At 45.0% G+C, this 72,089-nt stretch overlaps 1 protein-coding gene across 3 annotated transcripts; it reads right to left on the bottom strand.

The window, feature by feature from the left end:
- Positions 1-33,255: 33,255 nt before the first annotated feature.
- On the bottom strand, positions 33,256-43,453 carry pcdh18b (protocadherin 18b). 3 transcript variants are annotated; one of them, XM_085282274.1, is made up of 4 exons: positions 40,701-43,453; positions 40,266-40,354; positions 39,793-39,962; positions 33,256-34,672 (listed from the first exon to the last, which is right to left on the bottom strand). In XM_085282274.1, exons 1-4 carry the CDS (start codon positions 43,200-43,202, stop codon positions 33,741-33,743), a joined length of 3,693 nt encoding a protein of 1,230 aa, XP_085138400.1. In that variant the 5' UTR covers positions 43,203-43,453; the 3' UTR covers positions 33,256-33,740. The 3 variants fall into 3 exon arrangements, with proteins under 3 accessions (XP_085138400.1, XP_085138420.1, XP_085138411.1); XM_085282294.1 differs by having other exon boundaries at positions 39,847-39,962; XM_085282285.1 differs by having other exon boundaries at positions 40,266-40,321.
- Between the last annotated feature and the right edge of the window lie 28,636 nt (positions 43,454-72,089).

Raw genomic sequence — 72,089 nt, 5'->3', positions numbered from 1 at the left:
GCAGGACCAGACAAGGCAGGACCAGGCGAGGCCGGACCAGGCGTGGATGAAGACGACGAGGCCGGGACGGCTGCGGAACCTGATGGCAGCGGGACGGCTGCAGGTGATGATGCTGTAGGCGATGATGTAAAAGTCGCGGGGGACGATTCAGCAGGTGACGGCTGAACCAATTTCCCCGGACCATCAGCAGGTGTGAGGATGTGCTGGCTGGGTCCTCCAGGACCCTCAGCTAACGAGCCGTGGTGCTGGACGGGCTCCTCGGGCCCTCCAGCAGACGTGGCTTGGGGCTGGACGGGCTCCTCTTGTAGTACCGGAGGAGTAGGTGAAGATGACGGCTGAGCTGATAATAAGGCTGATGAGTCTCTTGCCAACTGAGCTATTGACTGGGCTATGGACTGTAACATAGTGTCTCCGTTTGCCGTTTGTCCATATTTATTTCGTGCTCAATAAACCACCTTCACACCCTCACGACTGCCTGCGCTTGGATCCTCCCTCATTTATTATTTTCACACTGCTTATCCCACTCGCCGTGACAGCGATATGCTACCCGTTACATTATTTTCACGTTACTCTGTAAAACAGCTGAAACACATTTTTTCATAATCACCATTTAACAATCATCTGAGGCTACAGCCGCACACTAACACAAATCCCTCATGAGGACACATGTAGATCGTTGTCTTAGTAGAACACAAAGCTGACAGCTCAAAGCAAAGATGCAAACCAGCACAAAAAGCCATCGCCACAGTGATTCTGCTTTAGGAACCTGAACAGGTAGAAAGGGAGGCTGCAGCCTGACTGCTCATCTGTTTGTTGCCCCCTGAAATCCAGGGTCCATCCCACCTGCTCGGTCAGCATTTACTCTGGGTTCTTGGCTAGCTTAGCGTTAGCATGCTGTCTGTGCAGACCCAAAGTTGTGTTAGCAGCATAATGTAGTTGTTTCTGTTTCCACTTTACCATTTAGCTCGTCTTTCTGTGGCTCTAGACTGTTCACTGAAATCAGCTGACTGTAGTGCGAGTGGAAAAACTGATTAGTGGGCTGCTCCCATGATTCAGATTAGCAGGCAGACTAACGATTCCAAGGAATTGGACTACTGGGAACCAGTTTTTGATTTACATCCCTGGGTGCTTGATTTTATACACCTGTGACTGGAACACTTGAATTCTTGCCCAAGAATACTCTGACATGCAGACTGGATTGAGCCACCCACCTCCCAGTTAGTAGATGATCTGCTCTACGTCCTGAGCCAGTTTAGATAAGCAACAACCTTACTCTAGCCCCTTTATCAAAGCCTTATCAAAAGCCATGAGCAGGTATTCATAGTGTCTAATAGGTGAATTAAAGGCTGTTTCCACTCATCTTACTGCTTCACTTGAACCAGATGCTATACAATCCCCAAGTCCAATTAAGTACAGCTGGAGGATGATGAGAAAGTGCTCGTAGTGCTTCTAAAGCTGAACTGAAGTCTTGTTCTTTTTAGTCTCCACCCAAGGGAGAGTGTCAAGTGTTCTTTGACTGTGAGGTGTCCACACTTGAAAAAGACCAGACTTTGAATTTCACTCAACTTTATTTAGACCAGCTAGTTTGATAGCTGGTAGGTAGATAGGTAGGTAGCAGCAGGTAAAAAAAACCTTAACACAAAAATAAAGAACATTTCATTAACCAGTAACCATTCAGATAAATTACATGCATTACACAGAAGACGGATGAAATAACAAAATACACTTCAGTAAAGCCATTTACCATGTGGTTAACTGTGTTAATTTAACTGTGGTTCTTAAATATACAAAATGTGTCTTCTTTGCATTTAACACTTTTTATAAACAATTGTATTTTAAAGTATACATTTTAGAGTTCACAAACATTTTAATAGACTTTAACTAAGGATTTGCTTTACAAAGAATTATTTTCTTTAAATCAAAACCTAACATTTATTCACTAGTTTTACGATCCACCCAAGGATTTGGGCGTAACTATTTTTAATATTAAGTAACATAAATATGTGGGAACACTAACTGCACAAACAATTTATTCAAACTTATACATTTTTTTGTCAATATAATTTTTTAAACTTAAATGCAGCAACTATTTCCCTAAGCGTAAAACATTTGCACAACTGAGCTTCCATAGTTCCAAATATATGTGCAGCAAATGTGAGCTCAAGAGCTTACCGATAGCCCGTCTTGTTCAAAGTCTTCCTCACAGTGGAAAAGTGGATCGTACTTACAGGAACGAGCCCAGAATAAATGGGACAAGAGGGTCAATATCAGTCAGATATGTTAAAAATTATTATTTTAAAAGAACACAAAGGGTTTGCAAAAGGCGTAAAACATCAAAATGGGAAGGGTCACTAATGACCACAAGATAGTCTTATTGGTGCCAGCAATGCAGCTATCACCTGAGGGCTTGCTCTACCCCGGTGGTCCCAGATGCTCGTTGCTTTAAAAGAAACAAATCCACCCCAAATAAATACGAGCCCAGCAGAACACTAATCGCATGCACTAAGTGTTTTAGTTCAGGCAATAATCGGTGGCACTAAAATCACTCTTAATAAAACATGTTCACTGCAAATCCACACGGAGCACCTCTAAAAGTCCTAATTCCCCTAAGGAAAGAGCCCATCTCAGGGATTGCACATTGCCCGACTAATATTGCACCAGCCCAGTCGAAAATAAAAAAACAAACCCGGCATAAAAAAGTTTTAAAAGGTGACCCTACTAAAACCAAAAACGCAACAAAAAGGAGGAAAAAACAGTGACAAATTCACATGTGCAGCCTGCCCTGCAGGAGGCAATACAATATAAATTAGATTATAGTGCATAAATACATTTTTTTTTTAATGTCAAATATATTAAGTTAACATACCTCCAGCAGACAACTGTATTTGCTGCACACCTGGCTTATCTTGGCTTATCTTCTAAAATCACTACTAAAAACATAAAATACAATAAACATCAAATACATTTCAACAAATTTAAACAAAACACTAAAAGAAAAACAGCCTGTACCTTGAACCTCTGCTGTAGAGGTTTAAAACAACAGTTTGTGTAGCAGACAATTAAAACTTCTCAGGCTCTTCACCTACTCACACAACCATTGTTCACAGCCGCTCGTCAGTGGAAATAAAGAGCACCTGCTGCTACTTCCTCTTTTATACCCTCCATTGGGTCCCCTGGGTCCTAAAGCCTTCCCCATTACATTAGGAATTAGGTTGTACGATCAACTACTGGGAAGCAAATCAGTAGATCAGTCATGTGGCTGATGTGGAGGTAAAGAGACTGTTTTGTTTTACTGAACACCTCTCCCAACCTGGAACCACTGTGAGGTCTGGTCGAGGGGTTTTAGGGAGAGTGGGATCCATGGGAGACTCTTGTCAAGGTTCAGACACAGGACTTGATTAACAGTTGTGCGATGTCGGATTTGCAAAGTATGCAGACAGACGAGTAAGTAACCAAAACTCTTTGCAGACACATGTTCACAGGTTCATAAGCAGGCACTGGACACTGAATCGTTATGAGGCAAAAAGGGTGTTAGATTTGTATTGTTTATTGTCATTTATGCTTAGAAATATTTACTCATATATGCTTAGAAGTATATAATCATTTGTAGATTGAAAGAATGTCTCATCCTAGGAGGTCTGTAGCAACTCTGTGTAGCATGAAGAGGGGGGTGCGTTCACTCCTCTGCAGAGTGTTCTGGCATAGATCAACACCTCCTAGGAGAGGTCGTATCTTCTCTGGCTGATATATGGTATAGCAAACACACGGAACAAAAGGCTCTGACTGTTTGAGTGTCAGAGCCTTTTGTTCAGATGGACCGCTAGACTCCTGGCACCAGCTTTGGGGAGTCTTCACAGGGTCACATCTTGACCCCCCACACACACACACATACTTACACAACGCTTACTTACTTATGGTAAATGGTAAATGGCCTGTATTTATATAGCGCTTTACTAGTCCCTAAGGACCCCAAAGCGCTTTACATATCCAGTCATTCACCCATTCACACACACATTCACACACTGGTGATGGCAGCTACATTGTAGCCACAGCCACCCTGGGGCGCGCTGACAGAGGAGAGGCTGCCAGACACTGACGCCACCGGGCCCTCTGACCACCACCAGTAGGCAACGGGTGAAGTGTCTTGCCCAAGGACACAACGACCGAGACTGTCCAAGCCGGGGCTCGAACCGGCAGCCTTCCGATTACAAGGCAAACTCCCAACTCTTGAGCCACGATCGCCCCGTGGCTTAGACTTAGTTCCTCCTACGCCGGGCGGCGCATCGGGCAGCTAGTGATCTCCATCGATGTCGGTCAGCAGCGACTGCTTCAGCTTCGTCCCAGGCAATGTCGACAGTTCTCAGATTGTCCATGAATGTTCGACGCCATGTGGTCTTTGGTCGGCCATGCTTTCGGTTGCCAGTGCGTGGACGCCATGTCATGGCAATCTTAGCTGGGCAATGAGGGGGTAGGCGTAAAATATGGCCCGCAGAGCGGAAGCGCCTTTCTGCAACAACATCGGCTAATGGGCGGGTGCCTGCTCTTCGTAGGACCTCCTCATTTGTTATTCGGTCCCGGTAGGAAATTCTCAGGATTCGCCGCAGGCCACGTTGTTGAAGCACGTTCAGGTGTTGAATAATTGCACTTGTGTGGAGCGCCAGGTTTCACTAGCGTAAAGTGCAGTAGGGAAGAAAGGGAGGCTGTTTTTTGCTTGTTTACGTTATTGTATTTTGCACAACTCTTGCTTGTGAAGCTCGCACACAAGAATTTCACTCACATGTACTGTACCAATGTACCTGCACATGTGATGTGACAATAAAAGTGATTTGATTTGATTTGGAAGACAATAGAGTTCAGTAGTCTGATCTTGACCCTTACATTCAGGGAGGTCAAGTTCCAAATAGGTTGGAAAGGTCGCAGGACACCAACTGCCTTCCCTACTCTGGCGTCAACATCCCGATCAGAGACCCCGTCATTCGAGATGATGCTGCCAAGATATGTAAAATTCTCCACCTCTTCAGCACGTTGTTGGTTGATCATGACAGGAATGCGGGCACGTGCATAGCCAACTCGGAGTACCTTGTTTTTTTTGGCGATGATTCTTAATCCAACTTTCGTCGCCTCCCTCTGCAAGGCCGCGGTCAACTTTTGGAGGTCTTCCTGAGTTGAGCCCAGCAGGGCGATGTCATCTGCGAAGTCCAAGTAAGTGAGAGTACGTGCTTCGTGCCAGGGCACACCGATGCCAGCTTGGTCAACTGATCGTCGCATGATGAAGTCAGTTACCAACAGGAAGAGGAAAGGGGATAGCACGCATCCTTGTCGGACGCCAGTATTGATCTTGAAGAAATCTGTGCAGCCGTCATCCGTCCGGACGCAGCAACGGGAGTTGGAGTAGAGACAACGAAAGGCATCTACAAACTGCTGAGGGACTCCACAACGCACAGGCAAGGTACTCTTTGTGTGTATGTAGACGTCATATGTTAATGAACCTCAATAAAAGAGCAGTGTTATCTGGGAGCGGACGAGAGCAACTGGGATCAATCGAAGGAACGGCGTTTGTCCAGTTCTCTCCCGTGCACGAGAAACTACTACTTTTTTTTTTTTTTTAAATGACATCAGAAACAGCAGTATGCGACATTACGTGATGGCAGAGCTTCAGTTCATCCTTTGTCATTTTTTTTTTTTTTTTTATAAATAGGACAGTGGGAATGAATGAGAGAAAGAGGGGGAGAGAAAGAAAGAAAACCAAAGGGGAGAAGAGACGGTGAGAGGGGGGGGAAGAGAGAGAAAAAAAAAAAAGAACTCCTGGGTCACCTGTATGGAGAAAAAAAAAAACAAACAAAAAAAACAAACAGAGGAGACAGCAAACAACAAAGAGCAACATAATAATAGAGAAAACAAAGCACCATCACAATAAACTAGCTAGTCATAGATATCAATATTTACTAAATAATAAACGATATTGTGCAGCACGCAAGATAGACAGCGCACAGTGTGCTTTGAGGCAGCAGCCAAGAAAGCTTTAGTCCGCGTCTGTGAATACCCATGTGTGCATACCTGTGTGGATCAGCATGCTTGCATTCCAAAGGTTTCTCCATGTAATGATCTGCTAGGGAGTGTGGGGGGGCCACAGCCCCGTCCTCCAGGGTGTGAAGCGGGTATGGAAGAGATCAAAACTCCAGACATCCAGAGGCCCCCAGAACACAAGAGACCATGGAAGACCAACAGAGGGGCAGCCGCGCCACTGTTCCAGTAAGAGCTGAGGAGAGTCCCAGATGAGGGCTCGCCCAGCAGCCGCGGAGCAGAAGTCAGGGGGAGTTGCAGTGACGCGCCCGTGAGCTCCGCCGGCCCCCAGCTGCGCCTGAGTGACCGAGCCCCAGGCTGAGAGGCCGGGGGCACCCCACCTCCAAAGGGGCCCGAGCGAGCCCCAGGCCCCGACAAGCGGCCGCCAAGGAGTGAGCCGGTGTGTACCCGGACGCCCACCCCCAGACACAAAGAACCACCAACACACCGACACCTGAGGGAGTCCGCCACCGGCAGGGGAAGTGGTGGTGGGTGGAGATAGGCCTCCAAACCTTGGAGGGCCTGAGGTGTCCCCAGAGAGGTGGCGTCTGATACCCAACCTGACATATAGACACAGACATACAGGCACACACAGACACAAACATCCATTCCCACCCTCATGCTCTCATATGCACTCACTCCACACTCAACCAACGTGGAGACAGACATAAAGAGACGCTGTACACACAATCACACTCCCCAAGCGTACTCTACAAACCGGGTCTAGGTACCCTTGCCCCTGGAGGGGGGAATTGCACCCAGACCCAGGTGGTGTTACCCTTTTCCCTGCGGTGGGGAGAGGCAGACCACCCCGACTCCGCAGCAGCAGGGAGGCCCCACACCCCAGACCGCAGTCGGACGGCCAACTCCTCCCACTAGCCCTCCCGCTCCAGCAGGCCGCAGAGAATGGGAGTGGGAGAAGACTCCAAACCTCCCTCCACCCGCTCATTGTAGTGTTGATGCATATGTGTTCTAAGGTGTAATTAAAACCCAGGAGGGCATGGAGCTACCTGCCAAGGAGCAGCAGGTAAGCGCATAGTCCCTCCTGCTAGCCCTCAATGACTAAGTGTATTTAAAATTGAGAGGTGGGCAACGACGTCAGGGGTGAGGTATACACCCTGATGGTAATTTGGACTCCGTGATTGTGCCCACCCCCAAGATCCTATATGTATGTGTAATGAGAGTGTGAATAATGTGAATGTCTAAGTTGTGGGATAAAATTGAGGCAGAGGCAGCCAGAAGGGGACGGGGGGGGGGGGGGGTAGCCTCCTCTGCACCCTGGTGACATACCCCCACTCCAAGGCCCTGCATGTGTGGGTGGTTGTGGAGGAACGGGAAGAGGGAGGCAGCTGGAGATGGGGAGGGAAGGAAGGGAGGGGCAGGTAACCCCTCCCTGGGGCCAGCTCCCCCGCTGACCCCAGTAGGCACTCCCACCCTCCGCGACCCGCCAGGGAAGGGGGGCCCAGGCCCATCAGACCGGGGCCCAGTGCAGTAGCGCCCTCCGGCTCCACAGAGCCCTGGACAGTCCACCCAACCCCACCACAGAGAAAACTGCACCCACCCCACCATCCACACATCTTCCAGACTACATAAGACGGTAAACGCCCAGGCTGAGATCTTCCTCCACCTCTCCTGTATCTCCCCCTCCTGCAGAGAGTTCCTGAAGAGAAGAAAGCTCCTGCAAGATGTGACCATCCCCCCCCACCAGTTGAAGAGCCCCCCAGGCGGCTCGACGCACCGGCGGCACCCTGCTCCAGGGCCGGGCCCCCATGCACCCACCCGCCCACAACCCCGGCAACACACCAACCAGGACCCAAGCCCCCGAGGCCCGGCCCGGGCCCCAGCCCAGAGACGGAGCGCCCCCAGAACCTCACGCCCATCCCGGACCCACCCAGGGGCAGCCAGGTTGCCAGGTCAGTAACCCACGTCCGTCAGCACAGACCCTCCCCTAGCCCCGCTGCACGCAGCCGCGAGGAAACAGTCACGAGAAACTACTACTGCCTACTTGTGTCTTGCTTTTGCTGTGTAGTAAATTGTCTTGAACGTTCCAGCGAATAGGTTTAAGCTACAAACCTATCAAAGGGCACTTGGGGAAAAACGCTTCAGAGTCTCTGAGCTGGGTTCTCTGCAGCTTGAGGTCAGTAAAGAGCATTAACGTTCTCATCATCCTCCTTTTTCCTTTGCTGTGACTTGGCTTGGCTTCTGTGAGCAAACAGGTGAGCGTGTGCAGGGCATGGAAGTTTGTGGACACATTCGTAGAGAGCTTAAACTGTCCGTGGTGTTGACAGTCTGGCCCTTCGTGTTGATACGTGGATTCTGCCAGGTGAAGGCTGATGCAGTACTTATGTTTGATGTTAATGGTGAGGCTGAAGCTGTCATCTGATTTGGAGAATTTTTCAATGCTGGACTGAAGCTCACAGTTGTAAGTGTCAGTAAAAGTGTGGTGCTGCATGGACAGAAACATTAAGATCTGGACAATTATGGAAAAGGGATCCAAGAGCTGTCCTTTGTCCTGAACCCGAGCTACCATACTATCCTGAAACAAGTATACTCATTCAGGATCTGCCGCAGTCCATCATGACTCCCTGTAACAAACAGATTGACAAAGATATGTAGGACTCTGTTTATTTCACTTTTCTTCTATCTGACAGAAAAGGTCATATCCAACATTTCTTGTTTTACTTTCAGCAGGTCATGTTCAGGACATCCATCCATCCTCTGCACAGGGTCGCAGGAGGGCTGAGGGTTCACCATAGCAACACAGGGCTAACACAAAGAGACAGACAACCACTCATACTCACATACACACCTAGTTTACAATCAGTGATTAACCTAACCCCACTAGCAGCATGTCTTTGGACTGTGGGGACTTTGCTGAGCTTCCAAGATCAGACTAGATCAGGCCTGCTCAGGAAGGTTTGGCCATAAGCTGGGGACCACAGACACCATTCAGGGAGTCAAAGAAAGATTTTGATCATGTGTATCAGCATATTTCTGCATTGGTCCACTTTGTGACTAAGCACAGAGTCCAGCATTTGCTGACGCTGGCACAAACTGCTGTTTGGCAGTAGAAGAGGGGTAACTTTGATGATGTTTCTCAGTCATGATAACCAGAGAGTAATAATAAAATTGATGGTAGACTGTGGAGAAGCCCAAGATTCAACTGAGTTTGCCAAAATAGGACCTGTTGTAATTTATCAGTTAACACTCGTTAAATGATGTTAATCAGGCGGATTCATATTCTCTGATGTGTGTTCATGGGTTCAGGTCTCTCTTTACTCCCAGGGGACTTTCTGCTTAAATAAAAGTTAAATGAATGAATAAATAATCACTATTATTAAAGCTAAATAATTTCCTAATTGAGCATAACATTATTCTTTTGATTTCCAACATTAATATAAATATATTTTAATGTCTAATGTCACTGATGATAAGAAATAGTTTTGATGTGACCAAAGACTGATGTGTTATTTTCTTCTTTTTTTCAAATATGATGACAACAGTTACACGTGTTAGCATCCAGAAAGAGTCAGGAAGGTAAGGGCATACTCAAAAACATCCGATGGTTCATTAGACTCTTTATTACTGGCACAAATTCAGTCTCCTGAAACGCTCTTCAAATCTACAGCACGTACTTGTTGCTTCACAGCAAATCGGCAGCACTTCCTCCTTATCAGCATGTGAAAGGTAGGTTAGAGAACTGTCACATTCTCAGCTTTGTTTCTGTGGGTGTGATTACAGAGGATTTCAGCAGCTGTGGAGACAGATTGAGTGATGCGAGAGCTGACATTTATCAAATATTTGCAGATGCTTTAACTGGTGAAGCCACAAGCTGAACTTAATTGATTTTGCCGTCTGGCTCACTGCACCGTGGAGCTCAAAAGACTAATCCCCACCATCCTGTGGAATGTGTGTGTGTACTTTTGTTTTATCCCTTTAGTTTTTTAGCTGCAGTTTGGTTACACATTTGCACCAAAACATCTTGGTTTGGCTTTAAACACACCACAACCTTCTCTGCATGTTACAAGCTTCTCCTCGGGGTCCCCTTAAATCATCAACTCAACAAAAGCAAAATGAATCCATAGATGATAAGCTGGAAGGTGAAACATGTTTGCTATTATTCCCAAGTAACAGGGTTGAGAACTGTGTGTGTAAAACTGACAAGTCTGCACATCAGTTAATTGTCACAATAATCTGATGGTGCAGCAGCAGGTGTGTATGATTCTGGAGAAATCCACCGTTGCTAGTTTGTTGCAGAGCATGGCCGGAGGTTTTGGAGAAGCGAGAGCGAGATGAGCTACAGGAAGCACCTGCCGTGGAGACGGAGACAATATTCTTTTCAAACTGTGTTAAAAGTCATTGTGGTTTTGATTTGACGTATGCATGTATTGTATCAGATGACACATGAGGGGGCGTTAACCCTGATGAATCAAAAGCAATCTGAAGTGTCTTTTTGGGCGGAGATCTACAGCTGATGTTATGCAGTGTACATCTCTCCACGCGTGTTCATTAAAATCATCGTTTGACTCCACCCGGCCGTATCAGTATTGTTATTTGGATTACCTCCTGTATCCCTCCTCAGTATTTGAACCCTTAACAGTAGATAACACTGTAAATAAAAACACTGTCTTGTAAATATTAACATCATCTAAAACACAAATCAGTAACAGTACCTCACAACATTTTTATGCAGCATTTCTGTGGAGCAAGTGACTGCTGGGGAGTGTAAATGCAGACAGACCAGCTCTATTGGTCATCTTGTGCTTCTTGGTATCTTATAAAACACACGACTTTAAAAAGTCTTTAAAAAAAACTAAAATCAGAACTTTCTGATCACGTTTGGTTTTTGTACTCTTTGTCACACAGTCCCATAAAACATCTGAGGTCTGATCCACGCTCATTCATTTTCCTTTCTAAAGGTCTGTGTCATGTTTCTCTGACCGCTAAGAGACAAACAGCTCAGGTTATTTGTTGTGATTGCCTCGAGTTACAGAGGAAGTCAGTAATGACAGAGGAGGACGAAGAGCAGGCAGACCTACAACAAAGCAAACATAAGCTGAGACGTCACACCTGGTGCTAATAAGTAACTGTGAGAAATGTTCATATCTGCACTGATATCTGTCTCTCCTGCTCTTTAAAGTTTTACTGTTTCCGCTGCAGTGTTGGCATTGTCATGTAAAAAGTGTTGCATGTTACTGGTTATTGTCTGAAAAAGCTGCGTTCTTTGAATCATCCCCAGAGAAAGTCATTAGTTTACTTTGGGCTTATTCTGTTACACAGCTTGTCACACACAGTCACAGAACACACAAACTCCTGGGTACAGTCGCATAAACTGACACAAGTCTTCATCATCATGAGGACACACGCCACCCCAACCCGGTGCTGTTACGCTGAAGCAGAAAGCACACACAGTGACTTCTGCTGGGCGCTCACACTTACAGCCTTTCTTGCCTCCATGCTACTAGCTGCATGTTAGCATGGTGTCCACAGATGCCTGCAGAGAGCCAGTGTTGTGTTAGCCACCATGGGGCATTCTTTGTGGTCGTGGTACAGTTTGTCTCACATTCATTCATTTTTCCTCCACGTGAGAAACAGACTACTCCAAGCACACTGTTTCTTTGATATAAACAATGTGACAAGTTTCAGTATGCTTTAAACACCAGGGCACTTTTTATACCTATTCTGCACAAGAAGAAGGAGAAGGAGCTCTTTACACCTTTTATATAGGGTTGATTACGTGAAGGTTCAAAGCTGGTTCAGACTGGTGTGTGTGCAGGGTCCAGACTACAAGGCTACTAATAATTAGTCCCTCTTAGGGTTGAACTGCAGAGCCTTAGCAGGGGTGGGCAACTCCAGGCCTCGAGGGCTGCTGTCCTGCAGGTTTTAGATAACACCCTGGGTCAACACACCTGAATCAGATGATTAGTTCATTCCCAGGCCTCTGGAGAACTGCAAGACACGTTGCAAAGGTAATTTATCCATTTGAATCAGCTGTGATGGATCAGGGACACATCTAAAACCTGCAGGACACCAGCCCTCGGGGCTTGGAGTTCGACACCTGTTCCTTAGAGGGTAAAGGTGCAGTAAGGTACTTTATGTTTTTGTATGTGAGTGTATGTTCTGACTCCTCTTCACAACCCCACCCCCCGGGTCCTTGTGATTTTGAAAAGATAACAGTCGTTTATTATATGACTTGATGATTTTGGGACTTGGTAAGTATAAGGAAACAGAAACTGTGTGCAGGTTCTCAGTGCATGTCTTTGATCCTATGTCAAGTTTAATCAGCATCGTCCTTGAGTAATTAGAAGCAATCAGCTCCAGTGGCGTTAATCACACACGGCTGAGAAGATAGTGGATTTACAAGAAGAAGGAGGGACTGAGGAGGGGAACAGAGAAGAAACACAGCTTAGATCATTACCCATTAGTGATTTTGATGTTTATATCCCTGAATTGGGTAAATTCTACTTCATAGAAAGGCTTCCACATCACACCATCAGGTGTGGTTGTTGGTTATAAAGTAAAACATGACAATGCAGAGAAAAACCTGGTGCTGCTGGACAAACATGTGGTGCTAATTCTGTGTGGGCATGTAAACATCACTGTCTGTGTTTGCTTCTCCAATTCCAAAAAAGCTGCCATGTCATGTAAAATGTAAATTAAATCAATATGCTGGGATTTCCAAATGTCCACATTTGATTCACAACAGAACGTAAAAACCATTTGGAAAAGCCCCACCACCTGGCTCTTCTGGACTCTTCTTCTGTGAAGACAAGCAGTTGTTATAGGTGTAATATCATCCTGCTGAAATACCTGTGAAAGATGTGGATGGCAGCAGAAGTTCAGACATACAGGAACAGGTATTTCCCAAATGTTATCATACCCCAAAGAGACAAAAATCAAATCAAACATACTCCATACTCCACCTGGGTTGGCTGGCAGACTGTTTACTTAGCCTGATAGGGCGAAGGACACTGTCTCAGCTGAACTCTGGACACACACACACACATACACTTACACTGAAAAGCACGCACTCATCCCCCTCCCTTTCCAAACGCCTTCGATGCTTGTTTCCTGCGGGGGAAGACGGCGGGTCTGCGTGCCGCGCTGAAATGGTAGCGCTGTATAGGACGACTGCTGTGTTCCTTCGGATTACCCCCCACCCCCCTATCCACCCCTGTGGCTTGTCACGTGCTCTAATGTTGTGATGTGGACATTAATGTGCTCTCTGTGCAGAGGAGTTTTTTTTTGTTTCCTGTTCTCATGCTGTCCTCCCATAGGTGCCCAGCGTGAGAAGAGGTCTCTTTTTTTCCTCTTGTACTTTTTCCCATTGTTGTGTAATTTTTCAGTGTTTTCTCTGCAACGCTGCCGATCTCCGACTGTATTCCCATGTGATGTCTTTGTTGTGTGTGTAAGTCGGGGGGGGTCCTATTCCTCTGCGGGGCAACCTGCATATGGCCAATAAAGCATTCATTCAATTCAATTCAATTCAATAATGTTGTCAGTCCAAGCTCGTTATGTATTAATGATTTTTCATATAAGGTTTATGGTTTATGTTGTGGAGTTGGGTGTTGATACTGGAGTGCAAACTGACCGATGGAAGATGGACAAGAAAAGGTCAAAGCCATCAGGTCCTTGGTTTGGACAACAGAGAAAAGAAGAGGAGAAACGAGCAAAAGACTCAGGTGAGCAGATGTGTCTTTGGATAACGGCAGGTATTATGCATCCTGAAACAAGATAACATTCATTAGCAGGGATAGTGATACACTTCTGTTTACCTTTATTTGCCACTTAGCTATGATAGTAAACAGTAGACAGACAGTAGACACTGATGTGGCTTATTGAATCTTTTGGACTGAGTGCATTTACAATTTGTGCATGTAAATGGAGAGTCCTCTTCACACACTGAGGTCAATTATGGAGTTCCACAGGGTTCAGTGCTAGGACCAATTCTGTTTACATTGTACATGCTTCCCTTAGGCAGCATCATTAGAAGACATAGCATACATTTACACTGCTATGCAGATGACACCCAGCTATATCTATCTATCTATGAAGCCAGATAACACACACCAATGAGTTAAACTGCAGGAATGTCTTAAAGACATAAAGACCTGGATGGCCGCTAACTTTCTGCTTCTTAATTCAGATCAAACTGAGGTTATTGTACTCGGCCCTGAAAAGCTTAGAAATATGGTATCTAAGCAGATTCTTACCCTGGATGGCATTACCTTGGCCTCCAGTAACGCTGTGAGGAACCTTGGAGTCATTTTTGACCAGGACATGTCCTTCAACGCACATATTAAACAAATATGTAAGACTGCGTTCTTCCATTTGTGCAACATCTCTAAAATTAGAAATATCCTGTCTCAGAGTGACGCTGAAAAACTAGTTCATGCATTTATTACTTCCAGGCTGGACGACTGTAATTCATTATTATCAGGAAGTCCTAAAAACTCACTGAAAAGCCTTCAGCTGATCCAAAATGCTGCAGCAAGAGTCCTGACAGGGACTAGAAAGAGAGAGCAGATTTCTCCTGTTTTGGCTTCCTGTTAAGTCCAGAATTCAAAATTCTGCTCCTCACATACAAGATCTTAAATAATCAGGCCCCATCATATCTTAATGACCTTGTAGTACCATATCACCCTATTAGAGCACTTCGCTCTCGCTCTGCAGGCCTACTTGTTGTTCCTAGAGTATTTAAAAGTAGAATGTGAGGCAGAGCCTTCAGTTTTCAGGCCCCTCTTCTGTGGAACCAGCTTCCAGTGTGGATTCAGGAGACAGACACTATCTCTACTTTTAAGATTAGGCTTCAAACTTTCCTTTTTGCTAAAGCATATAGTTAGGGCTGGACCAGGTGACCCTGAATCCTCCCTTAGTTATGCTGCAATAGACGTAGGCTGCCGGGGATTCCCATGATTTATTGAGATTTTCCTTTCCAGTCACCTTTCTCACTCACTATGTATTAACAGACCTCTCTACATTGAATCATATCTGTTATTAATCTCTGTCTCTCTTCCACAGCATGTCTTTTATCCTGTCTTCCTTCTCTCACCCCAGCCAGTCGCTAGGGATGGGTACCGATATCCGGTGGCATTGTTCTGACATAACCAGACCGGTAGTAACCAGACCGAAAAGCAGCGCACATTTCGGTGCTTTATTTTGGTGCTTTTTTCCTGAGAAGTCACACACTTTGGATTCTAGCCAATCATTTTACCTTTCCAAGGATAGTAGGCGGGCCCAGGTACGTACGTTCTTTTAGAGCAGAGCTACAGATTAAAAATGCCCAAGGCGAAGCGGTCAAAAGTCTGGCTGTACTTCACAGCAAAAGATGCAAACTCAGCAGCCTACAACAAGTGCTTTAAGGTGATACTTTTTAAAATGAGGTAACACCTCGAATCTGATGAAACACCTGGTGACGTATAGCTTTTTTTTAAAAGTTGAGAAATGCACCGTATTTGATACCTTGCTGCGAGACCTCACACCGAGCACATCTACTGCGGTTGTGGTGCCTGTTATCGGACCCGGAGTTAGCAACATCTCCCAAGAACCCGAAGAGGAGAGTCCTGGCCCCTAGCCCTGCCAGTGAGAGTACATTCCAGAGTCTTTTTCACTTTTAGTTCAAGTAAATAAGTTGGAGTATATTTTAACACGAGTATCTATACTTCTGTATTTCTGCCACCTCTGCTTAGGGGCAAAGACAAGCCACTGCGACTCTACACCACCCTGGTAGTGTTTTTGTGTTTTTTAATGGATGCTGGGTGAAAGTAATAACAGCTCATATTGAATTTAGTTTACATTTTTGCTTGGCAGTGAAAGTTTGCTGGTTCAATTCCAGTTGGAGACATAAATCTCCTTTGGGGTTGCAACAAGAAGGGCATCCAGCATAAAGATCTGCCAAAACAAAAATGCAGAGCTACCTGATGTGGCGCACCCTCGTGACAAGCGATTAGCCAAAAGTAGCTAGATAAGTTGCTAGATCGAGCTAATATTGGTGATGTCTCACTGTTACCACTGCTGGAAAACTAAAAGAGAGACAATGATCCAGACCTGTCATTGCCAAAGTGATATGATGGTCATATGGCAACAAAACATACAAATGAACAAAACTGTATAACCATGTGGAGAAAAATGGAGCACAAGGTTAGCTCAAGCAGGCCAAGTTTTTATGATAAGGCCAATCTAAAAGCCAGTTCACCTCAGCTGCTGGTAAATCCATGTTTTTGCATCTCTGTTTTCTGTTTCACTGTTTTGCCTGTTTAGCTTTGGGCTTTGTTTCTTTTTGATGCTTGATGACAAAAAGTAAAAGACAGATAAAACAGAGTGGTGATGAAAAGCAGTGTGGCACCATTTTTGCAGTTTGTAAGTGTCTTCAGCGATGGAGCTGAAACTAAGCCAGTTTAGAAAAGTGTCGGAGCAATGTTTGCATGCACATTTTTATTAGTTACAAGTGATCCCAACATGAAGACAAGGTCGACCTAACAACAAGTGATAATGTGCACTTGTGTGCAAACAGGTGCACTGTTACAAAGTGATTATTTAGAACTATAACTTTATTAATTGTCACTTTTATTTGCAAACGTTTGTATTGTTACAATTGTAACACCTGGAACAAGCTAGCTCTTAGCTTATAAGCTAGTTCTGTTTCAGGCCTCATTCTTAAACAACATGTTGAATACAATCTTCTTTCCACTGCACACGTCTTTACAAAATGATCCACACATTTGATCAGGCAGATTTCATGACATAACCCTCACAGAGATTTCTGTCTCATTCTCTTAATCATGTGAGACAAATGATTTAACCACTATGCTATAAGTTAACAAATTCACTTTCTCAATTGTTTATTTAAGCTGAAAATTTTTAGCCTGTATGTGCTGTGAGCCTATCGTCTTCATTCCCCAATTTAACTTATATTTTTGTGGGCTGTCATGCCAAACTGTATCTTATTCTTATCTTAAGTTTACCAAAATGCCAACACACACACACACAGACCGGTACCTACACACTGACTCTGGACCCTGCAAAACCGCAGAAAACATGAAAAACATGTACAGAAAGTCCTTAAACATGAGGTTATCCCAGCTGGGTCCCTTTCCCCTACCAGGCACCTCAAATCCACTCGCACACAGACTCAGGTGACCTCAGAGGCCACATCTTGGTGGAGTGGGGCAATGTCTCACAGAGTTCCCAGTGATGGTAACAGCATTTTTCTCATCCTGACTCACACGATGAAGCAAGGGTTAAAAAACCCTTATGGCCACCTTCTATTGCAAATGGGGTTTAATATGTGGGAATGCCCAGCAGTCAAAGTGTTCACACTGTACACAGCTGTATAAGCACCAGACACACTGCACAGTAAAGCCAAATACACCCAAAATGCTGGTTGGGACTCCCCACGGGAGGGGTCACATCGCTATTTGCCAAGAGCATTGTTGCAATCAAGCAAAAAAAAAAAAACACCTAAAGAAACAGCTGAAAATGAAACTGGTAAATGAAAAAAACCTGGAAGAATGGTGAAATAACAACATGCAAACTAAACAATAAGACACACTACCGGTTCTTCCCCAAGGAGGAGACACCTGAAGTGTAGCGGCCTCACAGATTGTACTGCAGCCACACTGAGCACATCCCACTGTAGTGTAACCGTGAGGGCAGAGACCTACAGATGGACACCTGAGGAACATGCAGCCAGAATCAGCCTGCCACAAACTGAAGGCCCTCTGTCAGGAACAGCAGACACTTTCAGCTGTGATACAGACTCCATACTAGCAGGGTGTGCGCTGAACACAACATGCAGCCTACCTTACTGTTGCTTCGGAAAACCCAGCTTCAGGATGGAAACTGGCAGATCATCGCCAAGAGAGTGCCACCCAGTGGTCGACCTGCAGGTGAGAGAGAGAGAGAGAGAGAAGGCACACAACCTGATTGGCTCTATTGTCGACGAGACTTGTGCTTCTCCTGCACAGGTCAAAGTGTCTGCTCTGGAACATCTCCATAATTCCTGTGGTGTTTGGCTCAGAACAGGACTGTGTAAGCATTTACAGTAACACATCGTTTTTGTTGCTGATGCAACTGTTACACAGCGTTTGAGTGCCAGAACGTTGCTCCTGTCAGTGAAAGGGAGCAGAGAGAGCGTGTAACTGCAGCTCTCGGTCTGAGCTCCTCTTTCTGCAGCGCCATCGATGTGAAAAAGGAAAATGACAACAGATGTGTACAGCAGTGTGTAGAGACATTTGGTGGAGAGAGAAATCCAATTTAAGTGTGTATACTGGAGATGCATTTTAACACCAGGTGTAAGTGTAATCCGGCTAAATCGGAGCAGAAATACTTGCCAGATATGACACACATGCTGGTGCCAGTTGGAAAGGAGGCTGAAGTTGGAGAAAGAGGGGATATCGAGGGATCATATCCATCCTTTTGTTATTCTGCAGCTGATCCATTTTCTGCTTTAGTCAGAGAGCTGGCAGCCACAAGCACAGGAGGGAAGGCTCCAAAGGAGAAGGAAGAGCTCCACCTACTGGTGGGAAATGTGTGAGCTTTTGCAAACACATGTACACACACACACACACACCTAGACACTTATAAATACAGCACTATCTTCCTCTCTTGACTATTTTGCATTTTAATTGCACTTGCTCACCATTTTCCACACAAACATCTTTGTGGGTGCACACACTCGACTCGCCCTCACTCACAGCTGTGCAGCAGGGGTCAGGCTTCCACCCGCTCCGTGACAAACATCCGAGCAGCTCTGTTACAGGAACGGCTCCACAGCAGACACAGCGCTCAGGTGCTGCTGATGCAGCGCTGCATACACACACGCACACACATGCTGCAAAGACACACACAGACACAGACACACACGCTACATACACAGACACACAGATCCTGCACAGGCACGCACATGCTAGATGGACACACATGCTACACAGACAAACACACACACTGCATTGTAGGTCCAAAGGTGCCGAGCTAGAGTTTGTGTTACTGTAGCTTAAAGGAATGTTTCTTGGCAAACAGCATGACACTGTAACTCAGGTGGGAGGTGTTGACGTACACACACACACACACACACACACACACACACACACACACACACACACACACACAGTGTGTGAAACAGATCAGTCATGCTGCTCGTGCAAGAGCTGCACAGCACACAGTATTGCTGTTAAAGACGCAGGGATCAGTCCTATTCAGCCGTCCTCTCTTCATGGAGAGGCGATAGCTTCCAGATTTCTGCTGCGGCCACCACAACATGGATCCAGATTGGTCTGCTCTCATTCCCAGAATGTCCAAGCCAGTGCATCGTCACGTTTATGCAGAAGCTGACAGTTGGTGGCAGTGCATGAGTCACTGGGTCACAGCATTAGTGAGACAGGTCTGGGATCCAGCCTGCCATTTCTGAACATGCAGGGTTGTTCTTGTGATCTCTGACCAATTGTGACCAAGCTTCTGTAACCCCACACAGCAGGTGAAAAGCATCAGAATGGAAGAAGTGGCTCTGCATCCCCCAAGAGGAACTGTTGCTCACAAACTATATGTATTTATACAGAGATTTATTTTCTACGAGACCAGAAATACCACAAGGTATGAAAAAAGATTTAAAAGGAATACAGAGCACACACTCAAAAATGGAAAAAAGGTGTTTAGACCAGAAGATATACGGTCACAAGGACTCTGTGGAGTCCTATAACTAACCAAGTCCACCTCATGGGTCTATAGCTTCTAAAAACTAGCTACAGTAATGTGCATCACTCATTTTAGAGATGGAATTGTGCTCATGAGTGAAGACAGAGTCCTAAGAAGATGAAAGGAGCACTTTAAGGTGCTGCTGAATGAAGAATATGAGAGGGAGAAGAATGGATGGATGGTATGATGGACGGTGTAGCACAAGGACAGCTGTCCTAAGTACGAGGGATAGTTGATGATCCACACCATGGAGGTATGAGAAAGAGCTGCTGAAGCTGGGCTACGATGATGCTCACCATGGCTTCATGCTGAGAGAGAGCAGATGTGATGTTTTCTATGAGAGTGTTTATGGAGGTTAGAATTTGAAGCCTTTTATTGTCATTAATTTAATGAATAATGAAATTGCAGAGCAGCTCCACCTTCAGATCCGCGATAAGTTCAGATGTCTTAAAAGGAGCGATAGAGGACAGAACCTGGCATCTCAGTGCCACGAGGGTTCGTTGGTGCTTTGCAAAGGCTGGATAGATGGCAGAGAAACTGGCATCCCGGTGCCGGAAGGGTTTGCTCCTGCATTTTGCAGAGAGAACAAAACTGTGAAACTGGCATCCTGGTGCAAGGAATGTTTACTGCTGTGTTTGCAAATGATCGATATGGAGAAGAAGACTGGCAGCACGGTGCCAGGAACGTGCACTGGTATATTTTGTGAAATACGTTTATATATGCAGGGAAATTGGTATCGACACCTAGTGGCTGGCATGGATCAGTAGTCAGCAACATCAAGGAACACAGGAAAACAGAGAAGTGCCAGAGACTGAAAGAACAACTGGAGCAGATGTGGAAGATGCCAAAGCCCAAAGTTGTGTCAGTGGTGACAGGAGGTGTCCCGATTCGTGATTGGGGTGTGAGACAAACGATGGTTGTCTGGCTCCTCCAGATGCTTCCTGTAAACTTATTCATGGCCTGCATCATTAGTTGCTAAGCAGAGACAAAGCAAGATGTGTTTCACCTTTACCCTAGAAATTATACTTAATGTCTATGTGTATGTAAGCATGTTATGCATTCATTCACAGCACTCCAAGTCATTTATTCAATATATCAGTTCAGACCATAACGCTGAACGAAGCTTTTAACCTTCACAGGACTGAGTGCTTAACTCTATCATGAGCACAGATGCAATGTGTGTAATAACATGATTGAAACTATATGCGTAATATATTGAATAAATGTTTTCATCAACTGCCACTGCTCAAAGCTTAATAAAAGGATATAAAAGAAAAAAACATGATATAAAAATGATATAATTCCCACAGAGGTCACGAGAGGTGGCGAGGTGGACGAGAGGAAAAGCGGGACCATGGAGGAGGTTACGGCGGCGTGGTTAGACACGAGGGGAGGAAGAACACCCTCGGTGGAGAGCAAAGCGGTGACAGAAGGACGTCCTGTGAAGGGAGGAAATGAGACACCAGCCATGTGCATCGAGCTCAGGACTGTGGCGGGTGGAGTTCAGAGCTCTGCGTATGCAGGTAAGTCTGGACCCTGTTAATTACTGAAGACACTCTGGATAATTAAAGAAGGATGAACTTCTATCGCTGCACCATCGAGAGCATCCTGACCAACTGTATAACAGTCTGGTACGGGACCTGCTCTGCCTCGGACCGAAAGGCGTTGCAGAGGGTCGTTAAAACTGCCCAGCGCATCGCCAGAGCACCACTTCCTGCCATAAAGGACATCTACAGGAAGCGGTGTCTGAAAGGGGCTGGCAAAATCATCAAAGACCCCAGTCACCCATCACATGGACTCTTCACCCTCCTGCCCTCTGGGAGGCGCTACAGGAGCCTCCGGACTAAGACCACCAGGTACCGGAACAGCTTCTTCCCCACAGCTGTCAGACTCCTGAACTCTGCCTCCTGACATCTGACCCACGTTAACACATGGACTGAACATACACATACACACAATGGACAACTGTACCCTCAAACACACAATAATAACATGGACTGAACCACCACTCACAACCACCAGCACTTTATATAGCCTCTGTAGAAACTATCCACATATCTCACTTATCTTAACTGCACTACTGTATAGCTCTGTGTAAATAATCATTCTGTACATTCGATCATTTTTAATCCTACAACTGTTTACAACTTGCATAGTTCCCATTTCTGTATAGCTGTATATCTCAGATTCTGTAAAGTTATTTATTTCATATTTATATCCTGTTCATAGCTTGTACTCACTACAGCCTGTACATACTTATAGTTATAGCATATTCATAACATACTTCATACCGTGTACATTGTAACATACCATAATAGACCCATTTCTGTAATATACTCACATATCTATATTATTGCTAATATATATTGTAATATATCTATATCATGGCTAAAGCACCTCTGGATGGATGCAAACTGCATTTCGTTGCCTTGTACCTGTGCATGTGCAATGACAATAAAGTTGAATTCTATTTTATTCTAAGGGTGACTGTCCTCCTTTTTCTTCAGTAGACGCTGGAGTGAAGTGGCAGTGAGGATGTCTGAGGGCGCTGCCCACTTGGACTTTTTATTGGACTTTTAGTAGTTTTAGATCATCGGCTGAGGCCACTGCAACTTTTACTTGGGCTGTTTTATATATTTAAATCCATGTTGTCCCTGTCCAGGGTATTTTAAATTAATTATATTTTAGAAACTTAATTGGTATATTTTCTCCTGCCTTGACTCCTGCTCTTCCTATTTTAGAAGGTTTCCCTTCTCAGAGAGCACCTCTGACACATGTCCCTGACCTTTTGTTTTGCTGATTTGTGCTGCTGTAGGTAGAATGCAGGTCATTATCGAAATGAACTGGCTGTATCTTGTCCATATATCTGATAAATTAGCACCTTATGAGCAGATCAGCTGCAGAAGCTTCCACTCCCACCAGTGGATTTTTGCCATTCCATCTTCACACTAATTTGCCACATTCAGTACGTTACAGTGTTAACTGATGTGACACAAATTCACATCTATCAGGAAATGCGTGAGAGATGGAGAGAGGCTGAGGCAGAGATGGATGTGAGGAAGACGTGGAGGATGATGAAGAGGATGAGACACACAGGGAAGAAGATGCAACTGTCAACAATAGATTCAACATCTGTACAGAAAGTGTGTCTGCATGTGATCTGCATTTTACCACACCGCACTAAACCTTGGAGTAGTGCCAAACTAACCAGTGGCAATAATGTGCACATTTCTTATTCATTCGCTCTTATATGAAAATACAGTATAGAGGACCAATTTAATCATGAGTGAGTGAGACTGAAGATGTTGGTCGGTAAGCTGAAAATCCCACAGTGGCGAGGAAACAAAAAGGATGCTTCTGTCTCCACTGTGGATCACAGAGGATTGTTCCCAGTCACCCTGTGATGGTGTGCAGCCTGGACTGTGGCTGGGATTGATCCATATGAGAAATTAAACTGAAGTGACCTGAAGACTCGGTGTGCACTGATAATGCCTTCGCCTCTCCAGTTTTAATAGTAAGTAGCAGACGGGCAGGCTGAGCCTGCTGTGAGTGCTAAATGGAACTAATGAAGATTTGTGAAGTCGAGTGTGAGTAAATTTAAAAAGTGATTTTATGTTTGACAAACTGTAGAATGCACATTGATTGAACTTCTCAACCATGCAACACATCCCTGTGGCCAGTGATGTGGAAAAGCTTTTGCAGCTGGTCGTGTTGTTTTAGTCTCATCACTGTTTCTGACACTGATGCAGACAGAGCTCAGGAAAGCTGCTGGTCGCCATACGTCTGTGTGCCAGAGGCATGGCTGTTCTGTAACTGTGTCACACTCCCACAGGACCAGTGGAACTACATATACTGTGTCTTTCAGTTGTCTCATGTATAGTATCAGTGAAATGTCCCTTTATGCCCAAACATGCATGTCTGTAAAGCTTACATTTTAATAGCTTACTGCAAATGTATGCAATAAACACGCTCAGTTTGAGCAGAATCAGAATCAGAATCATAATCAGAATCAGAATACTTTATTGATCCCTGGGGGAAATTATTTTTTGTTACAGTGCTCCATTTTAAACCAACATTAAGACAAGACAGACAATACGCTAACTAAGAATAGTACAATATATACATATATATACATACATACATACATAAGTCACTCATAAATAAATAGCTGGAAAAGAAACATGTGTAGCTGTAGCAGCAAACAGTGTGTTAAGTGGATGCGTTGTACAGGGAGATGGCCACAGGCAGGAATGATTTCCTGTGTCGTTCAGTGGTGCTTTTCGGTAATCTCAGTCTCTCACTGAACGAGCTCCTGTGACTGACCAACATGTCATGGAGTGGGTGGGAGGTGTTATCCAACATTGATGATGAGCCTGCCCCCCACCCACCGTTCACAGGCAGCAACCCAACAAGGTGCTCATGCTGCATACACAGAGATTACACTAGCTTATCGAGTCCTAAAACACACACACACTTTCAACACTGTTTGGATGTATCAGACAGATATTTACTGGGCAGATACTACCCACAGTCACACACACACACATCATTACACAAAATGTGTTTCACAAAAAATCGAGAAATCAAAAGTGTTCAAAGTGGAGACACAAAGAGATAAAGACACACACAGATACCACTCTGCTGTTATTATTTAGCTGATGGTCCATTATCTAACCCTGTGTGTGTGAGTGTGTGTGTGTGTGTGTGTGTGTGTGTGTGTGTGTGTGTGTGTGTGTGTGTGTATAAGTGCTCCTTCACATTACAGTGCTGCTACATTTCCTGCACACACAGAAAAGACAAACCCACAGATAAAGCAGCTATTGTCGCAGCCGTAATCCAAGTGAAAAACATGTTGTGGTGTTGCTGTGATACAAACAGGAGCATATTGTCTTGACAACAAAAGGCAGCCTTGTGAGCGGTGGAAAGAAAAGGGAAGCAGAGCAGCGATCCACAATAACATTATTGTAATGTAGGAGTTATATCAACAGTGTTTTTCTTCCAAAGCCTCTTCAACAACATACTCATTGCAGTAACCTAGATAAGTGGCCGTTCTGTTCCTTTAATACTATCAATACATAAACAGACGTGTTTGTAAGACACAAAGAACTGTTTAGCACCATGGCTAAATGCAGCCTAAGCCCACAGCACCATGGATGCCCTCCATGGACCAGTGTCACGAGCATCCCTGCACACCTTTCTTTCCCTGGCCACTCCCACCAGCCCCGACCATGTGACCTTATCAAAGTGGCTGATAACACTAAAACTTAACAAGAAAAAAGAGCTGTTTACTTTCCATCCGATGTATCCCAGACTATGAAGTGAGCATTGTTAGAACATTATCACTTATGAGTGGCCATAATGTGTTGACTCATGTAAGTGAGAAGACAGTACAGATATTTTTTCACACACATGCAGTCAAGCAGTTGGCAGTTACTGAAAATATGTAAAACAAGTATGTGATTACTTGCAGTTATCACAAATGTGGGAGTGAGAACAGACCTGCAACCGAAGACCAAAGTAAGAGACAAACCTGTTGTGTGTGGGAAAGTTAAAGTTGAAAAATGGATCGGTATGGAGAGTAAACCGAACATCACTCAACAACAAGGCTGAAGTTCATTCTCACTGGCAGTCATTCTGTGGTGTTTCGGGTCTGGTCAACACGTTTGCTTAAAAGGCCTACATCACACACTAAGTACCTGCTTTTTCATTGACAAACAACCGCACTGTGTCTTTATCCACTGCTAACACTGCAGACAGCAGAGCTGGCGTCCTCCTCTGTGGTGCTCGTCCTTGCACCGTGCACGACTCGTGCTGGCTGCTGCAGGCTTTTCTATAACCTCCCTTTTTCTTCCACTCAATCAATGGGTACATTTTTGGATACTGACAAATCTTTCCACTGGGTTTAAACCAAACAATCAGTGTGAGATTGGAGTGCAGACTTTTACCTTTACCTTCAGGTAAAGCATCAACATTTTAGGATTTACAATCATTTTTACACACAGTTCCTATTTTCAGGGAACAAGCAGTTTAATGACCTCGTGATTTAATTAGAAACACCGCATTTAGAGTTTGTTTGAGGCAGTCAGTGACACCAAAGCACTTCCAAGTATTAGAAACACTTCCTAAAATGGGTTTACATAAAAATGGCTGTAGTTTCTAAACACTTTGTGCACTAACTTTGTTTAATCCCTTAAATTAAAGCTCAAAGTCTGCTCTTTAATCACAATTAGATTCTGTTATGTAGAATCCACTGGTGTGGGGCACGGATACAAAACTCAACAAAAAACTGTCATTGTCTTCAGACCTAACCACCTAACTGTACGCCTTTGTAGTAGTTCAGCACGGAGCTATTATCATAAGTTTTCACTCTTAGCCTCACAGGCTGCTTATGGTTCTGTAACTCGTGCACATGTGAGGGGAACCGCAAATAAACCGCATCTCAGATTAGTGCTGAGCAACTGCTGATTGTCTCTTATTTGTCAGATATGTCCGTTGCAGTGGTAAATGGACTACTTTTCTACTCTCCCAGAGTACTCAAAGCGCTCTATACAGCGTAGATGGACTGGATGGATTGATGAATGGCAGTGTTTGTAGTTAGTTTGTCACTGTAACAGTAACTGTTGCCGTTTTCAGTCCTGAACTGTTAGTTAATAAGTCTGAGTTTCTGTTTTGCTCTCTTGTTGTTTCTGTGTATGGACTTTTTCTGTGATTGTATTTTCAGAGTCCTTTCCCCTCTGTCTTTGTACCACACTTGAGTGTCTGCTTGTTACCTACAAAGCACAGGAAAACCTTAGAAATGCTTGTAGAAATGGACTGTTAGATGATAACAGATAACAAATGGGTAGTATTATTATGAGGAGTAGTATGTAAGATCACTTTCCCTGTGACTGAGAACTAAAATGGTAAATGGACTGGTTCTTATAAAGCGCTTTTCTACTGAGTGCTCAAAGGGCTTTACACAACTTGCATCATTCACCCATTCACATCCATTCATACAAGCATTTCTAAGGTTTTCCTGTGCTTTGTAGGTAACATTCATATACGTACATTCATACTCTGATAGATGCATCGAAGAGCAACTTGGAGTTAGCATATTGCCCATGAATACCCACCTTGTGATTAGTAGATCACATACTCTACAGCCACAACTGTGCAGAATGTAGAATTACCAACATGCCTGTGTCTGTTTGAGTGTGGAGAGGAAAGAGGAGCCCCTAGAGAAAACCACATTCACTGTCCTCAAAGAAGAGAAGCTCATGGTGATTGTTAGAATCAGCTCTCACTTAAGAGCTGCTTTTAATGTGCCAGACGTCTTTGCACTCCTGTGAGCGTGGGTAGAGGGAGACGACCCTGGGCTGGGTAGTTCTTCATCTGATGAAAAAAAGGTCAGGAGCCACTGCTCGTGTGATAATATATATATATAATACTATGTAAAGGTTTTGAGCCTGCCCATATCTTTTATATGCTGCTATAACAAATCGGTCCAAGATTTACTGAAATATGTAAACATGCACAGAAACACAGCTAGTATCATTCTTATTCAGTTTCCTTATATATTATAAAGAGTTTGAAAGTGAATATTTGGTGTGAGCAGCTTTGTTGTCCGGCACAGTCTGAACTCCTGACTCCAATCTTGTCTCAATTCTTTTACCGGCTTCTAAAAGGACATTTAAAGCTCTTTGTTAGATGTTTCTGCTTTTTGTTTTCTTCTCTGTCCGGGTGATTCCACGCTGCTTCAATAATGCTGAGGTCTGGGCTCCAGGGAGGTCAATCCATGACTCATGGTGTTGTTATTGTCTTTCTTGGAGCCTATCCAGCAGTCATAGGGTGAGAGGCAGGGCACAGCAGGGTACAACAACGGGCTGTCGTGCTGTTGCAAGGCTAACACAGAGAGGCAGATATGCATTCACACAGGTAGCTGCAGTACTCAGAGAGGACTCAGAGGGAGAACATGCACACGGTGTACAGGAAGGCTTCGGCTGACTGCTGGCTTTAAATACACGATCTTCTTATTGGACCCTTTTTGCAGTCATTTGTCAGCAAACACAATGAAACATAACTTGAGGCTCTTTGTAGTTTGAATCCACGTTTGCTGATTTATGGCCTCCTTACTAATCATATATAATGTTTTCCTTTTTTATGTTCTGATGCTGTGTTGGGCTGCAACCTGGTTTTCCTTACAGATACATGCTGTAAAAGCTGCAGTGTGGCCATTTCTCCTCCAGGGGGCTCTGTGTGGTTGCCTTCCATATCAGGGCTCATTACTGCTGTGGTTAGCTGCAGTAATGTGGTAAGAGCTGGAGCCTACAGTGCACACGGTGAACCTCTAGGTGTCACCCATTGTCTAGTTGTCAAGGCAGAGGGGAGGGAGGTGTCTGTAATCTACCCCCCCCCCCCCATGAAAATTCAACCATTTGGGGGGTTTAGCAGCACCTAGTTCCACGTGCGTCTCCAGCACATTTCTGCCTGCCACCACATCTAAGCTCGGTCTCTTTTTGTTGTGAACTCGAGTGGCTCTGAGACTGATGACAGACGGGCTTCTCTGTTTCTCTGAGCTCAGACTAAATTAATCCTAAATGCTTCCAGACATTTTATTAGCAGAAATGCTTCTAATATGAATAATAAAAAGCGAAGTTTCCTGATGCTAGGATCAGTAACTGAGGAGAGCAGGTGGCTTTACCCTTCATGAAATCCATTTTCAGTGTATTCTCTGTGTTCAGAGCCTTTAGAATGTGTGCTTTGTCACTGTGCTGACATGTTGTGTATGATTTTTCTAATCACTAAGACTGAAGCTCATTCTTTCACTGATTATCAGCTGATGTTGATGCCATGTGAGCAAAAAATAATTGCTAACTAGTACCTGAAATACTCCATAATCCATACTAATAAAATGATAATGCACTGCTGCGTGTGCATTTGTTCTGCTGGTATTTGACGACGCTCCACTGCAGAGGTGAGATACATACATACATACCAGCGTTTCTGATGCTGTGTCCTCATGAAGACCGGCTGTTAGCTTTATTAACATAACATTTTTTAAGAAAATGTTTGAAACACAAAAACTTGGGTAAGGAGTGGAGTGAGATAAGGGCAAGAATTAAAAGAAAAGTAGAGGTCTGCTTGGTTTTACTCAGACAAGTCAAGGTTACACAAAAGCTGAACGAGGAAGAGTAAAAATGAGTTAGTTCTGAAGTCTGCCAACAAATCTGCTGCCTATAAACTGAAGTTATGAACTTGACACATGAAACAAACTCAAAATAACCAACCTAGCATACAGAGCACAACTAGCTGGCTCATCAGACAAGTGACAGACTAACAACCTGATTACCCCACATAGAATCAGAATCAGAATCAGAAAGGGTTTTATTGCCAAATGTTGAGCAGGTTTACAACATTAGGAAATTGCTGCGGTGCTTCAGTGCAAACATACTGTCATAAAAATATAAAAATAAGAATAAGAATTAAAAGTGCTAAGTGGATAGATATATACATGATATATACATGAGTGCAGGTGGTGATCAGTGCCAAACACGGAATGATGCAGTGAACGCTGCAGTCTCTATTTGTCCCTGATAGTGGCTCCAGCGTACCACACGGTGATGGAGGAGGTGAGGATGGACTCGATGATTGCAGTGTAGAACTGCATCATCGTCCGTGTTGGCAGGTTTAATTTCTTCAGCTGCCTCAGGAAGTACATCCTCTGCTGGGCTTTCTTAATGACGGAAGTGATGGTGGGCTCCCACTTCAGGTCCTGGGTGATGGTGGTACCCAGGAAGCGGAATGAGTCCACAGAGGTGATGGGGGTGTCAGTCAGGATGATGGGGGGGAGTGGGGCTGTGTGCTTCCTGAAGTCCACAATAATCTCCACTGTCTTCTGGGCATTCAGCACCAGGTTGTTGTGGCTGCACCAGGACACCAGACGTTCAACCTCCCTCCTGTAGGCAGACTCATCCCCGTCCGAGATGAGTCCGATAACGGTGGTGTCATCTGCAAACTTGATTAGCTTGACAGACTGGTGGGTGGAGGTGCAGCAGTTGGTGTACAGGGAGAAGAGCAGAGGAGAAAGAACACAGCCCTGAGGGGAGCCGGTGCTGATGGTCCGGGAGTCCGAGACATTCTTTCCCAGCCTCACATGCTGCTTCCTGTCCGTCAGGAAGTCAGTGATCCACCGGCAGATGGGATCAGGCACATTCATCTGGGAAAGCTTGCCTCGGAGATGGTCTGGAAGGATGGTGTTGAAGGCAGAGCTGAAGTCCACAAACAGGATCCTGGCGTAGGTTCCTGGGGAGTCCAGATGCTGCAGGATGAAGTGTAGGGCCATGTTGATGGCGTCATCTACAGACCTGTTGGCTCTGTATGCAAACTGCAGGGGGTCCAGGAGGGGGGCCGTGAGGGTCTTGAGATGGGAGAGAACTAGGCGCTCAAATGACTTCATGACCACAGATGTCAGAGCCACGGGTCTGTAGTCATTTAGTCCAGTGATCCTAGGTTTCTTGGGGACAGGGATTATGGTGGAGGACTTGAAGCAGGCAGGCACATGGCATGCCTGCAGTGAGGAGTTGAAAATGCCAGAAAACACTGGGGCCAGCTCGTTTGCACAGTGTCTGAGGGTGGCAGGAGACACACCGTCTGGGCCGGGAGCTTTTCGAGCATTCAGACTCTTAAACTGCTTCCTCACATCTGCTTCATGAATATGAAGAGTTGTGGTGGGAGGATACATATTTTATGAGGTTTTTTTACTCAGAAGTAGGCTACCACTGCAGGACTTGGTTGTGCATTAGCAACAAAAAGTTTAATTTGAGCCTGAGAGGGTTAAAAGAAGGGAACCAATCAGAGAGGACTCCGTGTTATAACTACGAAAGCATGGACAGATGAAACAACAATCCTAGTTTCTCGTCAGCACCAGGGTGACAAAAAGTCAGCATCCCTTTTAGACTGCAGTTAAACTGTTACTTATAAAGCCATCTCTAGACCCAGCGGTCTTAGCTGCTATAAAACTACTCTCTACTTGGAGTCTTCTCTCACCCCCATTCTCTGCGACCTGCTGGAGCGGGGGGGCTAGGAGGAGGAGTTGGCCGTCCGACTGCGGTCTGGAGTGTGGGGCCTCCCTGCTGCTGTGGAGTCGGGGCGGTCTGCCTCCCCCCACCGCAGGCAAAAGGGTAACACCCTCAGTAACTCCCTCAGACATCGGTGCGTTGGTGGTTCTTTGTGTCCGGGGATGGGCGTCCAGGTACACACCGGCTCACTCCTTGGCGGCCGCTTATCGGGGCCTGGAGCCTGGGGCTCGCTCGGGCCACTTCGGAGGTGGGGTGCCCCCGGCCTCTCGGCCTGGGGCTCGGTCACTCAGGCACGGCTGGCTGCTGGCGGAGCTCACGGGCGCGTCACTGCAACCCCCCCTGGCTTCTGCTCCGTGGCTGCTGAGTGAGCCCTCATCTGGGACTCTCCTCAGCTCTTTCTGGGACAGTGGCGTGGCTGCCCCTCTGTTGGTCTTCCTTGGTCTCTTGTGTTCTGGGGGCCTCTGGATGTCTGGAGTTTTGATCTCCTCCATACCTGCTTCATGCCCTGGAGGACGGGGCTGTGGCCCCCCCACACCCTCTAGCAGATCATTACATGAAGGAACCTTTTAAAAACAAGCGCGTCCATGCTCACAGGTGTACACACGGGTGATCACACCCACAAACTACACCCTTTTTGGCTCCTACCTCAAAGCACACTGTGTTCTGTTGATCTTATGTGCTGCACAATAATGTTTAATATTTAGTATTTACTGTCATATTCCCATATATCATTGTGATGTTGTTTATTCTATTACTCTTGTTCTCTTCTGCTTGTTTTCTTTTTTCTTTCTCAGCAGGTGATCCAGGTGATTGATATATGCATTTTTTTCTCTCTGCCCGTTCTGTTGGTTTTTGTATTTTGCCCTTCTCCCCCGTCCCTCTTCTCAGCTGTTTCTCTTTCCCTCTTTCTTTCTCCCCTTCTTTCCCCCAGTCAAGTCTGTCCCGTATTCAGTAAGTGAAAATAAAATAAACAATAAAAGGTGAATCAAATGGACCATTACGGCAAGGCTGGGATGGTCAATTTGGTAAAGTAAATCCGTTGGGCATCTTTCTTTGCCTTTAGACAACAATTCTGATGCAAAAGAGCCAAACGGGACAGGCGCAAAAAAAAAACAAAAAAAAAAAAACTACTCTCTACTATAATCAGCTAACAGATCATCTGCAGAGGAATGGCTTATTTGAAGAGTTTCAGTCAGGTTTCAGAGCTCATCACAGCACAGAAACAGCTTTAGTGAAGGTTACAAATGATCTTCTTATGGCCTCTGACAGTGGACTCATCTCTGTGCTTGTCCTGCTAGACCTCAGTGCAGCGTTCGATACTGTCGACCATAATATCCTATTAGAGCGATTAGAACATGCTGTAGGTATTACAGGTACTGCACTGCAGTGGTTTGTATCATATCTATCTAATAGACTCCAGTTTGTGCATGTAAATGGAGAGTCCTCTTCACACACTGAGGTTAATTATGGAGTTCCACAGGGTTCAGTGCTAGGACCAGTTCTGTTTAAATTATACATGCTTCCCTTAGGCACCATCAGTAGAAGTCAGCATACAAATGTTTCTTCTTTGCTCACTATGTGTTAACAGACCTCTCTGAATTTATTATTTATTAATAATCTCTGCCTCTCTTCCACAGCATGTCTGTCCTCTCTTCCTCTCCTCACCCCCAACCAGGGTGAGATGTTCACCCCTCCCAGAGTCTGGTTCTGCTCAGGGAGTTTTTCCTTCCTTCTGTTGCCAACTACTTGTTGTTTGATTGCTGAAGTGTCACTCTAAGGTTGTAGGATGTTTACAGTATAAAGCACCTTGGCGTGACTGTACATAGATAAGAAAAAATGTATTCATTTAAACAATTAAGCATGCTGATTTGTACTGCCATTCGATTGATGGGTCAGCATTGTTTGGTTAAAGAATGAAAGAAGAAAGGATTGCAAATAGAATTTGGAGGGTGAATTATAGCTGTAGCTAACGTGTGGTGTGTACAAAGTCTTGAACCAAGCAGATGGTGGTAATACAGCTAAATGTTTGACACAACTCACGTGACCTCAGCATCCACATGGACCCCACAGAAGTCTGTTTCAAATATAATACAGGTAAGATTAAATTATTGAACAGTACTCTATATATTAGAGGTTGTGTTGTCATGTAAAGGAAAATGAATATGTTGTGTACAAGGGTTGTTTGCAGATCACCCGGGTCGTCATCTGCACTGATAAATAATCCTGACAGAAGGACGTTTACAGCAAATCAAATCTAGTCTGAAATACGTCTCATATTGAAAGGAATGACAGTAAAGTGGATTTCATTGTTTTCTATCAGCATGTTTGGTTGATCCAGTCGACTGCAGCCGTTCCATTTCCGCTCATCCTCATCTTCCTGGGAAGAAAGCGGAGCTCTAAAAATTCCTGCTGTGCAACAGAAAATGTGACCCAGACACCTCGGTCGGGTTTGTGCATTATTTTATTTGTTTTTCAATCCCCTGCACCAATAATCCACAAACACAAGTGTCTATTAACTCAGTATTATATTAATGAATACATATTATAGTGACAAATAAAAAATAATCACAATACAAAAGAGCCATTTAAATATGTCGAATGTCAATCGCATGTCAAAGTCTTGATTCAACGTGTACTCAACATGCATTTAAAATATAAAAATAGACTTCTGATTACAATTATATACATTTTTTATAAATATAAGTATACAAATGTATTTTCAAAATACAAAGATAAATACAGTCACATTGTGTACCTTTTTTTTGGATATTTAGCATTCACAAAACACAATTATTAAAACTGAAACACAACTTTAACGACACTTGCAGGTCTTGTTTTTTTCTTTGTTATTTCCTTTTCGGTCTTTTTTGCCACCAACACACCCTCACCTTCATTCTGCACTGAGGGGGCGGGGAATAAACAGGAAGTCTAGCTCTGCCGAACATCCTGTAACAGTTTGTTGATCTCAGCCACCAAATCACTGGCGTCCACCAATTCATGCCGGCTATCGCTACGTTTGCCCTGAAGGTGACCGAGCACCGAGTCAAAATCGTCCTCCTCGTAGTTCTCTGGGATCTCCTCCATGGCTGGCAGCCACTTGGAGGAAGGCCCAGGGAGCGGCGCCGACACCGGCACCGGGGGAGGCTGCACCAGCGTGGGGCTGACCAGCGCTGTAAGCAGAGGGCTGCTGTGGGGCTTGTTCTGGGGGCTGTTTTTGGGCGCCTGTGAGCCCTTGTGGCTGCTGCTCTGTGAGCTGAGCTTGGTGCTTGGTTTCAGCGTGTGGTAGCTACCGCCCTGGTGGTGGCCAGATGGGCCTATGCTGCTACCTGGGTTCTGGAAGTGAGTGTTAGCAGCCCAGGCTGCCACTCCCTGTTGGTGTACAGAGGGGCTGGGCTTGCCGGGCAAATGACCCCTCCTGCGATCTAAAGATCCAGTCATCGGTACGCCCATCCCACTCAGGCTAGTCCCCTTCTGGTTTTCACTGACCTGGACATATGAGTCCAGGCCCTGGGGTATTAACCTCTGAAACACGCTGCTCATCTCTGAAAGCAAAGACGTGGTCCCACACAGGTCTTCATCTGCGGCCTCGTTGCTGCCGGCACCTTCTCCCCCTTCGTCTTCACCGTCCTCCCCAACGAGGTCCTTGCCAAAGGTGGAGAAGCTCTGGTTCCGGGCGGAGCCGGTATCAGTGCAGGGCTGCGGGGTCTTTTCTTGAGACACGTCACTGGCTTGGCGGGCTTCTTCCCCGGGGATGTAGAGATTGCTGCGGTAGTCAGAGGAGGCTGGGGAGGCCAGGGGTGGCATCCAACACTGATCAGAGTGACCTAGAACGCGGCACTCGTCTGTGCAAAGCCTCATGGCTGCAGAGAAGACAGAAGCATGAGTAATCATGAGTGAGCTGCAGCCATATGGTCACTCTATACAAAACTAAACCTGCTTGTGTTTTGAGTCATTTAAAGATAAACCTTTTACTAAAACCTAAACAGGAAAGTAAAACTCACAGAACATGGGTTTGTTTCAATCCTGATAGTACACTCAGGACACTGAAAAGGTTCTCCACAGAACTGGTGGGAGAGCCTCTCTCTTTCACTGTTCATCAAACTGATCATCAGCGAATGTGACCACCGTCTAAACCATTTAGCCGTGTGTTAAGCTACCATCTATTAGAAGACTGAACAGGTGTGGCCTTCATGTTTGCTCACAGGTGGGTTTCTCAGGATTATTGTCGGGTCTTTACATTATGAGATAAAGTGCTTTGAAGTGACTGTTGTTGTCATTTGATGCTATGTAAATCAAACTGACTTGCTACTAAGGATGGCTCTACCTGCTATTGAATTAACACCAAACGACTCACGGCCCGGTACCGGTCCACGGCCCGGGGGTTTGGGACCGCTGCCATAAATGAGGTCATAGATTCTTGTAGAAACATTCTCTTCCACATGACTGTATGAATATACACAATGCACAAGAAAATAAGTGCATACCTACGGGCCTACTGGTGATATTTACAATTTCAAACATAATAGGAAAAAATGACTTCAAACTACTTTCAAAAGCATCCCATAATGTCCTGTGTATGTCCATATTTTATACTGTAAACAGGCAGAAATGAAGAAGTCTCCATCCAGCTAACATTTGCCTGCCCGTCCTCAGGTGTTTCTTTCTTTTCATGCTTGGCTGTCTCTGGAAATCTGCCCTAATTAGTCTGAGAGGCTCTTTGCAGGAGCTCTGCCGTCTATCGTCTGTGGAGCAGGGAAATTATTTTACTGCTATTGTTAAATAATCATCATTATTACCATTGCATTAATAATATAATCTGCAGTATGATCATTGCTTTAACAATGTAACAGATAGCTTTAAGAAGGCTTTAAGGTTTTATGCATACAGGTATTAAATTAACTTTGTATTCCAGGTGCAGTTATAACTATTTTATACATATTGCATATCTGTGCTTATTTGAGTTGATGTTCAGGTTCATTAATGGTCTAAAGCTTCACCTAGTGAGAGTGTCTAGATGATCCATGCTGAGGGAAAACTAGAACATAGAAGGAATTGCAGTACATGCTTACACAACAGTTCATTTTAATATCTTTTATATGTTCATATTCTTGTATTAAGCTTTTAGTAGGGGTTCTTGATTAAAACATTTATTTAGTAGAAGACATACATATAGTCTCAGTGAGCCTCTGGTCTGGTAAAAGGTCAGAAGTGCAACAGGTGAATTGAGAAAGAGCATTTGAGGACGAGACACAGACAGTTAGTAGGTGAAGAGGTGACACAGAGAGCATGTGAGGTCGTGACACACACACACACACATGAGTTAGATTTATTTAGAGGAGAGAGAGATTAGTCATGTCTCGGTAAAAGAGGAACCGTCCTTGTCTTCTCGGCAAGAAAGAGGAATTGAAAGGTTGACCGGAGGAATCGGCCATGAAAATAGAAGATGATCTTCTGTGTTAAAAGTCATGGTTGTTTTGATATTGACGTATGTATATATCCTGTCTGTGACGCATGAAGGGGCGTCAGTAAATCAAGCCCTGATGTTATAAAATAATTGTTTGTGCTTTAGTAAGTCGAAGACCACTTGCTGTCTACGTACAGAGTGTCTTCCCACACGTGTGTAGTCATTAAAATCATTGTTTGACCAAGAGCTTCTGGACCATGGGTGGTTTGTACTCTCCTTCCTCAATTTTGAACCTTAACACGTCCAACGACTTCACCACAGAGAGACGATTCAGCCGGGCCGATCAATGCCTATTACCCATTCAAAATAACTCCTCCTTTAAAAGCCCTGCATTTTTCCCTTTCAAGTCACTCTTTTCAATATTAAATCTTCAAATAGAAAATCTCTGAAGAATAAATTAGACAAATCAAATATGCCAACTTAAAGCCTTCATTAAAGGACTGCGGTGCTTTTCAGTGACGCTGTTGAGGGACTTCATTATCCCCTCATTAACATGAAAGGAACATTTATAATACATCTTAGAGCGGATGAAAAGTGCATTTGGGTGCAGTGGAAGGATGAAAACAGTGCGGGGGCAGAAGCAGATTGGCTACCTCGCTGATGAAAGGCTAAAAATGAAAGATTTAACCCGAGCGACTGGTGTGTGAAAACAGAAAAGGAACAAAAATCCACGTCAAACAAACATTAACCTCCTAAGACCCAAACGCTTTCATGCCATGCACGTTTAATTCCTCTTTGCTATTTGGGCTGATGAATGTAAAAATAAAGAATTTTTTTACCTGATTTTGTTTTTGACAAAAATGAGATTCACATATGAGGACATTCGTTTTAAATTTCAACAGAACCATGGCAGTATAATGTCCTTTTAACTGGATATCAGGCTCTTGTAGAGCAAAATTTAGTATTTTGGTCTAGACAACCTAAAATGTGATGTCCACATATGTGGACGCAGGTCCTGGGAGGTTAAATGAGAGCCTCCTGACTAACTGGGATTTACTTTTCAGAGAGGACTGAGGACAACATGGTTCGCTGTGTGTTTACTTCAGAGACTGGATTTGATCAGTAAACCAATTCAGCTTCTATTCCTGCTAAGAGGAGGACGCACGATCAGTGAACGTCGGTGATCGGACTGACGCCTACGATTTACAGGAGCACTCTGGCTTTGTGTGAAGCAGGCACAGACCAAAGGAGAAGAGTCAGAGTGGAAAGGAGACATCCAGTCAAGCTTTGAAAACACTGCGTTGTACTAATGCCTTCGTATTTAAGACAAAGTTCCAGTCATCGGCCCCTGAGGAACGTCCCCAGGCTGATATCTAAACCTGGAGGAGTAATCTATTACTGTTACATGTGCCTGAATAGGTCTCCCTGCCTGTATGTAATGACACTGTTTACTCAGTATTCGTGCTAAATATAAAGACGTGATCAGGCTGATCAGCAGCGCTACACAGAGGTCTATTAGAAGTAAGCCAGCAGGGTTACTCATGTACAAGAGCTTAAAGGCAGTACAAGTGTTAAATAAAGGTGAATATTGAGTAAAATGTGCAAGTACTGCTTTACTGATGGCTCTGTACTACAGCTGTGTATTAGCTGTGAAAAACAGAGAACCTGTCTTCTCCATCTAGACAAGCAAGAAACAAAGCTCTGTGTTACATCCAAGGGGGCGGGGGTTAAGGCTTCCACACTGAGTCATAATAACAGAGAGCTGACTTTATGCTGCAGTGGACCGGGAGTGGGAGGTGGCCTAAGCATCCATAAGGAGAAAGGTGAGCCTAGAGATGTAACTGTGCTCTTCAGGGTTTAATCATGAGCGCAACTCTGAGCCGATTGCATAGCAACTCTGCGCCTTGTGGCAATTAAATGCCTCCGTTTCATCAGAGCAAGATAAGAGCTTTGGTTTCCCACTGTGTGGGAAGCTGGCCGGGAAGAAGCAGCAGCTCTGGGAGAAGAGGGATGGCGTGATAAAAGATGCTGCAGAAGCTTGCAGCCTGTATGATGTTAGCCAAGACACGGTGAAAGTTTTACAGGATGTGACGGAGTGTACCCTGCTCAACTAGCATGCAAACCTGTCACACATGTGATGCCAGCATGCAGAATACTTCACAGTCAGTATGGTCACTACAAAGTGCTCATTCTTCCTCGTTAACTCAGCTGTAGAGAGGAGGGACCGCCCAGCAACATGACGGCTCAACAACCTCATGACAGTGTCACTCACAGTCCTTCAAAGTCAATACATGTGCAGCTTATTTTTTTAGTTTCAGTTTTTTTTTATTGTTTTTTCTTTCTCCAAAACGAGCTCTGACATGAAAGATAAAGATATGGACATGTACTGATAAATTATCAGAATTATAATATCTGACTGTCTGAGCCTAAACTGAATCAGTGATAGAAATCAGTAAGGATCCCGGCCCTATTACAGCTGTCTACAGGCCACAGTATTCCCAGCATCCCACAAATAGACTCATGTCTTGGTAAAGTGGAAAATTCATTTTAGTTTTTAAGGATGATCTAAAGGACCTCCGACTCCACTCTAAAGAATGGGGGCAAAGTCAAAAATCCCATAATATGCAAACCAGCACAGTAAAGTTTGACTTGAGGTTAAAGGAGACTCGGACAAAGACGATGTGCTCCACAGTTTTTCATATGAAGCTCTGTCTGTTTAATCATCAGGCAGTTCCTCTCAGCTGTGGTCCACAGAGAACACCATGACTACAAATGACTACAGTGACGTATGAGAAACTCAAGCGTTCTTTTAAAATTGACTTGAAAACCTCTTTAATAGGGTTAATATCTTTACGACCTAAAAGGAAAGAAAATGAGCACTTAAATCACAAATCAGGTCTTGGCTAATTAAATTTTAGTAAAAATGATGTGATTTGTTGAGAGAAATTAGGCGGTGGTCAGTGGAACCAGAAAGCATCAACCATCGAGGGCTGGACTGGTATAGTACATGGCATGTTATTAGTATCGGTGGTATAGAGAATGAATTGAGGGTGTAGCACAGTTCTCATCAGATGACCTCTAGGTGGGGTTGCTAAGCAAAGGTTAAGCAGCTCTGGTGTTGCCCAGTTTGAGCCACGTTCAAAGAGTTTGTGACCCATGGAAACATCAGTGAATGATGACTCATATGCTCTAATGAATTTCCCAAATTGATGTATTGCTTTAATTCATTTGAATAAATAAATCGACCAAACATGCAGGCCACAGACTGCCAGCTACCATAATTTGCTACATTTTATCATCTCATATGAAAAGAAGCTGAAAGTGTTTGTGTTTAGAGCTGTTGGCGTGAACCTCCAGGAACACTTGTCACCATTACCTGATAAATCACCAAAAATATAAATATCCCTGTAGCTGTTAGATCAGCAAACCAAGAATCTGCATGTTTAATGGATACAGTTCTTAGCAATTCTACGTATAATTATTATAAGAACAATATCAGAGTGGTGGATAAAGCTGAGCAAAATAAAGACTGAAGCTTGGCTTCATATCTACCGAGGGCAGTGCACTGTGATGTACCTGCATGTGCTCTGTGCTGGCCATCAGGGGCATATATCTCAGTAAAGCCCTCACCGAGGAGCCTGTCCATGGGGGACTCCCTGCCGGGCTCGTAGTCGCTGTCCCCGGCCTCACTGTCTCCCCGTCCGCTGTCCTTCAGACTGAACTTATCCATCTCATTCAGGGCATATCTGCAAAAAGCCAGAAGCAGATTTGATACATGAATTACTGCCAATAATATTAGCATGCTTATGAAGACACCACACTGATGAATAATAAGGTTCACTGAGAGTGCTCTGCAGAAGGGTTTTAACATAAAATTATGCAGATGTGAAGTTATTGAGCATATAGTTTAACTCCAAAATCGACTGGACCAGAACAGAGCTGAGAACAGTGGAAATGTTGCACTGTGACATAAGGAGGAGCTCAGAGGGCTCTTCCTCATGTGTGCCTAGGTGTGCCAGCACACAAAGCATCGTTCACGCATGTGTTACCTGTAGCTTCTGGTGTATTTGTTGCCTCTGAAGCTTGGCCGTGGCTGGTACTGGCCCTGATGAAGCATGGACAGAAGCTGTGAGACTTGCTACAAAGCCAAGAAAAAAAACAAAAAGAAAGGAAAAAAGACAAAATAAAAGGGAAAATGAAGAGGGGGAAATGAATGGAGTCAACAAGCAAGGCCACAAGACAATGTTGGGGGGGGGGGGGGGGGGGGGGGGGGGGGCTGAGGGAGTGCATGACTTTGTGATGGTCAACAAAAACACGACACGTACAGCTGAACAGAACACGGGAGGTAACCCCGGTACATGACAAACCACGTGCACGGCTTCAAATGAAAAGGTACTGTAAGTATAAATACTTCAAAGTATTACATGTAAATCAGGTTTACATCAATCCCATGGACATTTAAAGAAAATGAGTAAACCTCTCACCTCTACAGGAGGAGTGGCGTGGGCCAGCTCCAGAGCAAAGTTCTCTTGCACATGATTGGAGGAGATGGTGACGAGGCTGTTCAGTGACTGGCGGCTATGATGGCTCTGCCTGCTCCCCAGCGTGCCTCTCTCAGGTGTAGGGGAAGGGGAGGGGGAGCGCGGGTGTGCACGCACAGGTAAAGTTCCATTGACGGTCGGGACCAGGGTGATGTCTGCCTTGTGGATTTGCCTGGCGGGCTTCTTAGGGTGGTTCTGGTAGCTGTTCTCCGCCACGCGACAGTTGTAGTTGTGTCTGGGGTCTTTCTTCTCACGGCTGCAGCGGGCCGTCGCAAACATCAGCATCACGATGAGCAGCAGAGCACAGACTGCACCCAGAGAAATGATGACAATGAGGGAGAGATCCAGTGAGGCCTGGGTGGAGCCGGTAGGATACAGAGAGGGGAGAATGTCCATGTTCTCCTGCACAGAGAGCCTGAGGAGGGCTCCTGTGGACAGCGGGCTGATGCCTCTGTCCTGCACTTCCACCCTGATCTCCATTATGTCCCGCGGAGCCTGCTCCAGACTGGCATTGGTTCTGAGCTCACAGCGCCGGGCATCCATCACAAACAGCCCATCCTCATTGCCACCGATGATGGTGCAGCTCACCTCTCCGTTGGCACCAGCATCACGGTCTGTGACTTTAAGGGCGGTGATCAGCTGACCCGGGGATGCATACTTCCACACGGGAAGCTCAGCGGTATGATTCCGGAGTGAGGGGGAGTGAATGATGGGCGGGTTGTCATTTTCATCCAAAACAGTCAGATGGATGGAGGCATTGGCCGACTGCACGGGGTTTCCCCCATCACGTGCCTGAACAGTGAAGGCGATCCGGCTGACATCCTCATGGTCAAAGCTGCGCAGTGCATAGATGGCACCATTAGAGGGGTCGATGGTGACGTAGGTGGAAATGGGGCTGTCTTGTACCACCGTGTCTATGATGGTGTAAGTGACCTGACCGTTGGTGCCCAGATCTGGATCTGAGGCCACCACTGTCATCAGGTAGGCTCCAGGAGAGTTGTTCTCTGACTTAAAGACCTCGTAGCGGCTCTTCTCAAAACACGGAGGATTGTCATTTTCATCCAGAACCTGGACGGTAAAGTGTTTGATGGTGGAAAGGCTGGGGGAGCCCCTGTCCTCAGCTATGACCGTCAAACTGTACTCTGACCTCTTCTCACGGTCCAGTGAGACATTAGTGAGAATCATATAGTTCTTCTCGTGGGTCTTCTGGAGCCTGAAGTGGCCATGGCCGTGCAGCCTGCACACCACCTCCCCGTTGAGCCCTCCATCAATGTCATCAACACGCACCAGAGCTATGAACGTGTCCACAGGGGCCCCCTCTGAAATGTAGGCCACCTCCTCTTTGCCAGGTGTCATCAGGTTAATGTTTATCTCTGGTTTATTGTCGTTGACATCCACAACTTTGACCACGATTTTGCAAAGTCCAGGAATGGAATTAGGGCCCAAGTCCTGAGCCTGAACATCCAGCTCGTAGGAAGCACCGGTTTCATAGTCCACCTTTTTAATCAGAGTAATGTGGCCGTTTTCAGGGTGGATCTTAAAGGTCTCCAGGATCTTTGGTGAGACATGACTGCTGAAAGAGTAAACTATTTTCCCATTAGTGCCCTCGTCAGGATCCGTGGCGTTTAAATCAATAATCAGAGTCCCAAGGGGAGAGTTTTCTAGCAGATTGATTGCATAAGCCTGTTCGTGAAAGGCCGGGCTGTTGTCGTTGGAATCCGAAATACTGATCTTGAGCAGAGTGGAGCCAGACTTGGGGGGCACCCCGTTATCCGAGGCCGTTAGCTGCAACTGGTAACTGGCCTGCACCTCCCGGTCCAGTTCTCTCATCACCACCAGCTCTGCGTACTTGGCCCCGTCTGTCCGGGTCCTCACGTCGATTTTAAAAAAGTTGTTGGCTGTGAGTGAGTACGTGTGCAGAGAGTTCTCCCCTACGTCCGCATCCACAGCGCCGTCCAGCGGGATGCGCGTCCCCACTGACGCGCTCTCGGAGATCTCAATGGGGACGATGGCGCGAGCAAAGTGCGGAGAGTTGTCGTTGATGTCCAGGACTTCCACTTCTACGTGGAACAGCTGCAGGTACTCCGTGGGCAGCGTGACCACGTCGAATTCAATGGAGCAGTTGGAGTTTTTCTCGCAGAGCTTCTCGCGGTCGATCCTGGTGCCGATGCTGATCTGTCCGTCGTCCTCGCGCACGGCCAGCAGCGGCGTGCCGCCCAGCTGCATCACGCGGAAGCGAAAGCTCAGGGAGCTGGGTAACTTTGGCAGAACCGCGGACACGTCCTCCTTCAGCCGCGCGATGACTGTGCCCACTTTCTGCTCCTCGTAAACTTTGTATTTCAGAGTCTTCCCGCTGGCGCCGTGCACGAGCGCGAGCAGCAGCGCGAGCTGGAGTGGAGCCGAGGACCAAACGGTCGCTTTTCTTTGCCTCCTTTTTGCCCCCATCTTCTGCGCTCACACCGAGGGATGACTTCCACAGAGGGGAGATCACGCAGTGGAGAACACGAGTGTCCTTAGTGCGACATGTTCGTCCTGGGAAAACTGCACGAGACACAAAGAGAGATGAAGAAATAAAGAAAGTCGTTTCGTGGGAGACGAACACACACAAACTGCGCCTCTCTCCTCGCAGACCGCTCTGTCACACTTCCACATATGCTCTGAGTGTGTGTGTCTGTGGCTGAGGAAGCTCCCTCCCACTCTGTGTGACTGAGAGAGAGAGAGAGAGAAAAGTCAATGTGTGCGCGCGCTAGTCTTTCTTCTCGCGCCCCTCTCTGCGCCCGCCCCGTCTCTTTTCCACACAAACACTCCTCCCTCCTCCTAAATCAGAATGGCCTCCTTTAAGCAACAGGAGTGCGGGTCGGGGGGAGGGTCCCGCTCCCCCCACCGCAGAAGTGTGTCACAACAATGGGCCGGAGCGCGATCCATTCGGCTCAGCCTCCGTTAACACAGTCGCACACTGACGGTCGCGCTTGTATTGACAGCGCATGCCACCTCTTTTGTCGCGTGCGGCTAAAACACCAACTTATGGCTTTGAGGACAACAACGAGCCAACACGCCGAGCAGTTACACCCAGTGTGTTTACCACGGCTGCGTTAGATCACATTATAGATCATCATTATAAGGACAGGGCACAGTAAAGTTACGAATCTGTCCTTATAATGCAGTAACACACCGTGTGTGTGTGTGTGTGTGTGTGTGTGTGTGTGTGTGTGTGTGTGTGTGTGTGTGTGTGTGAGAGAGAGAGAGAGAGAGACAGTCTCACACTGATCAGTTACAAAGTATCATGGATGCACATTAGCCACTGTAGTCACGTGACTGAGCACTAAAGTCTGTTTGTCTGAACACGACAGTCCGTCTCTCAGTCTGTGTGTCTAATCTTTTCAGAATGCATTCTCACAATCACTGAAAGTGTGCTGACCCCCCAGCTGACCCCACAGGTGTCCCTTGACAAAGCCCCACCTCCTCTTGTTGCTGCAGAGTTCAGTGGAGGCAGAATCTGCAGCTCCCCTGATCTCCATCCTGAGCCGAGCCTCAAGCAGCCCAGCCTACAATTAGCATCCATTCAGAGTGCCTGGTGACAACGAGCTGAGCTCAGACCAGTTGAGAGCAGAGTGTTCCCAGCTATGATGGTGCCAGATTATTATCAGAGCTCAGTAATGACGGGCAGTGGTCTGCTACACGGACTTTATCTTGATGTCATGGCTGCTGTGTGAGTGAAGGAAAACACCAAGATAAGTGTGTCTTTTCGTTCTGAGGTGACACCACAGAAACACCTCCACACCCCACAGTGTCGCAAAGCCCACAGTACAGATTTGGTCCATTTGATTATTCACACAGTAATGAGCTGCTCACACTTCTGCGCACCGGAGCCACATTAGCACTGCAGTCTGTCCGAGGCTGGATCTGTGACGGACTTCATCGCAATCTGACATTCCTGTGAGCGACCCGTGGGAACAGGCTCTGCACTGCCATCTGCCTCTGAGCAAACACATGGACACCAGCTCACACACACACACACACACTGACCGACCCAACACCCATGTAGTATTCGGTTTGCAGATGCTGATTGTCAACAGACACATCTTAGAAGCTCTAAGCACTAATTTAGTTTTCATGCAGCGATGCTGTGAGCCGCTGAGACTGCATCGATGGCCTGAACTGTGTTTAGTTCCAGGTTCAGACGCAGAACACTCAGTGAAACAAGCACCAGGGTCCCATCTAACCCAGAAACTTTCAACCAAGCCTCAACCAACAAACTCTGCAGCACTTATATTTAAATGCGATGGACAGGTTCAGTCATCTTTATAATATAATATAATATAATATAATATAATATAATATAATATAGACGGGGGTTGGGTGGCTGCTAGAGGGTCCTGGGCAGCTCATGTGCAGCAGGCTGTGTGATGGGGTGGATGCAGAGACTTTGCCCTCAGGGACCATAACATGAGTGAAAAGAGGGGGCAGCACCTTTGTCATTAAAATGAAGCAGGAGATCCCCATGACAAAGGCTGCGGAGCAGGTGGAGCAAGCCCACCCCCACTCATTCCCATAGAATGAGTGGTGCAGGGGGGGTTAAGGGTGGAAGCTGGGAGACGTGGGGTGATACTCGGGCTTCCTCTGCTTCTATTCAGCTGTCGGGATTTTCCCCCAATTTAGACGTGAAGAAAGTTGGACTAAGACTTGATGGAATGAAGATCAGTGACACGCTCGGATAATCTGCACCAGAACAGCCGTTGTGTCGGGAACAACCAATCCCGGTCATTTACACTGCTCTGTGCAGATATTCAGCATCGCTCCCATGTGGGGGTGTTTGGGGGTCTCGGCATGCGTCGGGAGCATTGTCAGGGCACGCGAGCATCTGCCACTGTTTCATTACCATGCTGTCAGATCGTGTGAGAATGAATGGATTTGGGCTGGAGGAGAGGGGGGCTAGGAAGGACCCTGCCTGCAAGTCAGCTGATCACCACTTCCAGTGCTCTCCAAAGTGTGAGCGCTGGAGACTAACCTAATGACAGGAAGTCGCCTGCAAACTCAACACCAGCAAGCACAGATGCTTGTGTCTGACACAGCAGTACACAACACCGGGACCATCACCTACGACTTTACAGAGTTAGAGGCAGCTGAGCCGAGCTTTGCAGAAAATTCCACAGTGTCTGAAACACAGGATGGTCCATCCAGATGCACGCGTCACAACACGTCTTCACAGAACTTCATCAGAACTGCACACAGAGCCTCGTGTGTGTGCAGACAGTTTCAGCACACACTGACAGCAGTGACTCATCAGGTTTCAGAAGACACACATAAAGTACTCCAAGTACTTGGTACCAGTACTGTACCAGTTCCAGTTTCCCAAAGAGAACCTGATGTTTCCGTGTTACATGTGCACATGCAGTGCTTACAGAGACAGATCTGACCTCAGCACTTTGTGCAGTTAAGCAGTTAAGCCAAAATGTTTATGTTCACGGTATTTAAAGCAGAGGAGAAATCCATAAATCTAATCCTAGGAGACTAGGACACTTTGGACACTTACCATGTCCAAAGTGTCCAAAAGTGTCAGGCGGGCATTTTCCACCCCGTGTTTAGTTCTATCATTTTGATTTTTGGTGTGATGGTGGATTTCGTTCATGTGGGACAAACCCAGAGTCCAGAAGCAGCTGGAAGAGCTTGGTCATGACACCTCCAAGGTGAGTGGGCCTGTCCTTCATTGTGACTGGAGAGTGTGAGGGACTGGGGCTGCTGGGAATCCAGTCTTTCTGGGGTTGCTGTAAGTCGTTGAATCTGTTATAGAACATGCTTCACTGCTCTGAAAATGAGGTGGGATCAGAGTATTTAATTTGGCTGTGCTCAGGTTCCCACCCATCAGGGTGCTGAGCCCAGGCCAGGCCTTTCTTCCATTCCCTGCTGTAAACTTTTCTCTCCACTTTGTTCTCAAGTTGGATTTTGTTCAGCTTTACTTTCTGTCTAAAGTCCTTAAATATTCCAGTTTATTCTTATTTAGGAAAAACTTCAAGGCTTTTTTGACCCAAGGTGTATTATTTGGGTCCAACCAAACCTGCTTAGACGAGGTAAGAGAACCAGCAGAAACTATCAGGTAGAAAGAATCTGTGTTTCTGAAAAACACATCCCAGTCAGTCAGTTCTGTGCAGCCTCCCAGTTCCTCAGTTGACTCATTGGCCCATATGTTGATGGTTTTGGTCTACATATTGTTCAGACTGTAATGATATCCTCTTACTTTAGGTGAATATCTGATGTTCACCAAACCTCATATCTGACTGCATTTTGAACAGAGGCAGGCTAGCTGCTTCATGATTGAAGAAGGGAGCACCTGCGTGAAGACACTGAGCTAATGGCGTGCAGGTTGCCTTCTATGTTTAATGCACAGACGAGATTCTCTCCTTTACTTTAATAGTGGAAAGAAACTGAGAGTGAAAACTTAGTGCTGCCTGTGCACAGCTATGTCTCTCCATCCTGGGATTTTCACTCTGCTGCACAAATTCTTCTCTGATGAAAACGTACAAGTCGGTCTCTTTTGCTGTGTCCTCAGCCCGCTTCGTCAAGCTCTGCAAGTCAGTCATTTCCTGTGTATATCATGCACTGATCGTCCACGGGGAAGGCGCTTCCTTGTTGCGTTTTGACTGTTTAGCAGTGTAGCTGCAAAATCACCCATATAAAGGATGACAGAGTGTGTGGTCAGCTGTGCAAGTCACAAACTGGGTGCTTTCATTTGACATCTTCTCCATCAGAGCCTGCTGGAACAAAGAGCTGGACACTGATTAGAAACTTTAGACTCACGGAGCAGGAGCTCGCAGTGTTGTGTGTGTTTTCACATGAATACCAGCAGCACAACCTCAGACTGGGACAAAGGTGCTCCTTTCTCTGAGCCTATACAGTGATGTTGTAGACAATAGTGTGCTTGTTTTGTGTTGCCAGCTTGGCTTTGGCCTTTTACTGTTCTGACATAATGCTCAATACAGAAACGTGGACTGCATAGATTCAAATGGAACCTCACCCAGACGATGAGCCTGAGTGTGATGCCTCAAATGATCACACATTTGATTGGTGTAAATTTTTTCTGCACAAAATGAAATCAGATCCTTGCTCACGTGGCTGAATATGTGTAAGCCACTGCCTACTGCAGATGAACCTGCAGCAGGATCTGGGTTTCAGTCTTCACGCAGTCTTAGTCGTCCCTGTGTCTGTGCTCATGTTTACAGCTATGCAGGTAGAATTCACTTGTGATTCCAAGCTATTTTTTCTAATGCACCAATAGTAATAAATTAAGGGAACGCTTGCACCATTTCCCCTTTTTTAAAAGCTCCATTACATGAGGGTATGAACATGTCACCAGAGGCTTGCCTTGCAGCAAGGTTTCTGGTTGGCGCGGGTCTTTCTGTGTGGAGGTTGCATGTTGTGCCTTGATGGGCTGCCTCCAGTTTGTTCACATTGTCAAGGATGCGAGTCAGGTGACTTGCCATTGGCCTCTCCTGCGATGTAGGTGAACTACTGAATAAAGGGATATTTGGTTAAATGTGACTTGTATTTCTCATCTCTAGTCTTACCGATCACTCTCAGCTCTTTAGAGTACATTATACTCACCGACTAAAACATTCCTACTACAGTCCCCAGAGGCTTACCGACACCCTTGGTTCCTGTGGCTGACTGCAGGTGTGAGACACGTTCTTTCTGTCAGTCTTCACAAAAATGGAAAAGTGCTCTTTCCTGTTTTAAACAACTTTAAAGAGCTGCCTGAACTCTGACCTTCTTTAATATCAGATCCCGTATCTGCAGTGGACTTGAAAAGTGTACTGTGGGCACATCTGAACAAATAATAGACCATATGGACACAGTGTTATCCTTGGATAGCAAAAGCAAACAGAGAAAGGATGCCTTTATACCGCTTAGCGTCATGTGAGCACCGTGTTGTGTGTTTAAATGTCAGTGCACAGCAGACAGAGGTGGTTACAGAGTAGGTGCTGAGGCCGCGCGTTACAGGAACAAAGATGGATCCTTCATGTCGACCGGACATACGCTGTAATTACTGCATTGTTGACGTCACAGGTCATGACGTTCCTGCTCTGATGCTGTAAAGCCCGTTAGCCTGTCTGTGTGACAGCAGAGCTTGTTTGCTCTTCTCTTGTTCCTGAGCAGCTCTGATTGTCTTCACTGGGATTGCCGAGCCCTCCATAAAGCCCGCCTCTACCTGTGGCGCAGCCTCGTTAACTGCCCCCCAGGATTCCATTCACATTTGGAAGCTTTGAAATCACTCCTTGACTTAGTAATGGGCTCTCCCAGCTGTATACAAAGCACTTGTCTTGTTAGGCCTGTGCTCTGCACCGCCACCTTTTACCATGTTGACTTTCTGTGAGCTTTGAAAAGATCCTTTCAGATATCCTGTCCTGCTTTGAAGAGCAGCTCTCACAAAGAAGAAGCCCAGTGTCGAATGTTTCTGGGATGATTTGGCCATCGCAAGACAAAGAAACAGTCTGCATTCATAGGCTCTGTAACCAGAAGTTACAGATTTTAAACACTTCTTGAAGCATTGAAATATTAATGAGCGTTTCATCCACACTGTCTGCAGGCAGCAATTTGTCATCGACTCCACTTTGGAGCAGTGCTTACAAACAAGCACAAAGGTATCTGTGTGCAGAGCTCTGCTACAAAGGCTAATTGACTGCTCTCCTCAAAGACTCGAGATAGTCTTACATTTCAGCGTGTTGAGGATGATCAGAGGTGGGCGGGGAGCTTTCCCAGCGTTCGTGTTGTGACAGAGCCAAAGACTCGCTCTCTGGTGGGCGCACGCCTTGCATATGCTGCTCTGATACCTGATCGCTTGTTTTTAAGACGGCACAATAGCCTCTCCTGGTTTACGCCCTCCTTTCATATATCAGCGCTGGGAGAAGCCAGTTGTCGTCACAGTTCTAAACTTCAAATGCTACCTCTTTGTATCACTCATCTCGCCACACCCAGCATTTTACCCACTTCTTCTCCAAAGGCAGTATCTGCCAGATGCTCAGCAAACCCCTCTTCGTTGCTTTTGATTCCCTTCAAAGCGTCTTTCTTGGAGTATTTGTTTAGTGGTGATCGCAAAAGTTAAACAGTTGTTTCTCTCCTGACAGAGCTTCCCCTCTCACGAGTCACTAAAACTGTAGTTTGCTCACGACCCGTGAGAGTGTTAACTCATTAGGATCTTTTTCAGACGCACACGTGCTGCAGCAGACAAAAGAGACGTGTGTGGGAGCGAGGAGCCAACAAAGAGCTCCTATGTGGCTCAAGTTGAATATTTACCACGTGCTGGGCCAATGGGTGACATATTTTGGGAGTACTCATCTATTAGACTGAAGATTTACTACCCCAGCCCCCCAGCCCACCCATCAGCCCCCACTTCTTCTTTTCCATTTGTCTTGGCAGATGTGAAGCAGGCGCTGGCCTTTCAGTCTCTCTTTCTCTTTTCCATTCTGCTGTGGGGGTTGACTCTTTCGTACTAAAGTGCCATGTGTTCTTCATTTTGGGGCCATTTGGATGGAAATTCTTAAAGAGGCCTGGATCAGCGCCTGTGCTGTGCTCTGGGTCTGATGGTGGTGTGCAGCGGGGCAGTGTTTGCTACTGGAGGGGCCATCGTGGATTAGTTAATACACAAATGTAACTCGCTAGACTCTCATTTGTTACCGCACAGCTTTTACAGTAACCAGTATAGTTTCCATTTCAGTGCAGCTGTACTGTTTTTTTTTTTTTTTTTTTTTTCTTTTTAAATGACATCAGAAACAGCAGTATGCGACATTACGTGATGGCAGAGCTTCAGTTCATCCTTTGTCATTTTTTTTTTTTTTTTTAATAAATAGGACAGGGGGAATGAATGAGAGAGAGAGGGGGAGAGAAAGAAAGAAAACCCAAGGGGAGAAGAGACGGTGAGAAGGGGGGGGAAGAGAGACAAAAAAAAAAAAAAAACTCCTGGGTCACCTGTATGGAGAAAAAACAAACAAACAAACAAACAAACAAACAAACAGAGGAGACAGCAAACAACAAAGAGCAACATAATAATAGAGAAAACAAAGCACCATCACAATAAACTAGCTAGTCATAGATATCAGTATTTACTAAGTAATAAACGATATTGTGCAGCACGCAAGATAGACAGCGCACAGTGTGCTTTGAGGCAGCAGCCAAGAAAGCTTTAGTCCGCGTCTGTGAATACCCATGTGTGCATACCTGTGTGGATCAGCATGCTTGCATTCCAAAGGTTTCTCCATGTAATGATCTGCTAGGGAGTGTGGGGGGGCCACAGCCCCATCCTCCAGGGTGTGAAGCGGGTATGGAGGAGATCAAAACTCCAGACATCCAGAGGCCCCCAGAACACAAGAGACCATGGAAGACCAACAGAGGGGCAGCCGCGCCACTGTTCCAGTAAGAGCTGAGGAGAGTCCCAGATGAGGGCTCACTCAGCAGCCGCGGAGCAGAAGCCAGGGGGGGTTGCAGTGACGCGCCCGTGAGCTCCGCCGGCCCCCAGCTGCGCCTGAGTGACCGAGCCCTAGGCCGAGAGGCCGGGGGCACCCCACCTCCAAAGGGGCCCGAGCGAGCCCCAGGCCCCAGGCCCCGACAAGCGGCCGCCAAGGAGTGAGCCGGTGTGTACCCGGACGCCCACCCCCAGACACAAAGAACCACCAACACACCGACACCTGAGGGAGTCCGCCACCGGCAGGGGAAGTGGTGGTGGGTGGAGATAGGCCTCCAAACCTTGGAGGGCCTGAGGTGTCCCCAGAGAGGTGGCGTCTGATACCCAACCTGACATATAGACACAGACATACAGGCACACACAGACACAAACATCCATTCCCACCCTCATGCTCTCATATGCACTCACTCCACACTCAACCAACGTGGAGACAGACATAAAGAGACGCTGTACACACAATCACACTCCCCAAGCGTACTCTACAAACCGGGTCTAGGTACCCTTGCCCCTGGAGGGGGGAATTGCACCCAGACCCAGGTGGTGTTACCCTTTTCCCTGCGGTGGGGAGAGGCAGACCACCCCGACTCCGCAGCAGCAGGGAGGCCCCACACCCCAGACCGCAGTCGGACGGCCAACTCCTCCTACTAGCCCCCCCGCTCCAGCAGGCCGCAGAGAATGGGGGTGGGAGAAGACTCCAAACCTCCCTCCACCCGCTCATTGTAGTGTTGATGCATATGTGTTCTAAGGTGCAATTAAAACCCAGGAGGGCATGGAGCTACCTGCCAAGGAGCAGCAGGTAAGCGCATGGTCCCTCCTGCTAGCCCTCAATGACTAAGTGTATTTAAAATTGAGAGGTGGGCAACGACGTCAGGGGTGAGGTATACACCCTGATGGTGATTTGGACTCCGTGATTGTGCCCACCCCCAAGATCCTATATGTATGTGTAATGAGAGTGTGAATAATGTGAATGTCTAAGTTGTGGGATAAAATTGAGGCAGAGGCAGCCAGAAGGGGACAGGGGGGGGGGTAGCCTCCTCTGCACCCTGGTGACATACCCCCACTCCAAGGCCCTGCATGTGTGGGTGGTTGTGGAGGAGCGGGAAGAGGGAGGCAGCTGGAGATGGGGAGGGAAGGAAGGGAGGGGCAGGTAACCCCTCCCTGGGGCCAGCTCCCCCGCTGACCCCAGTAGGCACTCCCACCCTCCGCGACCCGCCAGGGAAGGGGGGCCCAGGCCCATCAGACCGGGGCCCAGTGCAGTAGCGCCCCCCGGCTCCACAGAGCCCTGGACAGTCCACCCAACCCCACCACAGAGAAAACTGCACCCACCCCACCAACCACACATCTTCCAGACTACATAAGACGGTAAACGCCCAGGCTGAGATCTTCCTCCACCTCTCCTGTATCTCCCCCTCCTGCAGAGAGTTCCTGAGAGAAGAAAGCTCCTGCCAGATGTGACCATCCCCCCCACCAGTTGAAGAGCCCCCCAGGCGGCTCGATGCACCGGCGGCACCCTGCTCCAGGGCCGGGCCCCCATGCACCCACCCGCCCACAACCCCGGCAACACACCAACCAGGACCCGAGCCCCCGAGGCCCGGCCCGGGCCCCCGCCCAGAGACGGAGCACCCCCAGAACCTCACGCCCATCCCGGACCCACCCAGGGGCAGCCAGGTTGCCAGGTCAGTAACCCACGTCCGTCAGCACAGACCCTCCCCTAGCCCCGCTGCACGCAGCCGCGAGGAAACAGTCACCTGAGAGCCAACAGAGCCCTCAACCGGACGTGACCGCTACCCCGGGTTGAGCCCCCCAAGGAAGATGCCTCCGGGGAACCCCCCGACGCCCTAAGCCTGTCCCTACCCCCTCACCAATCACAACAGTGAAGGCGGGACCAAACTATGACCCCCCACCCCCACTAGGTGATGGAGCTGATAAAAGGGGCCCAGAGCAATTGATCTGATGTGGTGGCAGAGGCTGTGTCAAGACTAATGTAATCTAATAGATAATTTCTATATTGGTTAGAATTAAGATTATTTTTATTTTTCCAGTTCATGAGGACTGTTTTCTTGGCTATGCATAGGGCAGTGAAGATCATATGGGCTATATTCTTTTCTGAAGTGACATTATCTAAGCTGCCCAACAAACACACTAAGGGGGAAGTTGGAATGTTACATTTCAGACATTTTGATAAGTCTTCACATATCTCGCGCCAAAACTTTTGCACTGGTGGACAGAACCAAAGAGCGTGGATGTAATTGTCTGGTGTATTGCCTTGACAGTGTGAGCAGTTGTTGGAAGATGTAAAGCCCATCTTAAACATCCGATGACCTGTATAGTGCACTCTATGAAGTATTTTGTATTGTATTAATTGCAGACTGGGATTTTTAATCAATTTAAAGGTTTTTAAGCAAATCTGAGACCAGAAGTTTTGGTCTAAGCTGACTGATAAATCTGCTTCCCACTTTGCAGTAGGAAGGGATATTGATTCATCTAATTTAGAAAGTGTTCTGTATATTTTAGATAATAATTTGGGGGATTTAAGAGTAAGAAAATGTGCTGCACTTAGTGGTGTTTGTAATTCAACTTGACTGAGGTTAAATTTCTTTTTTACTATGGATTTAATTTGTTGATATTCTAAAAACCTTGTCTTGTTGATCCCATATTGTTCAACTAGTCTGTCAAATGGAATAAATTCTGTTCCCTCTAATATATGTTCTAAGTATTTAATTCCTTTACAACTCCATTCTGGGAAATTAATCATATTATTGTTTTGTAATATGTCAGGGTTATTCCAGATAGGTGTACGTTTGCATGGGATTAATGAAGACTCCGTTATTTTTAGAAACTCCCACCATGCTGTTAGAGAAAAGCTGATGTTGATACTTTTAAAGCATTCATGTCTTTTGATGTTTGAGCTAATAAATGGTAGGTCTGAAATCTCTAGATCCTTGCATAGTGCCTGTTCAACATCTAGCCAGGGCTCAACTAAGAAGGTATGTTTTAACCATTCTGAGATGAACTGAAGCCTGTTGGCTAAGAAGTATTGGTGAAAATTAGGCAGATCTAATCCTCCTCTATCCTTGGTTCTTTGTAGCGTTTTTAAGCTAATACGCGGGGGTTTATCTTTCCAAAGGAATTTGGAAATATATGAATCCAGAGATCTGAACCAATCTTGTGATGGTTTGTTAGGGATCATCAAAAATAAGTAATTTATTTTTGGCAAGATCATCATTTTTATAGTGGCGACCCTTCCCATGAGTGATATGGGTAAAGATTTCCATCTAGTCAGATCGCCTTCTACTTTCTTTAGAAGTGGGATGTGGTTTAGTTTAGTTAAGTCTGAAAGCTTAGGAGAGACATTAATACCTAAATATTTAATATTTCCGGATTGCAGTGGGGCAGAGGAAGAATTATGGAAGGAGCAGTTAATGGGGAGAACTGTAGATTTTGGCCAGTTAATTGAATAATCTGAAACTCTTGAAAACCAGTTTATTAAAGTAATTACCTCAGAGAGGTTGGTTTGTGTGTTTTGCAGAAAAAGCAACACATCATCCGCATAGAGACTGATTTTATGTTCTATGTTCTTACATTTTATGCCCTTAATTGTTGTAGCCTGTCTAAATGCTGCTGCTAGAGGTTCGATAAAAATTGCAAAAAGTGAGGGGGAGAGTGGGCATCCCTGTCTGGTGCCCCTCAGGAGATAGAAGCTGGAGGATATCTGGTCATTTGTTCTGATACGAGCCGTTGGGGAATTGTATAATATTCTTATCCAGTTTATGAAAGAGTTTCCAAAACCAAATTTGTGTAAAGTTGCGAATAAAAATTTCCAATTAACTCTGTCAAATGCTTTTTCTGCATCTAGAGATAATATTATGGCTTCGATGTTTTTATCGTATGAGTAGTCTATTAAATTAAGTAATCTACGAGTGTTTGTTGAGGAGTGCCGACCTTTTATGAAACCAGTTTGGTCAGGATGAATTAAGAGGGGGGTCATTTTCTCTAATCTCTTTGAGAGAGCTTTGCAGATTATTTTAAGGTCTACATTTAAAAGAGAAATTGGACGATAGCTTGAGGGAAATAAAGGGTCTTTGCCTGGTTTTAGCAGGAGACTAATGTTGGCAGAATTCATATTTGGTGGTAGTCTGCCATTTTCCTCGATTTCCTGCAACATGCTGTGGAATACTGGTGCCAAAATTGTCCAGAATTCTTTGTAGAATTCTGCAGGGAAGCCGTCTGGACCTGGAGCCTTATTATTGGGCATACTTATCAGGGCTTCCTGGAGTTCACTTGGCGTCAGTGGCGAATCCAATTCCATTGCTTGACTGTCTAGTAATTTTGGAAGAGTTACGTTGTCAAGAAACAGATCAATTTCATTTTTAGATGGGTTTATTTGTGGTGAGTATAAAGTTTCATAGAAATCCCTAAAAATGTTGTTTATTCTTCCAGGATCATATATTGTGTTCCCCGATAAATCTTTAGCAGCACATATAGTTGTTTTTTCTTTATTTATTTTTAGCTGGTTAGCTAGAAATCGACCTGATTTGTTACTGTGTTCAAAATTCTGCAAGCGAAGTCTTTGTATAAGGAATTGTGTTTTTTTATTAATAATTTCATTTAATTCTAGTTTTGTTTTGCATATTTTGTTCAATGTTTCCTGATCTTGGTCGCACGCGTAGGCTTCTTCTAGTGATTTGATGTTTTTTTCTAATTCCTGAATATTTTTGTTTTCTTCTTTCTTTTTGTGTGATGAGAAAGAAATTATTTTACCTCTCATCACAGCTTTCCCTGCTTCCCATAGAACAGAAGCAGATATTCCGGGAGTGTCATTAAAGTCTAAATATGAAGTCCATTCCTTTTTAAAGTATTTAATAAAGTCTTCATCTTTAAGTAGTGATATATTAAATCTCCAGTTTTTACTTGGCGTAGTATTATTCTTGTGCATTAGTGTTAAAGATACAGGAGCATGATCGCTGACAGCTATAGGATGAATCTCAGTGTCTGAAATGTCACACAGCAGTGAGCTGCTGACCAAAAAATAATCCAGACGAGAGTAAGAGTGATGAACATGCGAGAAAAAAGTATATTCCTTACTGGTGGGGTGAAGAGAGCGCCATGCATCGCAAAGACCAAAGTCGTTCATATACTGTTTGATTATATTTGTGGACTGCCAATTACGCTGAGTTCCTGTTGTGTTGAGCCTATCCATTTCTTCATTTAGTCCAAGGTTGAGGTCACCGCCAAGAATGAGTGTGCAATCAAGGTGTTCAGAGAGTGCACTAAAAAAACCGTGGAAGAATGAGGGTTCATCAACATTTGGACCATATATACTAACAATACATAGTTTTTTGTTCAATATTGATAGTTTAATAATTAGAAAGTGCAGCTGTACTGTTCAGTAGAACACCAAGTGTATGTGTGTGTTTGAAGGGGGTTATTATATTTGTTTTATTGCCCGGCCAGCTTCACCGTGTCGTTAATAACTGCACACAGACGCGGATATCCTCAGGATCTGTCATCACTGCAGAACTCACTTTTACCACGTTAATAAACGCTCCACACACTGAGCAGCACTTGTGTTTACCATGGTGGCCCATAGGGAAGGATCTTTTACAGGCCAGTCCTGATGTGCTTTATCTAAACACATTCCAGCTTTGGAGGAAACTGCGAGGGCTTCATCATGTAAACCTTAGAGGCTCCAGTACTGAACTCAGCGTGACCTGCTGCATCTGCTCCAGCGTAACTCTGCATGAAGTTCTACTCAAAGCCCCCAAATCCAAGAGACACCCAGCATCATCATGACCTGAGCACAAACTGATGTTCCTACAAGTTTGTGTTTTGGGGAAGAAATGGCTCGTGCGCTCTAATCCACTGGTGGGGTTTGAGTCACTAACTGAAACAGACACGAGTGCAGGCGGCAGCAGGTTTTAGAGGTGCAGCAGGGACAAAAAAGCCTGAAGGATGGCTGAAAACACAATTTTCTCCTGGCATCAACTCATGTTCTCCACTACTTAGGGATGTACACAGCGACAGGGCCGGCGATAAGTGTGTGTGCGTCTACATGTGCCAGCACCTGTGTGCTGATGCAGAGGGACACATTAAAAGGAGCTCGCGAGTGGAGCTGAGGTCCACAAGCAGTGAGCAGCACCTCCCTCCTGAATCATTCATAAGAAAGTCCACACACGTGTAAAAACACTGTGGGGTGGGGGAGGAGAGCGAGAAGTCGAAATGTCAGACAGCAGCAGTGCTTTGTGTGGTCGAACAGCACAGAGCCGTGTTAGCACTCGGGCTAATCGACTGTTAATTTGAATCAGAGCTTTGCGCGGGATAAAAATAACTGTGAGGAAACACCCTAATGAACTGATTTGTGCGACGCGCTCGCTTTGCCTCTTTTTCCGCATTCATCCCAGCGGATTTATTAATGAAATCTTACGGCTCAAATAAATCCAATACTCGGAGGAGCAGCTCTGAGCTGGAGCAGAAGCATCTCTTTGCCTGGCTGTGTTTAGGCTAATCACAGAGCTCCCTAATTACTTTGCCAGCGTTGATTTCCATGAGAAAGCTTCAGTCATCAGTCACGACAACTTATTCATTAGTCTTGCCTAAAGGATGGCCCCTCAACTGCTGCCTCCCCCCTCCCCTTTCTACTGCCTTCATTCCTAATCTACTCTTCCTCAGTCTCTCTCTTTGTCCTGTTAGAAGAAGAAGGTGCGATACAGGGAATAGCAGCAGATTCATGGAGCGCAGCTGTGCAGCAGAAAAGTCTTTCAGGTCTTTGATGCCAAACTCATTTTTGGCAGCCGCCACTTTAAAGTGAGGAGCTTACTTACAGTTGATTTTAAGGTTGAAGCTTGATGGCTCGGTGCTGGTTTCACACACAGCGTTTCCACAGCCGTGGAAGATCAAATCAAGAACATTTGCTGTTTTTTGTCCACATATAAACTGTTTCATTTGCTAGTGAGCCATTTGTTCCACTGTGTCAGCCCAAACTCCGGTCCTTCGGACTTTGGACCTGCTCGTTGTTACTTAGCTTGAATTTCACTGATATTCACGAGTTTTAGTGACCACACCTCTTTGTTACATTTTCTTAAGCTGTAAACTGTAAATGTAACAGAAACAGGAAGACAATCAATGACACTAGTTAAGTACTGAGCAATGAGATAAGAACAGATTATATCCCTGATGTGAGTAGTTAGATTTTAACTGTCATAACTCGACAGAACTGTGGGATTGTACACTCGGTCTGTCCTTCACTGTTTGTCCTGTGGACGTCTATAAATGTTCAACTGAAAAAGCTTCAGCAGTGACATCATGTAAATCCACTCACAGCGCTGCAGGTTTGAACCGCTGTGAGGAACCGATCCAGAAGCAGAAACATTTCAGTCAGAAACACTCTTCACGTTTCAAAGGGACTAACAAGGCCAGTCCCACACTCAGACCACATCTCACTGCATCTGCTGCTTTTCCAAATATGTGACACGTGTGGTGACATCAGATTTATGGCCACCCAACAGGTTTGACACAATCCTCCATGTTCTCTATGAAAGCTCACCCAGCGTGCTTAGACGGGACTGGAGTGGAAACCTGTCAGTCATCTACTGGTCTGTACTGGTCTGTGCTGCACGATGGTGTCCAGACTGAACCCCAGTCATTAGCACAGTGTTAGAAACTAACTGTAAATGCATGTAAAGCCCTGTTAGGTTTGAGCGTCCTGCCTGCAGCACAAAGCAAGGAGCTTTCATTTATAGCTGATGTGATTCACAGCACCCGTGTCAGTGTGATGCTAACTGCTGTATCTTCAGTTGGGGCCTTATGTCAGGGCCTGTGCTGAAGCGAGGACAGTCTGGTGTCTGCACCTGTTCCTCTGCCTCAGATGTTCTTGCACTTTACTCGGTGAATAGCTGCACACGCATGCAGATGAATGACAGGCGAAATCAGTCAATCTGCTGATGCGTGACAGTTGGGGCTGCTCAGCGCCTCAGCGCTCTGCTCCTTACCTACAGATGTCCACCAATCCTTCGCCCTCCCCCAGTGTACAGATGCTGATCTGTCATTGTTAGAGGCCAGACGAGAGGCTGCGGTAATAAGCCCTCTCCTGCCTGCCCCTGCTCCCAGCCACATGACTTTTGTTGGGAGTTCAGGCTCCTTTGTCAGAGCGCAGGTGACCTTTGACCCTTAAGTCTCCACTAGGGATGAACGCTGTTAAAGTCTAACTCGGGTTGTCTCGTGAGTCCCCATCCCCCAGCAGACATGCTTGAACACAAAGACACTTGTGTGCTGGCAGGGATTTCTCCTCCTTTCTCTCCTCCTTTGTGGGAGGCCAAACCTCTCGCAGGTCATTAGTGCACAGTGTGCTGAGACTAAGAGAGCCTCCTCCTTTAATTAAGAGCCAAAGAAAGAAGAGCGATGGATGCTGGAATCACAGCAGAGGAGAATACGCCTCACCTAAGCTTCTCCAAAATGTGGCTGTATCCATTACTGCGACTGCCTCACAGACACACAGCTGAGTGCTATTGTATTTCCCCCATTAGCATTAACATTGTAACAGCTTCCTGAGGGATATCATGCATTATCTTAGCTGATAACAAAAGCATCATCATTACCAATAGGGAAGCACAGGGTTATTTAAAGTTTTTAGCATGAGAGCTTCTTTTTCAGAAACCTCAGAGTTTAAAGACACAGAGTGGTTTGTTTTTTTTACTCTGAGCCTAAGAAGGAATCCAACATGTTAGAAAAATGTACGAAAAGAGATGAAAGTGGGAAATTTAGCTGGATGAATATTGATGTGCAGCCTATTTGGAAATTACCCTACTTTCTCCACATCAGCAGCAACAAAAAACAAAAACAATACTGACCTTGTTTTTTTCACACAGTTCTCTCTAAAACCTTTTAAATACAAAGTTTTGCTGTTTATATGTCTTTAGATTCAGTGTAGAAACTGAACATGAATACATGTCTGCTTCATCCTGTGGTCTGTGTCCAACATTATTAGTTCAGTGTGTGTGTGTGTGTGTGTGTGTGTGTGTGTGTGTGTGTGTGTGTGTGTGTGTGTGTGTGTGTGTAATAATATGTTTTTGTCCCTCGGTCGTCTGTGCGCATGCACATGAGTTGGCATGTTTCTAATATAAAGGCTTAGTGCTTTTGAAACCCTTCGAGTTATCACAGTCACAAGATTTTCAGATTACCTGGCGTCTCAGGTGGTATGGACACGTGTAGGACTGAGGCCAGTGGACTTATTCACCACAGTTTAACACAGTCTAGTTAAAAGTGAAGGGAGAAGCCGTGCTCTGAACACAAAAGCAAGACAGAATTAATGTGTGTGAACGAGCGCAAGACAGGCAGTTTATCTCACTCTGCTCTTTCTCCTTCTGTTTCCCTCCACCCCCACCCAGCACCTCCTCCTTCACCTCCACCCCCCGATGTCCCAAAACCACAGTGGACCATTCCACATCACTTGAAACATAATACCTCCTCTGCCCCACCCCCACATCTCTCTCTCGCTGCAGTCTGAGGGAATTCAGAACAATCAGATCCTTTATACTAAATACGTGTCTGAGCCAAACCCCCAGCACCTCCATGCTCCTGTCGCTGCCTCACCTCACTGTCTAAACAATCACAGACCAGGCAGCACGTACAGCATCTTACAGCATCCACAGAAATGATATAATCACATAATAAAGCATGTTTAGATGGTTAATCTGTCTGTTATGTGAAGGCTGTGTGCAGGCAGGAGTAGTAGTAGGAGGACCCAATGTGCAGACACTCGGGGACGGAACGTGAACTCAAAAAACTGAGAATACAAAATAACCTTACGCAGACAGACCACACAGCAAGATAAGGGTAGATCGCAACACCGACAAACTGAAACACAGGGCTTAAATACACAGAGGGAGCAATCAGGGAATGGGTAACAGGAGGGAAACACAGCTGGGGCAAATCAGGCTTAACGAGACAAAGGAAGCAAAACCAGACGCATTTACATGAGACACGGACTTTCAAAGTAAAACAGGAAACATAACACAGACTGAGCTTACAGACACAGACTCACAGGCACTACAACAGAGGGAACAGAGATGTGGGACCAGGGCAGACACAGACACTGACTGGATACGGGGAGACAGCAACTAAGGATTACACAGAGACATAAACCATAAGACAGAACTCTAAGAAACCAAAGACTAGAAATGATAAATAATATAACTAGAAAGTGCATTTTCTGAAGAAACTGCAGTGTGAATGCTTGAATCTGAATGTATGCACTGAAATGAATTAATTGCTGAATTTTGAGTTAAAAATATTGAATGAGATAAAAAAAAACAAAAAAAAAAAAACGAATTTAACCTGAAAACAAAAGTGCTGAACTGCTAAAAGCTGAAGGTTACACAGAAGAAGTTGGAAAAAAGATGAAAATGTTTTAATTGTAAATTAGAAAAACCTAAGAAATGAGAAAAGAACATTTAGAGTCAGAAAACATCTGAAAGAATATTAAAAGGTCATATTCTTTGAATCACTGAATGACTAAAATGTGATCCCTCCACTTGGATCCACACAGTTTAAAAAGTTTACATCTCTGAGCTTTGAAAGACAAGATGTTGGAAAAAGAACAACGATGGCGACGTTTTGAGGGTAAAATGATGGCTTTAACACTGTGGACACAGCAGCAGTTGAAAGAGAAGTGCTTAAGATGAATTTTGGCACAGTGGCAGGCAGAGCTCGTTAAGCAGGCAGGTGTGAGCCTGGTTGCTATAGTGACCGCACCCAATGGCTCCATACACACGGACACAGACATGCACCTCACTTCTGCTGCTTAAAATGAACAGAAAAGTCAGGCCGAAACAAATCGTTCCCAAATGAAAAGTAAAAGTCGTATTGACAAAATTCTTTCACCGTGAGCGACAGCAATGTCTAGTCTACCTAATTCTCAGTTTTCATGCCTGTGGAGCTTATTATATGGACGTGGTGACAGTGGAAAGACACCATGCTCTTCTGATTTTCAAACGAACCTTCTGAGCCATTTTAACATTAGAGTCTATGGAAGAGTTGGAGGGAGGAGGCTGTGCATTGGTGACATTTACGAAAGAACCATAACACCTAGGACAATAGTAAACACATTGGATGAAAGAGGACAGCGATGGCTACGTTTTGAGGGTAAAATCATACCTGTAGAGCAAACGCTGCGGACACAGCAGCAGTTTTAAAAAAGATTTTAAGATTAATTTTTTTGCTCCTCTCACTCTAGCAGTTGAGCTGTCTCACTCTAGCCCCAACATTCCGTCCCATACACACCCATTATAAACTTTGAAACGGGTGAAAAAACATCATGAAACTTAAACTGGAACTGAAGAAAAAGTATAATAGATATTGAAAAGATAAATACAAGTTGAATAGTTGAATGTCTTGTCTTCGTTTTAAAGTTTGAATGGTGGCTCTATGTCAATGTATGTGGAAGTAGATACAGTTTAAAGAGGAGGAAGTTGAATGAGAATTTGAAGGGTCTCCCCATTGAAATACATTATAAATTTTTGTTGAAAAAAGTTGAATAAAATTAAAAATATAAATGTTAAAAATGAGAAAAAATAGAAGCAATGTTGTCCAAAAGAATAGGAATCTAACGGTGTTTGAATGGTTTTTCTAAGTTGAACGGTTTTGAAGGAGTAGGCTTTCAAAAAACGTACGGAATAGATAATAATAATAAAATATAATAATAAAGATTACAACAACAATACTGTGAATGCTTTTCAAGCATTCACACTAATAAACTCAAAACCATCCTAACACTGTCTCACACAGATAAATAAACGGCCATTAACCGACTGACCTTTGCTAGCCAACAGCAGTACTAAACCAAAAACATGCTTCTCTTATTTTTGTTCTTTTGCAGTTGTAATGAAATGATTCATTGTAAATGCATAAATGTAATTAGTGTTATGCTAGCATGCCTTGAAGCCCTTGAATGATCTGCAGCACCCGGCTGACTGATTATCAATGGAGGCAAGGAGACGCTGCAGGGCTCACAAGTACGCCACCACAGCCACAGCAGCCTGGGCTTTAAATATCTATATGAATTAAATGTAACCCTATACACTTGTTACCAGTGTTGGTCAAGTTACTTGAAAAAAGTAATCAGTAACTAATTACTGATTACTACCCCAAAAAAGTAATCCCGTTACTTTACTGATTACTTATTTTCAAAAGTAATTAATTACTTAGTTACTTAGTTACTTTTTAAAAACACGATTTACAACCTGAGTAGGTGATAAAGTGATAGATCTTTCAGCCCAATTCTACTTTTTCTACATAATTCATCATACGAAATGTAATCAAATGGAAAAGTCTCTTTTTAAAACTTGTTTTATCAGTTTTAATCTTTTAACTTTATGCATCAAGCAAAAATGTAATTATCTGCAACATTCTCTGACTGGAAGAAATTAGTTTAACATTTAAACCTATTTTCTGCACATTCCAGCACATAAAATAAAATATTTTTTGTGTTTACACTCAGTCTTTCAAATAGATGCAAGTAAAACACAGCAGAAAATAAATAAAGTCAAAGACTCAGCGATCCTGTTGCTCTATTTTCACCTGTAAAGCAGGAGTGGGGTAGGCGGAGGTTTACCCTGTGCAGGTGTGCAGCGGTCAGTGGAAGAATCCGCGAGTTTCTCTGTGAGTTTCCCATTACATCGTAGCTACTCGGTGCTTGCTTGGAAGTTTAGGGTTTTTTCACTGTAAAAAGAAGTTTTCTTCCCATGCACAGCGGACACTAATGTTTTTGTCACTTTTTATGGAATCAAACTCAAAGTAAGGTCAGTACTTCCACGCTTTAAACGCTGCACGCTCATACTCTCTCCCACAATCGATATATGATCCATTGTTGATCTGCACACAGCTGTTGTCACGAACGTCGCGCTTGCTTACGTCACTGTCATGAGACACTCACAAAAAGTTACGGTTTTAGTAACGCAGTAACGCAGCTTTCCTACGGGAAAGTAACGGTAATCTAATTACCGTTTTTGCGATAGTAATCCCTTACTTTACTCTTTACTTTAAAAAAGTAATCAGATTATAGTAACGCGTTACTGCCCATCTCTGCTTGTTACAATGAGGGAAACAATCAACAGAGATCAAAACTGGTTTGGGTGTTAGTAATCCATTTCCATTCCTTACAGACGTCCTTTCTATCGTGTTTCGGAGCTTTGAGCGGCTATTAGAGGAAGTGCAGTGTTGGGTATTTCCTGCCCAGCAGCCTGTCATACCTGAGACTTTCAGTGATAGTTCAGAACCTGAGCTGGACCTTTCTAAACATGGCGTCGTCAAAAGTTGTCAGCAACTGAATTTTCTTAATTGTGTTATTTTATTCTAGTTCAGCTTCCAATGAGATTGTACTTGTAAAAACGTGCCGTGACACAGTGTGACCTGTGATGTCTGAGTTGCATCAGACTGCGTTCTAATAACTTCCAGATAAACTTGTTTTGCCATATTTACTCATGGCAAAGGCACAATCACATTCCAAACTTAAAAAGGTAAACACAAAGATGTGCACAGTTAAAAGCAGCCGTACACTGAGAGTCTATTATTGAAGAGTGCAAGGAAAAGAGCAAACAGGCACAGGAATGTGTTGGACCCACATGGTTTAATTAGTGTCAGAGTCTCTTTCCTTTTGTCTCCCAGTCTGATGTCCCAGCTGTTTGCTTTATACCTCTCCCATCACCACGCACTGAGTTTTCTTCATCCTGGAAAGCACTTTGAGCCTCAGCCTTGAACCAAACCTTCAGCTGCAAACACAAAGAGAGAGTGAGAGAGTATATGTGTGTGTGTGTATGGGGGGGGGGATTGTGCCATATTCAGCAGAAAACCACTGTAAGCCCAAGGGATGCCCATGCAGCAGACATGAAGCCGTAGCACAAATGTAAAAGAAAAAAACTGTTTTGGAGAAAAAAAGAGGAGGAGGAGGAGGAGGGCTGCGGTGGGAAAATATGTGGCTCCTCTGACGCTGTCAAACTGCAGCCTCTCTGCTACAAAAACACTCTGCAGCGCCACAGAGTTTGGGGACTACAGCTAGTCAAATATTGGTTTCGAATGATGTAAGGAACCTGCCATGCTGCCAAGCCACAGTAAGCACTCAGCTCTGGAGACCCAGACCCAATGCATCTGCAGGCACAGAAACACGGCACTGGCTCCCACCAGCACTTGTCAATTGGTTCTCAGTGAGTGCCAGAGACTGGAGTAAGACTTGGCCAGCTGATGAGATTCTTGGCTTTGAGAACTGACTTTCCACTGTGTTGCTGCTCCAAGCCTCACTGTAGTGCTCAGCCCCCTTTTTGCCTTGAAGATTTGGATTTAAATTCAAATCATCAGCTTCCATATAAAAAGAAAAGATGAAAACAGAAAGCTTTTCTTTTCAGGGCTCCTTTTTGGATCACTCAGTGGTGCAGACTGTTGTTGTTTTAGCTCCATTTCAGGATAGAATTGGTACACTGTGCTGCTCCGTGATCTATCACTCTATTTAAACTGCATCCCATGATTCAGTAGCTTGTAGAAGCACATTCCACAGTAAAACTTAAAGTGATGATTTCCTGTGTGACGTCTCTCTCACATCACTGTGGAGAAATCTTTTACATTCTGGATTCAGTTTATTGAGTTTTGCAGCCGCTCTCTTAAGGTCCCAGCACAGCGTTTCAGTCGGGGTGAGGTCTGCAGTTTGGCCCAGACGAGCACCTTGATTCTTTTCAGCCATTCTGTTGGAGAGCTGTTGCTGTGCTGCCACGAGCCCTGCGGTGCCTGAGTCACACTTTGTACTCTGGACTCTTGTGTTTCAGGAGTTTTACTGGTTGGTTTCTTTCTGTCTGTATCCTCTGATATTTGAATCCTGCTCATGGTTGACATCTGCTCAACTTTAAGTTGTTGAGTTATCGGTTTCTTTTACTTCCTCAGTCTCCTTTGTGTCTTGTTTTCAAGTCTTAGGGTGTGTTCAAAAAGTAACTGCTGTCTCCTATTCCTAACCTCTTTTCTTGACCTCGATAAAAACATCAAAGTGTTGCTAAGGGCTGAGGAAAAGAGAAGAGTCGTACACTGAGAATTGTCCTTCCATGATGGTTCCTCCTCTTCCTCTTCCTTCTTGGGTTTCTACTGCCTGAGGCATTCATTGAGCATGAAGACTGTTGGTGCCTGGGCTGTGGTGCTGACACTCACCAGTCCCCGGCCCCCTTCCTTCCCCTTGCTTAACCCTTTAGAGCCGATCGGAGCGGGTACGCTCTGTTTTGCGTAACTATTTTTAAATCCCGGTAGCACTGCAACCACGTAAGCTAGCGCAAAAATTTTTTTTGCATATGAAACCGAAGGAGTTGTACTTACATCTTATGCCACCAGCTTGTCCTAGGTCACGGTTTCCTTCCACATAAAGCTTTGCAAAAACTGCATAAAAAGCGCTTGCAGGAACAAAAACATAATATTCCAGAAACACACTTTGCCGATCCGATCAGCTGTTCATAACACTTCCTATGTTGGAATAGACGTCAGCACGAGCTTTTGCATTTCCGCCATTACCTGCCCGAAACCGGAAGTGATGTCATTTTCGCGGAAATGTAGTCTTTTTTACCATCAGGGCCTCAGGGCCTATACTGGTCTTTTTAAAAGTTATGTTTGACTTTATGACTTTCTGTGTCGTTTCTGGGATGCTTAGGACTCATATTGCACTGCTGGAAATAGTGTATTTTGATGCATATGCTGCTTTTTTGCAAATTTGCATTATAATATTTATTTTCGTTTTTCCTGCAGTGTATAAAAATTGGTGTATTTCAAAAATAAAACTATGAAGACACTCAAAATAAATTTCCTGTGGTGGGAAACTATTTTGTGCAACTTTTTTGTATTTACAGTTTTGAGGGATAAGCCTCTTAAATTTCTCTAACTAGAAATATATGTTAAAAAAGCAAAAACGATTTTCAATTTTTTTGTAGTTTATTGCACTTTTTTGCAATTTATGTAATTACTATGCACTTAATGAATACATATTATTAAAATCTGGGCTATACTTGTTGTATTGATGTATAGCAACTTGAAATGCTCCCAAAAATGGCACCACACCATGTAAAAATATAATATAAACTCTGGCGGAGTTGGTTCTATGGTAGGTCTTAAAGGTTTAGTAAACTGCTCGCTTTCTGTTAACATTTAAGTCTTTGTTTCATGGTGTCCGCGTTTTGGGTCCTTTTCATAATACATACCATACAGTCTGCCTCTGCCAGACTGTGACAGTGTGAGCTGGAGGCCACCACCTGATGAAGACAGATGAAGACAACATAACTAACAGAGGCACGTCATCTGCAAAAAGCAGACATGAGATTCTAAGGCCACCAATATGGAATTCTTCCACCACCTGACCACCAGCATCTTGGGTGCTACTGCTCGAGGGCTGTCACTGCATTTGTGTAGACAGGAACGGACTTGGTCCGCTGGTGGAGGCATACAACAGCAAGAGCGTTATCAACTGCAGAAAACTCCTGTTGATTGTAGCTTTAATACTAAGAATGACATTAATTGTGGACTATTTGGATAATCTATATTGGACCCAATGGCCAAGTAGTCATTCTTATTACACTGCTTTGACATTTTCATGAACAGTCAGGGCACTGTACTGTAGATTCTCTGCAGATAAGTAGATGCAGTTACAAAAAACAGACCCCCACCTTACTGATCTGATGAGTCATGAAGTAGTACTATATGACTACCTTATTGCCAAACTTTGGCTTTGGCCTAATTCGATTCTAGTTACTGATGTACACAACCCCTGATACCAAACTGATCTAATTAGATTTAGTACCCTGGGTGCACAGAACATTTTTTCCCCCTGCAATACTGATACATATCTTCCAATCATGATTATGTATCCAGTCATGGATATGGTGGTAGTTCTTTTTGTTTTATCTAATTTGTTTAGCACTGTGTATCTTTATTCATAGTCAACAGAATGTATGGATGAGGAAATAAAAGGAAAGTTATGTTGACTGATTTAAGGCCCCAACTTTCCACTACCAATCAGTTTGGTAAGTCCCTTTAAAATTCAAAACATTCAGAACATATTGTTTCAAGAAGGCTGCACATCATCTGTTAGACTATATTTAATTATACTAAGGGATAAAATCATGAAGAATTATATTAAAATTTCATTTTACACACACACACACACACACACACACACACACACACACACACACACACACACACACACACACACACGGGTTGGATAAGTAGAAGAAAATGGATGGATCCTTCAAACCAAATTGGATCATTGGACTAATGACGGAAATGGATTGCATTCAAAGAAAAATGACTAAAAAAAACGGATGAGCAATTAAATGGCAGCAGGACCATTAAAGAATTTTCCATTCCAGTCCAGTGTATACTTCTTCCCACTCCCTTTCAACATGTAAATTAATCAGAATGTTTTTTTGTATGTAATTTGTATAGTATTTTTTTTCTCTCTTATTTCTTTTCTAAATGTACTTGTATATTGTTCACATGTTGAAATAAAATTACCAATCAATCATTTTTCATGTTAAATGCTGCACAAAGAAAAGTATGCATCAGACTGAAAGACGACAACAAAAACAACACACAACACTCAAAGTGCTTTCTACTACAAGTCTCATTCACCCAGTCTCTCAGACACACACACACACACACACTCATACAGCACTTTTATCTATACCACGGTCTCACTAACAGTCACATCCACTCGGTGGGGAGCTTAGCGTTCGGTATCTTGCACAAGGATGCTTCGACATACAGACTGGATGCGTCAGGGATTAATCCTCCAAAGCTCTGACAGGTAGACGACCTGCGCTCCCACCTGAGCCACAGAACCTCCACAGTAACAAATAGTGGTATAATGAATTGTTCATTTATCTGAAAGTTGGTAGTTAGAGCCCCAGTGCCTCCAGTGCACATGTCAACGTGTCTTAGGACAAGATACTGAACCCCAAATTCCTCCAGAAGCATTTATTGGACTGTAATGATGCGCCCTGGCAGAAGTGTTTGACGTAAGCGAGTGCGACGTTCGTGGCAACAGCTGTGTGCAGATCAACAGTGGATAATATAACGAGTGCGGGAGAGAGTATGGACCCTCTACAGTTTGCATACCGCCACAACAGGTCCACTGATGATGCCATAGCCCTGACACTACACACTGCCCTGTCACACCTGGAGAAGAGAGACACGTATGTGAGGATGCTGTTTGTAGATTACAGCTCAGCATTCAATACCATCGTTCCCTCGAAGCTGGACAGGAAACTGCAGGATCTAGGACTGAGCAGCTCCCTCTGCAGCTGGATCCTTAGCTTCCTGTCTGACAGACGCCAAGTGGTCAGACTGGGCAGCATCACCTCATCCCCCATCACACTGAACACTGGTGCTCCACAGGGGTGTGTACTGAGCCCTCTCCTGTACTCACTCTACACCTACGACTGCACAGCCACTAACAACTCCAACATCATTGTGAAGTTTGCGGACGACACTACAGTGGTGGGTCTTATCACCAACGGTGATGAGACGGCTTACAGGGAGGAGGTCAGCGCCCTGACCCACTGGTGTCAAGACAACCATCTCACCCTCAACGTCGCAAAGACAAAGGAGTTGATAGTGGACTTCCGGAGGTGCAGAGAAGTACACACCCCCATCACCATCAACGGCGCTGCTGTGGAGAGAGTGAGCAGCTTCCGGTTCCTTGGCGTACACCTGGCTGAGGATCTTACGTGGTCAGTACACACAAACAAAACAGTGAAGAAGGCGCAGCAGCGCCTCTTCTTTCTCAGGAGACTGAAAAGATTCGGCATGAGCCCCCGCATCCTCAGGACCTTCTATCGCTGTGCCATTGAGAGCATCCTCACTGGATGCATCACCACCTGGTACGGCAACAGCACCGCCTACAACTGCAAAGCTCTCCAGCGAGTAGTGCGGTGCTCTGAACGGATAATTGGAGGTGAGCTTCCCTCCCTCCAAGACATCTACAGGAAGCGGTGCCTGAGGAAAGCGGGGAGGATCATCAAGGACTCCAGTCACCCCAGCCATAAACTGTTCAGACTACTTCCATCAGGAAGGAGGTTCTGCAGCATCCGGTCCCGTACCAGCAGACTGAGAGACAGCTTCTTCCATCAGGCCATCAGACTGCTGAACACGTCATAGACACCTCACCTCCACTACTGGAACTTTAACATTATGCACTCCACACTGTATATAAATGCCACTTGTTTTGCACATATTCAACTCTGTATATTTTATATATTTTATTATTATTATTATTATTATTATTTTATTTTATTTTTTTACTATTTAATTTGTAAAAATGTGTATACACACACACACACACACACACACACACACACACACACGTAGGAAAATATTTAGTATACACATCCAGAAATGCATACACTATTATATATTGTACATATATTTATTAGTTTCAGGTTGGCCATTCTTGTATTTTGCTCGTTTGTGTTGTTGTGTTTGCACATCTCTGTTGCTTGTGGGGCTCGCACACAAGAATTTCACTCGCATGTGCTGTGCCAGTGTGCCTGCACATGTGATGTGACAATAAAAAGTGATTTGATTTGATTTGATGAGCGTGCAGCGTTTAAAGTGTGGAACCACTGAGTAGTGTTGGACTACTTTGAGTTTGATTCCATAAAAAGTGACAAAAACATTAGTGTCCGTTGTGCGTGGGAAGAAAACTTCTTTTTACAGCGAAAAAACCCCTAAATGTCCGAGCAAGCAGCGAGTGCGCCACCACAGAATGGGAAATTAACAGACAAACTGCCGCATCCTTCCGCTGACCGCTGTGGCACACCTGCACCAGAGCACACCTCCGCCTGCCCCATACAGGTGAAAATAGAGCAACAGGACCGCTGAGACTTTGATTTTATTTATTTTCTGCTGTGTTTTACTTGCATCTATTTGAAAGAGTGAGTGTAAACACCACAAAAAGCTATTTTAGTTTTTTTATGCTGGAATATGCAGAAAATAGGTTTAAATGTTCAACAAATTTCTTCCAGTCAGAGAATGTTGCATATAATTTAATATTTGCTCAATGCATAAAGTTCAAAGATTAAAATTAATAAAACAAGTTTTAAAAAGAGACTTTTCTATGGGCTCAAAATGTGGTCATAAATATTTTGTACTTGTAAATTGGTTTTGTACTTGTAAAAAAGATTTGTGTATGTAAAAAAATTTGTGCGTGCATAAAAAAGATTTGTATGTGTAAAAAAGATTTCTGTGTGCGTAAAAAAGATTTGTGTGTGGACTTAGCCCAAAAAACCCCTGCAAGTTACAAGTACGAATTTTGACCCTATTTTTCTTCCTTTAAGCTGATTGGTCAATGTCATGTCAATCACAAATTAAACAATCCAATCAGAGAACAGATGGGTTTGGCTGTCGGAGGGGCGCTTTTTTGAACTGCAGGTCCTTGAAGGGTAATCTCTATATAAATATCCGATAGCAGCTAGGTCCCCTTACTTTCAGCAGCTGTTGAAAGGATAAAGTTGTGGTATGTCAGTGGTTAGAAATACCATTATTACTTTAGGATTAGTTTAACACAAAGTCAGGGCTGACACGGGACCATTGCTGTGAGTCACAGTGCGCAGCATAAAAGTCCTTTCACATCGGACGCAGGATGTGCTGCCAATGCTAATTGCTAACTAAAAGCAAAGGATCCAGAATTTGTTGCTGGCTGCTGGGCTCTGTGGGTTTTTGCAGCAGCTCAGCTCTACCTGTACTAGATGCACCTGCTCCTTGTCGTTTTTATCGCTGACTTTATGTGAACTACAAGAGTTTGTGGGGTTTTTTTTGCTAGTTCTTCAAATGTTCAATAAAAACATGTATGCTAATTCATAACGAAG

Source organism: Mchenga conophoros, linkage group LG2 (genome assembly GCF_057382185.1).
Source record: "Mchenga conophoros isolate Kocher_MC1m ecotype Shallow Benthic linkage group LG2, M_conophoros_male_GT1.1, whole genome shotgun sequence".
Classification (NCBI taxonomy): Eukaryota; Metazoa; Chordata; class Actinopteri; order Cichliformes; family Cichlidae; genus Mchenga; species Mchenga conophoros.
The sequence above is the reverse complement of the archived record's forward strand: the minus strand, read 5'-3'. Positions and strand labels throughout refer to the sequence as shown.

Excerpts from the sequence above, each read along its gene's own strand:
- pcdh18b (XM_085282274.1), bottom strand. The coding sequence starts at position 43,202 with ATGGGGGCAAAAAGGAGGCAAAGAAAAGCGACCGTTTGGTCCTCGGCT. Across the intron at positions 40,355-40,700 it reads ACGCCACTCCTCCTGTAGAG|CAAGTCTCACAGCTTCTGTC; the intron begins GTGAGAGGTTTA and ends TTGGCTTTGTAG. Across the intron at positions 34,673-39,792 it reads CCAGCACAGAGCACATGCAG|CCATGAGGCTTTGCACAGAC; the intron begins GTACATCACAGT and ends TCTTCTCTGCAG.